The sequence below is a fragment of the Podarcis filfolensis genome, assembly GCF_964270895.1.
Source record: "Podarcis filfolensis genome assembly, chromosome: 5".
Taxonomy (NCBI): domain Eukaryota; kingdom Metazoa; phylum Chordata; class Lepidosauria; order Squamata; family Lacertidae; genus Podarcis; species Podarcis filfolensis.
In genome coordinates this window covers 63,264,686-63,336,774 of record NC_139608.1, presented here as the reverse complement: position 1 = coordinate 63,336,774, position 72,089 = coordinate 63,264,686, and the positions used below count along the sequence as shown (strand labels likewise).

Below are 72,089 nucleotides of genomic sequence, written 5' to 3'. Positions count from 1 at the left end.
ATGCGCTAGGAGGTTGATGAGCCCCATCTACCTCTTCTAACTACTATACAACTATTAGGCTACACACACACTCAGCATAACAAGCTCCTCTGCATCATTGGCTAATGCATAGTAAGGTGATCCAAAGGAACTACTCTACATGTCTTAATTTCCCAATTACAATTTACAGTGCAGGTCACACCCTCGGCCCATCTCTCTCAATATTGTCTACACAGACTGGCAGCAGCTCTTTGGGGTTTCAGGTAGTCATTTCCAGCCCTACCTGGATATATGACAGGGATTGAACCTGGGACCTTTTGCATGCAAAGAAAAGGCTCTGCCATTCAGCCATAGCCCTTCCTGCTTCAATACAGAAGAAACTTGTGCCTGTTATAATGGAAAGAATCCCCCGCCCCTTGCAAGGTACCTGCTAGCAGACTGCTGTGTAAATATTAACTGGCTGATTAGCTGGGGTGAGTTGCTGAATCAAGGCTCGGTTCAGTCCTTCTATAACAGAGCCCCTTATACGGCTGTAATTTAAAAAGTTAAGTGGCATACCCGCATCCTGCCAAAAACCGGAGAGCTTTCAATGAGGACCTGTGGATAGGCCTCATCAATTTAAAAGGTCACCATGTTAATTTGTAACGACATAGCGGTTCAGAAGAAATATTGGGAGACCTGCTCTGGGATTTAATTTGAGCAGACTCTCCACAAGAAGACAATTGGTTTCCACGGAGGAACATTTGAAGTCAAAAGCTCCACTGCTGATAAATGACTAGGAGGTTTTTTTAAAAAAATCTACTTTTGACAAATCGGTAGAAATGTATAAAACGTAAAGATGAGGGTGGGGAGAGGCTCTCATTCTAAGCATGGAATCACGCCAGTTGCTTTGGGAGAACAGTTCTGTTTCGGTTTTCTGAGCACAATTCAACGAACGTAAGAAAAGAACTGTTGGATCAGGCCAAAGGTCCATCTCGTTTCCGCATCTTGTTCTCACAGCAGCCAACCAGATGCCTATGAGACGCCCACATATTGCCTCTGTCAGTGGAGGTGCAGCATAGACATCATGACTAGCAACCATTGGTAGTTCTATTCACTGTGAATTTGCCTAATCCTCTTTTGAAGCTCCACAAGTTGGTAGGCAACACTACTTCTTATGGCCATCATTACGTTAATGTCTTGGTACTTGTCTTTAAAGAGTTGCTTTATACTGAGCCAGACCGTTGGTCCATGTAGCTGGCAGAGGCTCTGCAGGGTTTCAGGGAGGGGGTTTCTCCTAACCCTACCTGGAGATCTTGGTCCATCTTGAAGCAGATGCTCTACCACTGAGCTATGGGCCTTTTCCAGCCTTTGAAGGCCTATACATCTTGGGATCTGGGTACCTGAAGAAACACCTGTTCCCTCCTCTTCAGCACTAATTCAGAAAGAGAAGGAGGGAGGGAGGGAGGGAGAGCGAGCGCACAGGGTGGAGGTTATAAATAATAATAATAAAATATATAAATAATAAATAATAAAATAATAATAATAAAAAATGGTGAAGGCCAATTATGTTAGCCAAAATGGAGCCACTGATTCAAGATACAAGTGTGCTATGTGGAAACGTTGACATTTGTAGAAGTGCAAAAAGGAGGGGGGGGATAAGGACCACTCCAGCACAACTACCACAACCCAAAGTGCCTTTAAAGAATTGAGCGTGCACAGTAGCCACAGAGCATTGCCTGGAAAAGAAATCTGGAAAACCAGGGAAGGAGAAGGGATGGAATGTCTTGCTTGAGCTCCTCAACAGTATCTGAGCAGAAGGCATTGCAGGCTTGTGGGGACCCTGATCAGAAGCATTCCCCGAAGGATGTTTGGATACACTGCAACATTTTGTTGAAGGTCTAGCTTGTCTGTCACCAGAGGCAGGATGCCAGACATGACAGCAATCACAGACTTCCCTGCCAGCTGCCATAAATAGATATTAACTTTAGCATAACTATTGGATTAAAATCACAAGTGTCATCTCATTTCACAACCTTAATGAAGCAGTGTTGGAGAGCACTGCTTTGCTTGTCAGGCTTCTGTTTGACACAGCAACTTGATTTTATATGGTCATGGTCAAACTCTTGTGATTTGTTTATTCACATTTGGTCAGGGGACATTTTGGAGCAAAGCTCAGCCTGTGGAAGATGCCCTTTTCAAAACTGAACAGTCCAGTATTCAAGTGATGTCCTGGCCAGTCTCCTATGTCCCCGTATGTTCAGTGCAGCACCTTATTTTACTAGACCCACGACATCTTGCCTGCTCTTACTATTAGATGGGGTGCCTGGTTTTTCTTAATTTTGCTTCTTTTTCAACCCAAAGGCAAGCTGGCGGCTCAGCTGCCACTACCAGCCTTCTGCACTGTGCACATTGAAACCTCAAATGCCCTTGCAAAACAAAAGGGCACGATCATATACCCTTGTTTTCTTTGCCAGGGACACTGTGTCCTAAGAGCAGCCACTTTCCCCCATACAAATGAGAACAGAAACGATGGTTCATCATACCATCATTTCTCAGAACAAGGATGAATGAAGAAGAAGTAGAAGACCATCTGGTCAGACACCTCATCTCTTAGTAAGAGCCTCTCAGTGATGCACCTCCACCTGGGACCAAAATGTCAGAAACAGGCAGGGTGGGGTCACTAGAAGAAGATAGCCCAGGACTGAATGAGGCAGAGCCGCTTTGTTGCGAGCCATAATCCGTTTGCTAGTAGCTGTTGTGTAGCAGCAGCTGAAAATACATGGGATTAGAGGAGTGATCCCATATCCTCCAACATGTTGAAGGGAAAAGCTGCGACACCCCCTTCCAGGACACCAGCTTCCCATTTTTTTCTCACAAAAGCACAGAGGCCATTTTGCTTGCCATGATGCCATGTGATTTCGTGCCACAATTTCCCCCTGGAAAAAGGGTTTTCTTCAGACATTACATCCAAAAATGTGTGTTTTGGGGTACCACATGAGATCACAACCCTGAAAAAAGTGCTTTTTGTGGAGAAATCGTGGCATGAAATCATGTGTGATTGCTGCACCTAAAATGGCTGACGTGCTCTCATGAGGAAAAAAGGGATGTCCCGGGTTTTTTGGGACAATTGAGGGGTATGAGATCCCACTCCCTTTTCTCATTTCCCATAAACTGTTATTCATATTTAGAAGAATGAGGCCAAGTGACCATTGAAATTAATTAGTTTTCTCCAAATGTTGTGCTGGAGGTCAAAACAGCCACTGGAATCCGTTCAAGCAAAGTTGCTGGTTTGCTTGGCACAGCAGTCTTTGGGAACAGGTTCAAATGGTCAACAAACTAAAGAGAGATTGCCTCTGCAAGCAGATTTGTTTGGAAAATAATATAAAAGGATGATGTGTTTCTAAGGGGTTGGGGTAACAAGCACTGAAGCAAACATGCTCCCTGCTTGTTCTCCAAGGCTGTTTGTGGCAGCTTAGTGTTTCATACAGAGTTCAATCTTCCCAGATAACTCCATGCATCATAGGGGGCATTCCTTTCTGCAGCTGACAAACTGGACTCCTATCCATGAAACCTGAAGCCATAATAAATTCCATCCAAATGCTCACCATCCTGTTTAAGAGGAATGTAATTTATTTAGGGGTTATTGTGGAGTGATGAGGCCTGAATGGGGTAATTAATTGAAGGGCAGTTTATTTGAATCCACTTGGGGTAGGCTACGCAAAAAGAAACTGATCTGAGGTTCCAGGGTGAAATGCCAATAGAATAATAGATTGAAGATATTTGAGTGGGTAATGAATGGGAAGTATATTTACTGAAGGTGGGAGATTTGGATGGGAAGTGCATTAGCTTGCTTTCTGTGAAATTCAGCTTCAGATATATACATTTCTCACTTTGTGACTATTATTGTGAATAAGCATATGCAAATTTGATGAGTTTGGAGAGAGATTAGATGACGTTGGCTATCATATGCTCAGATTTGTGTGCAGGGAGACTAGTAGAAATGGATGGATGGAAAATTCAGTTCAGTTTGCATTTAAAGGTGAACCTGCTGAATTTGAACTTTCTGAAACAATACAGGATCTGAGACACAGCCATCCTTCAAAATTTGCACTTCTCCCATTTTTGCAGTGCAGTTCTCCTGCTTGTAATGTGTACCAAAAAAACCCCCCTATAAGTCTAAGTTCATAGTGCTGGTTTCAGTGTATAAAGCCATATGTACACAGCTTGGGACCAGAATACCTGAAAGATCATCTCATCCCTTATATCCCCAATCAACCAGCGCACTCTGTAGGTGAAGGCCTCCTGCAGAGACCATCTTATAAGGAGGTCCATTCTGCACTATGTAGGAATCAGGGCTTTAGGATTGTTCCACCTGCCCCTTGGAAGTTCCGTCCCCTTGAAGATGAGCAGGTGCTGTCTTTTCAGCACCCACTGAAGATTTTCCTCTTTCAATAAATTTTATAAGTTGAGATTTTTCACTGTGTGTATCTGTAATAGGCTTAATCTAAAGATGTCCTGAAGATATTTCTAAAATGCTTTTTTATTGTTTTATCTCTTGTTGTTTGCTGCTCTGGGATCCTTTGGGAGGAAAAGTGGGATCTAAGTTTAATAAATGAATAAAAAGAAGAACAACAAATGCATATACTGGAGTAAATTGTCCACAAAAATGCTCTTTCTTCCTGTGGTTCCAATTTCCATGCTTTTGAAAGGGACAAGATGGAAAGAGTAGACACAGGCACCCTTCAAAGCTGATGAGGCCCATGTGTATCTTATATTTACCGCAGGTCTACAGCCAAGGTTGAAATATCTGAACTCTGCTGAACTGAACTTCTTGGGAAGCTGTATCAGTGGGCGCAAAGTTGCTGGGAAAGAAACCTTTCTCAGTATTTTCGAATTCTCACTGGATCAAAACAATTTCCTGTATCTTGGATTCTGGCAAGTATGGGAGCTTTAAGCAAAGTGCACTCCATTCAGAACGCCTCGCCAATTAGAAGCCTTTCCCATTCATCTAAATTAAAAATCACCCCAAGCCAGCATCCCCACACTTCCAAGTCACGTGCCAGCCACAAGGAGAGAATTATCAAATGATAGGCTTGCATTGCCAAGTCTCCAAAGTAATTACCTTTTGTTCATTTTTCTAATTAATGCCGTGGCCTTTCCGTGAGTTCAAGCCCTGTAAGCATATGCCTGGTGGAGCTCAACATTAGCCATGCCTACATTGCCAACCTACTTACCACCTGTTATAGGAAGCTGGGCTGTGCCAATTTAGTCCTTTGGTGCAGGTCCTGGAAGGAAAGAATTTGACAGACAAGTCACTCCCAGCGAGGTCCTTCCCCTCACAGTGCCAGCCCTCCTGCCTCTCTCAGTGAGCTCACTGTCTCACCCCTAATTCCACCTGTTGCTCCTCTGTCTTCTCGCAGTTGTTGCCAGGGAGGCAGCCAGAGAGCAGGCCGGTGGCAGGAACTGCTGTTTCTTTTCCTGCCCTTCACTGCGCTGTTGCTTACTTGCTTGCTCCATCTGAGCCCAAAGGGAAGGGCAGGTGAGAAATAATGATCAGTGGATCAATGTACATATTTTTCATGCCTGGAGAACTTTATTGCAAAATCCATAGAAATGTGTATTTCAGCGCAGAGCTATATTTTGGTTTGCATATTGCCTGGGGAAGTGAAAACCGGTTAGATGCATGTTAAGAATGTCCTCACCTCTAGTTGGAAATCATGTGCAATGCTGACAACTGAAAGGGAGGGTGTTTTCATCCGTGGGTGTGCGCCTCAGCAGGAGCCTAGCTACCCAATCTCTGGCAGTCAGTGGCGTAGCGTGGGTTGTCAGCACCCGGGGCAAGGCAAGTAATTTGCGCCCCCTAACCCGTGGATTTGCGCCCCCTAACCCGTGGATTTGCGCCCCCTAACCCATGGATTTGCCCTAACCCCAGATGTTGCGCCCGGTGCGGCCCGCCCCCCCTGCACCCCCCACGCTACGCCACTGCTGGCAGTGGCCCTGACTACTGTCTGCTGTGATTGGAGTGCCTTTTTCAACAAATTCTTATGCAGAGGCCTTTCCCAGCCCAACTTCCTGTAACCTTTTTAACTGTACTTGCTAAGAATGGAAGCATAACTTCTGGATAGCTCAGTTGGTTAGAGCATGGTGCAGGTAATGCCAAGGTTGCCGGTTCAATCCCCATCTGGGGTTGGACTAGATAAAGCATGTCACTGAGGACCACACGGATGATCACACCCACAATCGACCTGTTGGATATGCATGGACTACATGATTCTCAGTATCACTTCAAAGTGGATGCAGACTGCAGACCACCATGTGATACACACAAAATGGTTGCATTCTTCACCACAGGATCACTCCGCTTTCCCAGTGGTAAGATAGACCTACAGTATATGGGTAACATGGACGGGACACAGAGTGCCAGGTTTGGTCCTCACAGAGGTGGTTGAAGTTTGCAGAACAGTTGTTCAGGGGGCACAACGTCCCACAAAGACAGCTGAGAGCTGTTGTTGCTCATGGCCCTCAAGCTGCCTGGCATAATGGCAACAGAGAACAATGCACAGGAATGCACAATGCACTGGGGCATTCACTCTCTACCCCTCCCTGGTCACTTATTCAGCCTCCTCCTTGCCCTTACCATTGCCAGGTAAATTCCATTTGTTTCACTGCCTGGCATAACCAAAGCCATTTTCTGCTGCTGGGAAATGAACAAAGAAGGGCTCGTCCATTCTGTGAGATATGTCACTGCAGCCTTTTCTCTTGAGCTGGATGTGTCTCACCTCCTGGGGGGGGGGAGCAGCTGGGGGAAGAAGTGACTGTCCCTTGAACTATCTCTGTGGTACAGGCAGAGACCATTTTAAGTGTGATCGCACACATTGTGCCGAACCTGGAAGTGACACAAAAGCAGCACAGAATGGGGCAGGGACAGGGCAGAGGCAGAACAGGGTATTTGCAGGCCTTTTCGATAGTGTTTCAAATATACGTGATTTCACTTGAACATGTGGTGCCAGGGAACGTAACCCCTGCATAAATTAGGAGTTGTCTGTACTGGGAAACATGGGTGGTGGTCAAAGGTTGGGCCTTGCTTCCTCTGTGAGGCATCGCCCTCTCTCTGCCTACCAACCTTAGGAAGTCCCTGCCTTGTTGCATTCTTTTAAATGCCAGCTAGAAACTTTTCCATTTCGTCAATGCATATAATTTCGTTATCTGTATTGGTTTTTTAAAATGGATACTGATTTTTAACAGTGTTTTAATTATTTGTGCATGTGTACTCACTCTCTCATACACATATCATGTAGTTTTTAAGTCTTTCTAAATAAATAAATGTTGCTGAGGGTCTGCACTTGTATATGCTACTTCAAATGGTGAGTTCGGTATTGTAGCCATGGGCATTCATTTAACGCTTTTCACCACGTTTACTGAAGGATTTGGGAATTAATGCAATTCTTTTCTGTTGCAGGCTGATTATATTAAGCTGTTGCGCTAATTAGGGATAAAACTAAATGTTTCATTTGAATTTCAGTCAGGAAAAAGGAATTTTTTTATACAAACACACATACATATGCAAGGTCCCAAACTGGTTCTGTTTCTGCTCATTTTCTAATGCTCCAGCTCCCAAAGATGATGGATCATGAATTCCATTATATCAATTTCTGCCCAGAGCCCAGTTCTTGTCAAATTATATCTAATGGAATATCTTTTCTTTGATGAACCAGAACTTAACGTGTACAGATAATGCTGAAATAATCTCTTTTTAAAATATACTTTATTTTTCTTCAGCTCTGAACATTCTATGCAATAAAGCTCAGACAAGCCCCCATCCTCAATCTATAATACGATGCTGAAATATTAGCTAGATGCTAGTATAAATATAGAATCGAGACTGGACTGAATTGCAAGTGTGAGAGAGACTTTTATGTAGCTTTCTTCTTCGTTTTCATTACAAATTAAATGGGCCTGTTCAGAAAACTCAAGGGAGGCTTGAGATCAGAGGTGTGAAAGGAACAGAACACAGAATAAATAATCCACCGTTAGCAGAAATGTAAGGTCCACAGAGTGCACAGATATTTTCTTCCCCCTCTAGGTAGGCTGATGTGAATCGGGTAACCATGTATACAGCCGGCCACAATCCTGCAATCATAGCAACATGCTCCTGCCAGTGCCACAATCACAGGAATTGCTGCTAGTTGTATTCAGGGTCAACTAGGCAGGACAAAAAAATCCATAGCCAGGAATGGTGGGGTTAGGGTTGAACAAATCTTTCTCGTTTCCATTCTATGTCATTTCCCAATCTGTCCCTGCATTAATCTCAGAGTGCTTTGTTTTAGTGGTCTCAAGAAGGCATGTTCTAATTTACATCCAAGTGCATGTTTCAAAATAATATGTAAAATACAATACGATGCTGAGAACTGTGTCGCAACATTCGGAGTAGCACATCATCTGCCACCTTCTGATTTGAAAATTAGTCCGAGACGTGTGGATCAGTATTTTCATGTATGGCATTCACAAAGGTCAGATTCCTCAAGCGCTACTAGGTGGGGCTGCTCACATGGAAAAGGAAATGCCTTGTGTGAAGTAGCCCTAGAATCACCTCCTTCAGCCACATCAGGGCAAAGGCCATCAGTTCCCAAGGCTACTCTGCTACATCAGGTGTGCATTGATAGGCGCCTATTGGCATCATTCGTTGCAGTATGGCCAATTCATTGCAACAGTGAGAAAGACAGTGCTGAGAACTTTGACAGCTAGTGTGGCGCAGTGGTTAGAGTGCTGGACTAAGACCTGGAAGACCAGAGTTCTGGTCCCCACTCAGCCATGAAGCTCAGTAGGTGACCTGGGGCTTGTTGTGGTCTCTCAGCCTGACCTACTCACAGGGTTGTTTTGAAGATAAAATGGGGAGATGGAAAACCTTGAGCTGCTTGGAGGAAAGGCAGGATATAAATGTAATAAAGAAATAAAATATAAATCAATTGGTTTGCGAAACTGCCCAACTGAAGTAAAAGTGGAAGGATCACCACCAGTTATTGTTACTACTCAAGGTATGTGAACAGGCACACATCACTTTCCTGCCCAGAGTCCCTGGCATCCCAGTCTCACTCTTCCTCTTTAAAACAGAAAACCAGATTTATTTAAAATTATTTACACTTAAATTTACAACCCCTCCTTGTATATCTAAACAGTGTTGTGTTTAAAAAGTGGATATGTACTCATTCAGTTTAAGCGCTACTGGAATGTAGTGTTTCGTGGCTGCAAGTTGAAGCCCACGCTGGAATGCAAACTGCTTCCATTCAGTTGTTTATCCAATTTCATTTTCATCCAACCAGTAGCAAGCTCATTCTCCCCGTGCTGATCCTTAGGCAGTCAGAATGGCACCACCCATGCACAAGAGGGCTGCTACGAGCAAGCTCAAGGGAATCCTATTCACCACCTTCGAGCATTTTCCTGACATGTTCCCACATTCAGTGAAGGAGGCTTCCGTGGTGCTGTGGACCTTTCTGTTCAGCATCTGATCATCACTCTGCAAAGGCAGATCCCCAGACCACAGCCCAGCAGTAGGCTGCCCTTGTCATGCAAGGTGGAATCACCAAGTTATGGTCAAGTCTAGATTGGGTTCTGACAATATGAACCACAATTTTCTCCTCCTTTCAACAAAGTCTCCTGATTTCCTTCCTGCTCTGAAAACTTTCGTAGAATTTGGTGTCCTTCTCTGGATGTAGATTTCAGAGTTTAAAAAAAACCACAATTTTGTGAAGGACTACTCTTTTGTGTGTGCTTTATTTATAATAAGATCCTAATCATTTCTTTAACAGAAGTGCTGCATCAAGCTCAGGAAAGGGGATTGGTCCTCAAGGCATTGTTGGACTCAAACTCCCATCATTCCTGACCATTGTCCATGCTGGCTGGGAGGCTGATGGGAGTTGGAGTCCAACAATATCTGGAGGGCTATGCCTGAGCTGGATGTAGCACTTCTATTAAAGAAATTAATAAGACCCACCACAAGCGGTTGGCAAGGAGTAATCTTTCTGATTCCCTGTTTCCATGGCAATCTATAAAAAAGCTAGAGTGGAGCCAAACCGGGCCACTGAGTTTTGAGAATGTTTTTTGTGCACCTTTCAAATACTCATTTTGGCAAATTTTCAGAGGGTGCTCGAAAAGTTAGGGAAGTGTTTAGGGAAGGGAAAGGGGAAAGTAGCCCTGTTGCCTTGGCAACCGAGGCAATGAAATGAAGGTAATGCAGCAAAGCAAATAGTATTAGCTTGGGGCACTCAAGTGCAGAGAAGTTGAGCTGATGTTTTAAGTGGGTAGCAGGAATGTGCCCACAAGTCACATCTCTCCCAAGCCATCCTGCACCCTGGCCACCCCCGACAGCCATGTCTTTGGCAGATGAAAGTGGCACAAAGCTGTATATGCATCTGCCTCCTTTGCCCAGTCAGAACTGTTGGGCTGCATGCACAGCATATATTGAGGGCACACATCAGCTACAAAGAATCAGGGGAACTATCATTTCCACTCACAGAGTTACAATTCCTAGCAGTTCCCAGGATTCCTTGGGTGCTTTAAATGTAAGGTGTGTTGAAAGTTTGGTAAATATAGTGCAGTGGTGTACAAAAAGAGTCTGGTAAGAGCCAGTGTAGTGTAGTGGTTAAGAGCAGTAGACTCGTAATCTGGTGAACCGGGTTCGCGTCTCCGCTCCTCCACATGCAGCTGCTGGGTGACCTTGGGCCAGTCACACTTCTTTGAAGTCTCTCAGCCCCACTCACCTCACAGAGTGTTTGTTGTGGGGGAGGAAGGGAAAGGAGAATGTTAGCCGCTTTGAGACCCCTTTGGGTAGTGATAAAGTGGGATATCAAATCCAAACTACTACTCTTCTTCTTCTTCTTCTTCTTCTTCTTCTTCTTCTTCTTCTTTTCCGGTTGGAAGGATAAAGAAACATGAGGTTTATCGGCAAACAAAGCCATTCTGAGTACAGTAGTACCTTGGAAGTTGAACGGAATCCGTTCTGGAAGTCTGTTCGACTTCCAAAACATTCGGAAACCAAAACGTGGCTTTTGATTGGGTGCGGGAAGCTCCTGCAGCCAACTGGAAGCCACACCGGATGTTTGGCTTCCGAAAATCGTTCGAAAACCAGAACACTTACTTCCAGTTGTCAGTCGTTTGGGAGCTGAAGCATAGGAGTTCCAAGGTGTTCGGCAGCCAAGGTATGACTGCACAGGCTTGTTCTGCTTGTGGCTGATATGGAGGCATGAGCGCATACTATCACCTACTGTAACTGGCTGGAACTGACTTGGAGAAAAAGCAGGAAGGAAGTAAAAGCCAGAAAAGTAGTTACTATGAGAGAAGGGATGAGTGAGGAGGAAAAACAGGTTCTCTTTTTGTATATTGCCCGTGACTGGTTCAGGTAACTTATTGCAAGTGCTGTTGCTTTACTCCCAGCATGTTGTGTACAAAGTCTCGATCAGCTAGACTTCCTAGACTGGTAGAGGAGCTATGTGTGCATAAGACCCATTTCACATTAACACTGAATGTGTGCAGCTACTGGTGGTACGGCTGGTAAGCACATTCCCCTTAGTTCCCCACATTAATTGACTGCAGGGGGCAATTTGGTGAACACCTCTATGGCCTCTCCATTGATCTCAGTGGAGTATATGCTTGAATGGACATTCTGATACACATCTAGTGTGCATTCTGGAACAACTAGAGCTACATCACGACTTAAGAACTAGGACAATATGTTGCCTTTTTTTTTTTTTGCCTTTACTGGTAAAATTCCATTGGCTATGAAACTTTGTGCATCGCCAGGTTCACTTAATGTGGCCCAGTATTCTTAGGATCATGTAATAAAAGAGAAAGGAATGGCCCTGTTAAGTTTTTTAGTGTTTTTTTTTAAGCTTTCACCAAAGCTGCAGAATGAGGGATACAAGCTTTGAACAAGTAGTACAAGTTCATTTTGCACCCCTTGAAAGGACACTGTTTTGCCTTCGAAATGAGGTAGAAATCCAACACAGCCGTGATGAAATTCTGCACTTCCTGAAAACAAACTGCACTTCCTGAAAACAAACTGAATATTTTTGTTTGTTTGTTTGATCCAACAAGCTTTCTCAGGTGAATGAATAGGTCTCTGCTGTGGGTGTCCATTTTGTATTGCTTTTAAAATTCCACTTCTGTTGTTTTTAACTATATTTGACCATTTTCACTATATTTTGTTCATCACCTTGTGATATAGATGTAGAATGCAATTAACAACAACAACCAGATAGCTTTCCCTTTACTGGTGCTCTTTGAATGGTCAATGATAACCGTGACAGCTGTGCAAGGACCATTCTGTGCTGAATGACCATGGCACAGATCATTCTAGTGGTGTAGCCTTTTGATTTCCTCTTTCATAATACAATAGGGTCCCCACATTTAATCTTGAGTGTGGGAGCCCATTGCAAGAAGACTGTTCTGCTGTTGTTCTCAATCTGCCTGATCAGAGCTTTCCCATTCTCCTATATGGAAACATTAAGGCTGACAGACACTCATTCTATCACTCTCACATCATGGATTCCATTCAGATCCATCTCCAATGTAACCCATTCCTTTGAGGAAATCAGTCTGAATTAGCAAAAGGCATTCATTTATGTATGCAGGAACCAGCGCAATGAATGCTGATAACGAAGTATGGATTCATTCCTGGCAAGCTTTGACAGAATGTTGTCTGGGTAATATTATTTATTGTTATCACTACAAAGGACAGATGTGACCCTCGGTCTCATGAAGTTCAAGGCAACAAACATGGTTCTCTGTGAAAAAAGGGGTATCTACACATAAGAACAGGAAATACAGTACACAGAAAGCTGCTGAAATCATACCACCATTCATATAATTTATTAACACATTTTAGCACACCCCGAAATGACATTGAAATAGGATAACAGACACATAAATTAAGGGTTGTGTTGAATATATTGGGTTTTGCTTGTTGAATCATCTGCAACGAATTCACTGTAGCCCTATATTTTCCTAATATAGTCCAGTGATTCACTATCACCATTTAAATTACCTTCTATGTCAAAGAGAAATGATTTTCCTATTTTAGACCTGATGGCTGCTTTTGAGTAGATCTCATTTTTATCCTTTTGTCCCTTCTTCTTTAGCCAGACATTGGCCAAATACAGAGAATGAACCGATTCACACAGAACACGAACCTCCCTTGGTCCTCCTGCTGGCCACACAGCTTGCAGCTAAGCTACGGTGTGCCTTCCTAATTCAGGCTCATGGTACGTCTCCTCCAGACAAAACATGAGCTGTAAACCCAAGAACAAACCTTGGTCACAGCTCATCCTTGTCTGGAGCAAGACAAACCATGTGGTAAAATGCTAAGCCTAACCATGGCTTAGCTCACAGCAACACAGCAACAAGAGCTTGAGGAAGAGCGAAGTAGCCACAATCTCCTTCCCAAGGAGTGTATGCGTTCAAGCTATGCCTTCGTTCTCTTGGCATTACATGTCAACCAGCTCAATATCAGTTGCACTAAAGCCCAAAGGAAATCAATGGGACATGTTAGCCAAGGGTCAAACTAGATACGATGTTAACTGCATCCAAGGAGTTAATGCGCATCTTTTAAACAATTTAAATAGCTGCCATGTCTTGGGTGGGTGGGTCATTGAGCTAGGTCAGAACCAGGATGCAAAGGAAGGGGTGGTTCAATTCCACCCCAGGCCTACCACAGTTCTGACAAAAATCTTTAAATGGAAACTTCCATCCCAGGGAAGCACTGGGGATAATTTCTTACAGGCCTGAGGTGTTGGTGAGTCCTAATTCTGTTCCCTCTGCAGCAGCTAATTAAATTTTTGAAGCATGCACTTTAATTTCTTTACACACAATTAAGATCTCTTTTCGCACTATGGTTGTAAGTCTAAGCATACTTACCTGGGAGTAAATCTGGACATCCTTTTGAGTAAACGATGGTTAGGGTTGTGCTGCATCTTCTCATCTGAGACAAGCTTGGCTAACCTTTTGTGCATTGGAGCCAGCCCAGAATATTTCGCACCTTGCAGTGGCAAGCATCTTCAAAACCATAATCCTTTGCTTGGAAAACATTAACAACCCTGCAAAATACATTCTGTATCATAGTCCCTTCCTGGATATTCATAGCACTAGGAAACTGATATATCTAAACCGCTGCAAGTTTATTTCCCATTTGTATTTGCAGACCATGGACAGGTTAGCAAAGCATAGACTTCCAAGAAAGCTTATATAATATAAATCTAGTGGTGTCTACACTTCCCATGATTCTCAGCAACAGGAAGAGGAGCAAGTTGGAAAGGAAGTGAGCAAAAAAGGGGGCTGAGGTGGAATGTGCAAAAAATAAACTAAAGCTGTGTTGTTACCCTTCCTATTTTGTCTCCCTGGTCAGAAACAAGTTGTTAAAAAACTGTAACCAAGTGATCTTTATAATTTACATTGACTGATAAAGATGAAAGGTTGCACAGACTTATATCCAATGCAGCATAAAGCAACTGTCCCATCCCCACAAGGAGCTCCACTTGCATAATGGGACTTTCCCCTCTCTCCTCCCCCTGTGCAGCCCCTAAATCTGATCTGGGGTGTCCCTCAAATCTCCAGAGCAGATTTGAGGAAGGTGGGAGGGGAAGTCTAATTACAAAAATGGAAATCCTGGTGCTGAGGGAGATGATGGCTACTTAGCATTGCACTGGATACAGGCCTCAGCCTCCAGTTCCCATCTACACTTTCTTCTGTTGCCACAGCTTTTCGATTATTTCTCCTTGCGAGTGAAATATTGATACCCAGGGTGAAATTTTGCCTGCTCTTGTTGAAAGGTTTATAAAAGGGGGTGCAAGAACAACTAACAAGGACAGTTGGCAAAGTCATCGGGTTGGCAGGACAAGTAGAGTGAGCCCCTCACAATAAGGCACACCTGAGAGGGACCTCCCTCGCCATTTCAGTCATGCATCCAACTGCTTATTGCCTATGCAATCTTGTCATCTTCTCTTCCCCCCACCCCCAAACAAAGAAAATGGTTTATCTGTACACAATGGTCATCGGTTCAGCTGCAGAAAAGAAAAGGTGATCAAAAGAGATGTCACTGTATTCTGCTGAAGTACATTTAATACAATATACCAAGCTCATTGACTTTCTTTACAGTATCCCCTTCCCAAGAAGACCCTGTGTGTTTCCTGAGCCCATCACAGTCTCCTTGCAGGTTGGATCTTCAATGCTGTTCCTTGCGCAGCAGTGCCTTATTCATTATATGACTGTTTCATCTGCATCCAGTCATAAGTCATGGCTCTTTTTTCTTGAGTAATCAGAGTTCCTCCTGTTTCAAGAAATAAAAACCACAGAAATATATCAAGATGAATGTTCTTTAACTTATAATCATAGTGTACAGAAGAAGATTCCCTGTCCCTTCGGGGAGTCCTATGACATGTCAAGGGTGGGCATGACAGGTCATAGGAGACTTTTAGGAACCGGCCCTTTGAAAGATGGAGGTCAAGTAGGATACAGACAGAATTTGGTTGGTTCAGAAAGCAAGGTGGGATCAACAGGAAGCCTTCTCAGAATTGTTCAAGAACAAGTGAAGTGATCTAAAGGTTAAATGAATAGGTGAGAGACCAATGCTTAGGAGACAGCTATCACTGCAGGTTCTGATCAGAAGTTCCCACTTGATGGATGTGTCCTTTCCTGATTGATTTCTGGGAGGCTGGGGACAATCACAACACAACACAAGTGCGGGTTATTGTCTAAGGTGAAAATCAGTCAATAGGGGTTTTCTGAGTGATGACTGCAAGGGAGAAAGGGAGGAGGAAGGACAGAGGATAGAGCTGCGATGCTCCTGACTCACCCTGCCAAACATCAGCTCAGAAATGTTGCAGGCCTCTACTTATCAGTGGTCTCAACCCTCACGCAGACGGGGAGTTGCCTGTATATGTGTGTGTGTGTATATATATATTCTGGTCTCTTTGTCACATTTTTATGTGACCAAGACACAGAACTTAGTTGAGGGGCTAGGACGCTGATGAGGTAGGATTCTGTAGGTGTATTGGATAACAGTGGTTCCTAGGAATTTTTGTAAAACGAAAACAAGAAAGCAGACTACAGACTGAGACAAAGTTATGGAGAAAGGAAGCAAAATTGCTTAGAAACAATCTCCCCAAATCAGGCTTAAATCCAAAATATGTTGACTTAATTGAATTTACAGTTGTTTCCTAGGCCTCCTTCCCCCAGGAGACACACACACACACACAGAGAGAGAGAGAGAGAGAGAGAGAGAGAGAGAGAGAGAGAGAGTTATTATTCAGAAGGACTTTTCAGTGGCTGGGGGCAGGGCAAAATCAGATTCAGAGAGGAGGAGGAAATGGGAAACTTTCCTTCTGTGAATTTCAAGTTAATTTGCCTTAAGATCCACACCTCTCGTTGCTTCATAGCATGTCATTCATGATCAATAGATTAAGCCTTAACCTATTCAATGTGTCTTATTAGAAACACTCTCCTTCCACAAACTTCCTTAAATGTATCTTTGGATGCAACCCAGGAATACCAATTGTGTGTTTGCCCTGTAACTCTAAAGAAAAGATTACCTTTTTCAGAGTAAAATGAGTGGGATTCGCCACCTCTATATTCAACATTATAATCAGAAATACAAAGAAATACATAAGTAAAACCAAAGAACACATGAATAAAACATTCTGTGAAATATCAATAAATAATAAAATAGAGCTATGTGATCAATCTTATGAGCCACAAAAACCTTCTGAAATAGATGGGTCTTCAGGAGATGTTTAATATTTTCCATTAAACCTGTTTTTCCTCCAACTGTACTCAAAGAATAGAAATACACCCATTTTGGGGTGGAATAAACATCCCAAGATGGGCATTTATTTAGGGAAAACAGTGGTCCTGGAAGCACCTCCTCTTTGCTAATTGCCCTGCTCCTATGCTAAGCTTGACAGTCACACGTTTGGAAACATGGGTTTGCTTGTGGCAACATGGAGTTCAGCTTTCTGGAAAGTTCCTGTATGGAAAGATTTCTAGCTAGGTTGGTGAGAAGACTTCCTCCCACTGAAACTAAGTGCCAACACAGAGGTGTTGAAAATTATTCTTGTTCATCTAATAATAGCATGCAAATAGTGCCCAACAATTGTGGGTAGAGCTCAAAAGATATTTAAGGCTGTGATCCAAAACATGTTTGCAAGCGATGGATGAAGTCCCACCAGACACAGTGAAACTTTCTTCTGAGCAAATGAGCACTGAGGACTTATCCACACTTCTTGTCTCACTGCTTTCTGCCAGGGAAAACTGCTCTTTGCTGCTCAGTCAGAGCAAACAGCAATTCAGGTTTCCCCCAGATTGCCAATTGTTCTGCTCTATCACGAAAGAGCAGCTTTTCCCTTGGAAAGGAGTAGGGCAAGTGGGAAACCTCTTGGACAAGCCCTCAGTTGCATTGCAAGGCACTTAGGAACTGGAAGTACTTTTCTAGCTCTGCTTACTGACATACGTAAAGCAACACTGTCACAATAGTGAAAGAAGACAAAGGCCAAATCCTGCCACTTTCTCCAGCGCTGGTTAAAAAACAAACCCAAGATTGAGCTGAGTCAATATGGAGGAGTATTTGCAGTTTCATGTGCAACAATATTTTGCACATAGAATCCTCCCCCCCCCAAATGCGACAGAGGGGTATTTGTCCTCAAGGCTACCAAGTATTCTGTCATTCAAGCCTACCAATGGTCCTTTGAAGGCGGAATTCATTTCTCTCTGCTAACTTTTTTGAGGAAACAGAGGAGATGGCATGCATTCTCTGACAGAGGGCAAGTGTTTCACTGCCCAACGCCCAGCAACTTGGATGTACAGAGATTCATGATTTAGCCCTAAGGGTAGAACTACATGCTACACAGAAAATGGGGCTTCCTTTTCTCTCCATAAACATCTGGTTTAACATGTGCTGTGCCCACAAAGTCATTACAAAGTGCATTTCCTTCCATCAGCGGATAAGTTTTGAGTGGGCTGGAGAAATGCACACTGCAATGATGTAGGGATATGGGTTAAGTTGAATGAAATGTTAAAGCCAGAGGATGGGGGACAGGGACAAGAGTCAACCCAGGGATGGTGTGTTCAGCAGCAGCTCCATGTTCTTTGTAGTAGGGTGTAGTTTTGCCCTAAAGAACACAAACAAGCAGGCATATCAGCAATGGGAAAACTCCATTACATACACACAGTATGTTCTTTGGTACCCACATGACCAAGCACATTGGGTGAAGATTTGGAACAGGCATCAGAATACGATGCACGCAGGGTTTGGCTTTCATTTTATTAGAAAACAGACAAGCTTAAGTTTTGAAATCAAAACGAAAATAGGCATTAGAAATGAAATTAACTAACCATGTGGTTTTATCCAAGGTCAAAACTAGTTTCAGAAGGAAGGAATAATAAATAATAAAGGTCAGTAAATGAAACAAGACAAAATGAACCAAAAAGTACTCTTTCTTTTTACCGTTTTATGTTAAGAATGACTGACCATCAGTAAGAACCATATGTTTGCCTGTTAGAAATTGAAATATGTTCCTGTACAAAGCTTATCATTCCAGAAAGAACAAGTGGTGCAGTTAGGTAACTTTGCATTACTTTACTTACTACTGAAAATGTGGTATAAGCCAGCCCTGCTGCCTTGGGAGCCTTGGAAATTTGCCCCAAAGTCTTCCCCTGATGGCACCACTGGCTGGAACAGGATTCCTAGCCTACTCTAGATCTCTTACAACTCTGCGCATGTTTACTCAGAAGCAAAGTCTCACGGAGGCTGCCAGCTTATGCAGGGTTACTTATTTTCCAAGTAAAACCTGCATAGGGTTGGGCTGCAAGTTCAATGGGGCTTACTCCCAAGTAATGCATGCAAATGACTGCAATCTTTTACAAAGGACAGAAGCTGTCCCCTTGGGAAAGCCCTGGTCAGCGACCCAGGCCTGAGCCCCGCAGAATCAAACAGAGGAGGAGCCAAGGCTGTGACAGCCTCAGGAAGGCAGCACCTGTAGGTTACAAGCAGAACATTCTGGCTGTAAGGCTGAGAAATTTAAAAAGAGGCCACTGCAAATCTGGAAGAACGAGCCTTTCCCAAAACTACATGGGCAGCGGGGGAATCCCTCAGCTGCAGTTCTTCTGCACACCAGGATTGTCCCCGTTTCCAAAAGAAATGATAGAAGGAGCTGCAATGTGGGCTGAAACAGATTCTTTTTCATACAACATAGGTTATTTAGTTTCCCTACTTTCCCCAAACTATCTTTGAAATAAACAGTTTGGCTTGTTTACCTAAAGAGCCAAAGCATGAACTCTGCAGGATAGTAAATCTGATAAATCCTACCATTAGGACCCACGATGAATTCTGAAGCTCGACAGGAGTCATTTAGCATTTTTAAAAAGAAAACAACCACCGCGGTCTTCCCCCTTTCCTGCCAACAAGTGCCTCTGATAAAGCAACGGCTTCATCCATTTAATAAGCAAATCCTCAGCTCAGTGACTGCCTGCAGCAGATTTATTTCAAATCATTTGGCACGTCTCTTACCCTGAACAAATATGGAACACCATCTGTGGAGTGGAAAATCAAAAGCTATGCTTGCATGTGGTCTAAACAGCAATGTAAACAAATAGGTGAAGATACTTTGAAAAATGAACGTTAAGAATTTCACCAGCATCCCCACTTGCGTCTACATACTTTCTAGGTGATCTTCCTCCATGATGCTAAGTTTTAGGGTGGTCTCAAATAACCCAGTGGCAGGGTGGAGGTTTTTTTTAATCTTCAATTCTATGGCATGGGTAGGAAACCTTCAGCCTGTAGGGGCCTCTGTCTGGCACCCAGGACTCTCCCAAGGCCGTTCCCCACTTCCTGGCCCTGCTCCACACCTTCCTCAATTGCTTTTGCCTAGTTGGAATGTTTTCCTGAACTGTGATAATGGCTCCTGCTTAACTGGAAGGAAATATGGAGGGGTGTGTGTGTAGAAACCTCTGGCTTTTGTACAGCTGGACTAGAGCCTACTGTGCAAGGGTAAGAGTCGTATCCATTGCTTCGCTCCTCTCTGCCTCTGACCCTACCTGCCACTCGCATACAGAGCCCGGATGGTTGCCCACAAAGAAATGTGGTCAATGCACTGGAAAAGGTCCCAGAACCCTAGTTTTATGGTGTACTTCTCCCTGGTATCACTACAGACGAAGGGTGGGCTAGAAACTCTTATTAATAATAAGCACACCAATAGATCACTGCTGAGGTGCACCCAGGATTGTGAGGCCTGAAGAGATTATGATGGTGCCTCTCCAAGCATTGCCAGTGGCTGTGGACTTTTGGTGACATGACAAAAGCACAAAGCAGGTGAGTGAATACAAAGGTGAGCCAAGCGAAATGTCTGTTGATTTAAAGTCCTCTTCCTCACCAGGACACAGCGGGGACCCCGTTGTGGCATGCCTCATTGCCTGGTCCATGTGGAGGAAGCGAGTGGGAAAATGGAAGGTGGTGGTCATCTGGCTACGGAGTGCTATAATAAGGCAAATTTGCTTGCTGAGTGGGATTGCAAACGAGTGGGATCATGGGAAGGTGGCTGATATCCACGATAGGAAGCTGGCCGATGTCTGGCAAGGGACCCAGCAGAAGCTGGCAGGTGTTGGTGGATGGAAGCCAGTGGGGTTCACATTCGGAAGCTGCTAGGTGCCGTAAGGCGGAAGCAGGCTGATGTTTGCAGATGTAAGCTTGGTTGAAGCTCATCTTCAGAAGTCCGTTGACAGAAGCCAGTGGTTATTTGTGAGTCAAAGCCAGAGTACTAATGTGAATGAGTGGAGCATGAAAGATGAGTGCATGAGTCCGTTGGCATTCTTCATGAAGTCAGCTGGCATGTGTTTGTTTGTTTGTTTGTGTGTTGAGGCAAATCATGCGTGTATGTGCTCAAAGGTGATGTGTGGAAGGAAAGTGGTGGATATTCATGAACAGATGAAACCTGTGGACGTTGGCAGGCTGAGTTTAGTGGCTGAAATTGCCAGGCAGAAGGCAGCAGGAGTGCCCAGGGGGTGCTGCTGGATGGTAGCCATGCCACTCATTGTTCCCGGGATCCCCCACCCGCACCCCACTTTCTAGGGATGTCCAAAGCCAATGAGGTTTTCTGAAGACCACCCATGAAAGCAATGCAGAAAAACTGCATGTCTTAAGGAAACCAACTTGTATTTCTAAATAGACATCCTTCTAAATACATATTAGTGTTTGAAATATTTATTAACCACCCTTCATCAAAATATTCCAGAGCAGTGCACAAAAGTATAAAATAAAACTAATGCCATAAAACAACAGTAAATAAATATATCAAAATACCACAATGCAAAAGCAAATTCCTCTGCCCCCACACCCCCAAGAAACGCTACCTGGGCAAACCATAAAACAAAAATGATCTGAAAGCAACAACCCTGACATCACTCCTGCCATTGTTCATCATGTTCTGGTGCCTGGTATTACTTTCACTTGATAGCTTTCATGCCCCCAATAAGGGAGAGAGGGAGAGCACAATAACTCCCTTTCTTCAGAATTATGGCTGAGCGAGAGAGCACACAGGGCCAATTTTCCTACAAAGAAGCAGATGCTCTCAGGCAAAGTCCTGCCAATAGACCACCTGAGCAAACACCTGAACAGATCACACAGGCCTCATTCCCACTAACAGCAGAGGAGGGAGACATCCTGTTCCTTATCTACGCAACATGGACAGAGGGCTGTGCAGAGAAGTTGGTATGTGCAGTCAGGCTTTTGAGACCACTGTGCTACTGAACAGATTGTCCCCCAAAAGCAGGGTAGCACCAGAAATAGCCCAGCAGAGTACCAAGTTCTGCTGCCAAAAGGAAAAGAAAGAGAGAGAAAATGATACCCTAGTGCAGGTGTAAGTCAATGTCATAGCTTCAGATTTTTTGGACAACAACTCCCATCAGCCCTGAGTAGTATGGCCAATAATCAGGGATGGTGGGAGTTGTAGTCAGCAGCACTGGCTATCTATGCACCACTGCAAGTGTGCATGTTTTTGTACATGCCTAAAAGGGCCCACTGGATCACATCATATACAATAGGACTGTGGAACCTGTGGCCCTCCTGCTGAACTCCAACTCCCATCATCGGTTACTATTGGCCATGCTGCCTGAGGCTGATGGGAGTTGGAGTCTATCGCCATCTGGCAGACCAAAAGTTCCTCACCCCAGTTATACAATTCACCCAGTTGTCTATGTTTGTCGTTCCAATGATTTCAAATAATAGTAACGTACCAAAGCTCTCAAGACAGCACTGCTTCTTTTTGTTAGTTTCTCAACTTCAGTAGAGGATCAGCAAGGATTTTGGTCAAGGTCCCATGGTTGAAAGATGCATCTTTAGCAACAGTTAGCCTCAGCGGACCCTGCAATCCCAAATCCACTTATTGTTCTATAAAAAGTCTTTGGGACTGACTCAAAGTAAATAATGTTGAGATTCTGCTCATAGGCTGTGATCAGCAAAACTATTGTTTATTTGGGGTCCATCGGTCCTACGAAACTCTTATGCTTTCTAAACGCATTGTCAAGCTAAACTTCAAGAAACAGTGAAAAATAAGCCTAGAAGACATCAAGCAGGCATGCACCTAATCATTTGGACAAAATGCTGCATGGATCATTCACCAGATTTTGCTGGTAATCTGAGGAGTGCAGGAAATAACAATGGGAGCCAATCAATGGCAGCATCCAATCACAAAGCAGAGCTTTAAAAACAGCTATGTGCCCACAGCTATTAGGCCTGATGGCTAGTTTGTGGTTATGCTCTCCTGGAAAAAAAAGTATAAGCAGCTACCAAGTTTGGAGTAACACAGTTTTGTATAGCTACACACTAGAAGATCTTCAGACAGAAATCCTAAATTAAGATGCTCACTATCTTTAAAAAAAAACAACCCACCCTCTTCACATATGGCTGCTTTAATACAAAGAATTTTGGTACTGGGGTATCCAAATACTATGATGATGCTAAGCACTCACACCAGTGGCGTAGCGTGGGGGGTGCAGGGGGGGCCGGCCGCACCGGGCGCAACATCTGGGGTTAGGGCAAATCCATGGGTTAGGGGGCGCAAATCCATGGGTTAGGGGGCGCAAATCCACGGGTTAGGGGGCGCAAATTACTTGCCTTGCCCCGGGTGCTGACAACCCACGCTACGCCACTGACTCACACATGAACTTATTTAGTTGTTATTCTGTCTTTCTGGGTCAACTGTAGTTGGGTAGAAAAGGGAACTCTAATTCTTAGCATTCTCTCCAGATTCTTGAGGGGAAAGCTACAACAAACTGGGATAAGACTGACAGAAATTTTCAACTGAAAGAAAATAATCTGCAATCAGACACAATCATTCTTATCTGTATTTGGTGTTACTTGCAAGAGAAAGCTTACACAAAGAACCAGCAAATAAGTGTAATAAAAGGCAAAATGACCTTACAGAACAAACTCTGGCTTTTCAGCAAGCTTCAGGGCCTCATGCATGCCTGCGGCCGATAGCTTACGGTTGATATTCCTATATCTGCATTGCAGCAGATTGCGATAGGTTGTCCTCAGGTCCCGATTGAAGAAGGCATATATAAAGGGGTTGATGAGAGAGTTTGCATAACCCAACCAGAGAAATGTCCTCTCGACCCACAGGGGGATACAACTGCAAGACGTCCCGCAGATAAAGGGTCTGGCAGTGGAAAGTATGAAAAACGGCAGCCAGCACACCGTAAACGCCCCGACAACAATCCCCAGGGTGGTGGCAGCTTTCTGCTCTCTTTTGAAGATGGAGATGTTCTTCCGCTCGTGCTTAAGCAGCCGCGAAAAATTTGTGCACTCTTCCGATTCCTTATGCAGTTTCGCGATGCCGTTCGCTGAAACAATCCCTTCATTTTCTTCAGGGCGGGGGAAACCGGCGAACTTATGTTTGGCCGCACTCTTCTTGGCTGCTTTGAAGATCTGGTAGTACATGAAAAGCATCACGGACATGGGAATGTAAAACGCCACCGCCGTGGAATAAATGGTGTAACCAAAGTCTTGGCTAATGAGGCAAACTTTGTCGTCATTGATATTCTGAGCCCAGCCAAAGAGGGGCGGCAAAGTAATTGAAGCCGACAGCAGCCACACGCTCAGGATCATTTTAGCCATACACTTCCCATTCTGCCTGACGGGATAGGTGAGGGGCCTGGTGATTCCAAGGTACCTAGAAAGCAGAGAGAAAGCAGAGTTAGTGTGCCTTTCGTTAGTTACAAAGTTTGTGGGCAAAACCACTGCTGTTGTAACTTGCAGCGGGGAGCCCCGCAGGCTAAACTGTAGCTAGTAATAAGAATTTGACCTGCAAACAAAAGATGAAACAAGGAGTTTGCATTTCATACCAGCATGGATCTTTAAAACACCCAATTTCTAGGGTAACTAGCAAGCAGGAGAGTAAAAGGTAATGCATGCACCAACCAGATTTTACTCTCTCTCTCTCTCTTGCATGAAACAATTCCAGCTTTTGGTTTCTTTTGCGCAGCTTTTTAAGTGTGCTTTACAGCAACCCATCTTCAGGGGTTTGGCCTAATGGGAGTTGGGAGTTGCATGATGGGAAATGCCAAAATAGGACTGCAACTGTCCAGTACTGTATACCGCTCCATACTGGTAGGCCTTTAGGTCAAAGGATCAAGAGAAAGGCTTCCGCAATGTAAAAACAGGCTGAACACTGTAGCAAGTGAGAGCATACAGAAATGCTGTCTTTTCCCATTTCTACTCAGAGGCTGATTGTCCTCATGGTCAGAGCCAAACTAGACATTCAATGGGCAGGTATTATTATTTTTTTTTTAAATGCAAATAGCATGCACTGGGAAGGATGATAATTACCAGGTTCAGAGCAAACATGGGCGCAGGGTGGGAAAATATAAACCTTTTCTTCCCTGCCTTTGTCCCGAGGATAATCCTCCTTTGAAACTGGTTTTGCCTTGGGGGGGGGGAATCTGCATTGGCACCAATAACTATTATTTTAGGCTCTACAGAGAGGGCTTCAGGATAGTGGTGGCCAGTAGTAGCCATTGGGACTGGTAAGGTGATTGGGAGAGAGGCCAAGAGGAGGTGGAGCCAGAGTGACTGACAGGCAACATTTGTTCCCATCCTTCTTCCTGCTAAGATAGACAAGGACAAAGCTGAGATGAAGGACAGCCAAGTGCCACTCCTTAGAAAAGTTGAAAGTAAGAAGGTAGGCAGGTGGGAGCTGGCTGAGGCTGGTGGGGCAATGCCAGATTCTCTCTGATGGATCAGTCTCCACTGGTTTTGATTCAGGAACAAAGATTGGGTCCGGTTTTCATTCCAAGTCTGGTTTGAGTTCATTCTCCCTAATGCTTCTGTGGGCTTCCCCCCCCCCCAAAAAAAACCATTTCAAACCTTGCCTTTAAAAATTTGCATGTGGGTGGAGCGGGGGTTGGGGTGTGATTCTTCAAAGCAGAATAAAGCAACAGCTTCAATGAAAATGTTAGTCTTTGGTATTTATAAATGTTCTAAATGCGGCAAAATCAATTTCAAAGAGAGTTAAATGTTTTCATTCTGCTTAAATGAATAAAGGCATTTCGCAGCATTATTGAGTCACGCTTCTTATGGGAACTATTTTGGAACACGCAGATTTCTTCCACGGTTTGATTAGCTTACAATGACTTGAAACAAAGGAGCATTCCGTGGTCATTTCACTGCATGAAAGGGCTGCTTGCTTTAATTCCCATATCAATGGTTTTTTGTTAAATAAAATGCGTCCAAGTGTTTTTAGATTCCATCCCAGACACAGGATTAAGAAGAAGCTTTACAAGATGGAAGAATTCATGAAGCTAACACCATTTATAATGCTACTCAGCATCGGGTGGGTAACCTGGCATCTTCCATCTACAACTACAAATCCCATAATCTCTGGCTGTTGTTCATGTTGGCTGGCGCTGATGGGAGTTGGAGTCCAACAGTATCTGAAAAGCCACAGGTAAGCCCTTCCCTGCTGTTAAAGAACAGGCAGCTTTTGGAATAGGGTAAGAATAAAACAAATGCTTATGTTTCACCTGCAGTTCCACATGTTTCTCGACAGTTTTGCCAAGACAGACTGATGGGACAGTTCAACAGTTTGGAATTATGTTCAGAGGGAAAGCAGCGCCCATCTGTCCCTGCAAAAACAACCAAGAATCTTGTGGCACTTCATAAGCTAAGCCAATGTGATGCCATCTAGATGTTTTTTGGGTTCCCATCCCAGCCAGTGGTCAGGAATGATGGAAATTGGGAGTCCAACAGCATTAGAAAATCACCAGGCGCCAGGCACATTTTGTACCTGGCTGAGCCTAGGGCTTGCCAATCGGATGGTCGGCGGTTCGAATCTCCGCGACGGGGAGAGCTCCTGTTGTTCGGTCCCTGCTCCTGCCAACCTAGCAGTTCAAAAGCACGTCAAAGTGCAAGTAGATAAATAGGTACCGCTCTGGCAGGAAGGTGAACGGCGTTTCTGTGCACTGCTCTGGTTTTGCCAGAAGCGACTTAGTCATGCTAGCCACATGACCCGGAAAAACTGTCTGCAGACAAACGTTGGCTCCCTCGGCCAGTGAAGCGAGATGAGCGCCACAACCCCAGAGTCGTTCGCGACTGGACTTAACTGTCAGGGGTCCTTTACCTTTATCAGCCACTTGACGCCAAGCGAAGATGCCCAGGGACCAGAATGGCACCCAATGTCTCCACCATCTGGAGGTGCATGCCTGGGAATCCTGGGATCTTGACTGTTTTCACACACTAGCAGCACATTAGATACATTAGAATTTGGCTTGGGGTAGTAAAATGTCCACCAATCATTTATTTTTTAAGCTTCTGTTTAGGAAGGTTAATGAACATCTAGCCATTTCCTGAGTTTTATTTTTTAATATAAGTGGCCAAGGGTTAAAAACGGTCCCATTTAAGGTCAATCATATGTATATTATATATTTCTGAAGTGCCCACCAATGAAAGTTAATGCATTCAGGTATTTTTGAGAAATCGCACAAGCAACAGAGCTACGTGATTAAAATGCATTAGATTGAGAAAGACATGTCAGTGCAAAACTATATTGGTTCTACAAAATATGCTATTTGAAATTAAAACACATTAATCTACATAAAAATACATCAAACTAGTCCCACTAATACTTCTATTTCAGCTGCAAGATAAAAACAGCATCAATCTTGTATGCCTCAAACCATTCACCTCAATATATACATTCGATTAACCTTGAAAATTAAGATTCTTCTTTAACACAAAGTAAATAATTCAGTTACCTACTCTGCAGGAAGTGTGGAGAATGGCTGAACAGAAATGTATACATGTATCAGTAGGCATAAGGACAAATTTTGATTTTTGTTTGCTTTTTGATAAGAATCTACCTCATTTGCAGTTATTGAACCAATATGTGAACTGAAACACCTCTATCCTTTGAAATTCACACTTTTCCAAATTTTGCAATGCAGTTTTCCTACCATACAGAAAGTACAGAAAATGCATATATTAGGGGAAAATGTGCAAATACTGGTGTGCATATATTGGTGGAAATAATATAGAAAAATGCATTATATATATATTGGAGAAAATTGCTTGCAAAACTTGGAGAGAAGTGAAAAAAGATTTGGAGATTTGGTCCAACTTAAAGCTTTCCTTGTTAGGCCGTATTGCAGCTATAAAGATGAATGTATTGCCAAGAATGTTGTTTTTGTTCCAAGCATTGCAAATAATTGATAAAATGGACTGTTTCAAGAGGTGGCAAAAAGACATATCTAAATTTGTCTGGCAGGGCAAAAAGCCCAGAATTAAATTTAAGATATTAACGTATTCAAAGGAAAGAGGGGGGTTTGCCCTGCCAGACTTTAAACTTTACTATGAAGCGGCAGCTTTCTGCTGGCTGAAAGAATGGCTACTTCTTGAAAACACAGACATTTTGGATTTGGAAGGTTTTAATAACATTTTTGGGTGGCATGCATATTTGTGGTATGACAAGGTTAAAGCACATAAAAGTTTCAAAAATCATATTGTCAGAAAAGCACTATTAAATGTCTGGGTCAGATATAAAGACTTGCTGGAAAATAAAACTCCAAGGTGGCTGTCGCCAATGGAAGCTAAGGCAGTTAAAAAGTTAAATATGGAGTCCAAGTGGCCAAGATACTGGGAAATTTTGGAAAAGGAAGGGGACAAATTGAGATTGCAGAGTTTTGAGAAATTAAAAGGGAAGGTGAGAGACTGGTTGCACTATCATCAAATAAATGAAGTGTTTAAACTGGACAGTAAAATTGGCTTCCAGGTGGAAAAATCAAAATTGGAGACAGAACTGTTAGAACCCAGTACTAAGAATTTGTCCAAAATGTACAATTTACTGCTGAAATGGAATACACAAGATGAAACGGTTAAATCGGTCATGATTAAATGGGCTCAGGACATTGGTCATAATATTTTGTTTGCTGATTGGGAAAAGTTGTGGACCACCGGGATGAAATTTACGGCATGTAATGCCTTAAGAGAAAACATTATGAAAATGATATATAGGTGGTACATAACCCCAGTCAAGCTTGCAAAGATTTACCATGTGCCTGACAATAAATGTTGGAAATGTAAAGAAACTGAAGGTACATTTTTTCATCTTTGGTGGACTTGCCCGAAGATTAAGGCATTCTGGGAAATGATCTATAATGAACTTAAAAAGGTATTTAAATATACTTTCCCCAAGAAACCAGAGGCCTTTCTCTTGGGTATTGTCGACCAAGGGGTGTTAAAGACGGATATAACTTTCTTTATGTATGCTACAACAGCAGCTAGAATACTTATCGCGAAGTACTGGAAGACGCAAGAGCTACCCACACTGGAAGAATGGCAGATGAAGGTGATAGACTACATGGGCTTGGCAGAAATGACGAGCAGAATCCGAAACCAGGGAAGAGAGGCAGCGCAAGAAGAATGGAAAAAATTTAAGGACTATTTAAAGAAATATTACAAAGTTAATGAAAGTTAGAATGATGTTGGACTGGAAAGTAAATGGTTACTATTAGCAATGGTTAAGACAAGGAGAATAAGGAAGAATAGTCTAAATCTAAATTAAAATAAGGGAAGATTTGCTGAACAATTGATAAGAATTTGGAATACAGAAAGGGGAGGCATGAGGAAGTCGGGGAAGAAAGGTATATGAAATTAGGATATGAAATGATACATGTTTTTTGTTCTGTTTTTGTTTTTGTATGTTTATGTTTGTTGTGTTGTGTTTATATGGAAAAAATAAAAATATTATAAAAATTAAAAAAAAGAAAATTGCTTGCAAAAATACATTATGTTAATCAAAATTGCATACAAAGATATGTGTATTGGGGAAAATTTGCACTGGAACACTGTTGAATTTTCATTGGGGTAGGGGCTTGGGGGGGACCACAGATAGCTGCAGAAATGTAGAACACTGTGTTTAAGACTGGAAACATGACAACTTAAGAGAACTAAAACTAGCAGATTTGTACACCCCTATATACCAGCCCCTGTGCAGAAAATCACTGAGAGAGGATCTGCAACTTGACACATTTTCCCCCTCCTAAAGAATCATGGGAACTGTAGTTTACCCCTCACAGAGTTGCAATACAGTCGTACCTTGGAAGTCAAACGGAATCTGTTCCGGAAATCCGTTCGACTTCCAAAACATTCAGAAACCAAGTGCAGCCTCTGATTGGCTGCAGGAAGTTCCAGCAGCCAATTGGAAGCCGCAGAAGCCCCATCGGATATTTGGCTTCCAAAAATATTTTGGAAATCAGAACAGTCACTTCCCGGTTTGCAGTGTTCGGGAGCCAAAACATTATAGAACTAAGCTGTCTAAAAACCAAGGTACAACTGTATATATTGATTTACAGTATTTACTTAATGAGCTAGAGAGGCACCTTTTTTCTTCTTTTCTTTACCAAAATCAGACTACTGCCCATACCATCACAAATATTACAGTGGTACCTTGGGTTAAGAACTTAATTCGTTCCGGAGGTCCGTTCTTATCCTGAAACTGTTCTTAGCCTGAAGCACCACTTTAGCTAATGGGGCCTCCCGCTGCCGCCGCGCTGCTGCTGCGCGATTTCTGTTCTCATCCTGAAGCAAAGTTCTTAACCCGAGGTACTATTTCTGGGTTAGCGGAGTCTGTAACCTGAAGCGTCTGTAACCTGAGGTACCACTGTATATTCTATGGGATGGTGTGCTTCCTGGACTCAGGACGGTGCAGAGTCAGTGCAAGCATGACTACCTAGAAGTGTTCAAAGTGGAAATGTAGAGTGAAGCATACCAGAATTTGTCATCACTGCCTGGTTCTGAAGTCCAACCAGTGGAGAGAGACTCTTTGTTTAGGCAGCTGATAAAACCTGGACTGGAATACCTCCAGATTCTGATGCAATAAAACCAAAACGCTGTATCAAAGCAGGGCTTGCAAACATTACACATAGGGGAGCTTTTTTCCTCCAAATCTCTCAGTTTTAGCATCAACTCCACCATCAGTTTTTTTTCCCTTTCCTAATTTTAATATGATCCGCGCTGATGTCTTTTTGTACTTCCTGTGTTCTTTTCTTTGTCCCTGTGATTGTCTTGAATTCTTTTTTAATGAGTCCCCTATCTTGCAAATGGCTTTTTAAAAGCCTTGTGTGTGTGTACATATATTTACTCCATTTATCTGTCATCCACACGCTTCTCATTTGGCTCCCCTACTGCTCATGGCTTTCTATTTTCCTTTTACCTCTCTGTATGTTTCCTTGGCTATTCATTTTCCTCATTTCCGTCTTCAGAAATAAGCGTTTCATCCCTTTCGAGATCCTTCTTCATTCCGCTTTCATTCAAAAGTCGTTTATAATCTGGCAGCAGAGGTGCTTTCACAGCAGGGTTTCTCCTTTGCCCTTTCTTTCCTCAGATGCCGAGTTTTGAAACCATTTACTTCTAACTCCCAATACGTCCGCTGCAAATAATTGCTGTGCCTCCTTTCCTTATCCTTTTTCTGTTTTCTGCACTAGTGAGCTTTTCCAACCCCTCTCTTAGTCATGCAGGTGTTTATCAGTTTTTCACCATTTTTCTTGGAATATATATTTGTACAGTGGTACCTTGGGTTACATACGCTTCAGGTTACATACGCTTCAGGTTACAGACTCTGCTAACCCAGAAGTATTGCTTCAGGTTAAGAACTTTGCTTCAGGATGAAAAAAGAAATTGTGCTTTGGTGGCGCGGCGGCAGCAGGAGGCTCCATTAGCTAAAGTGGTGCTTCAGGTTAAGAACAGTTTCAAGTTAAGTACGGACATCCGGAACCCGAGGTACCACTGTATCTATGTTTATCATGAAATGGAATAAAGAAAATTTTTTAAACCCTCTCATAATAGACACGTCTTCATCTTTGCCCATAGATTCCCCTGCTCTGGTCTACTTATTTCTCTGTTATTCTTACATAGGAGCATGAGAAGCTGAAAACGCTTCTGTATGCAAACCAGGAAGTGACTTCTCCAGGTGACTCTTCTTATCTCTGCAGCTGCAATCTTCTGGGTGATACAGACACCATTAGACAGTTGAATGTGCATGTGTACTCCGTCCCACCCTTCCTCCACGCAGCCCCGGGCACTGGCAACCCATGTTACGCCACTGGCATTGTCCATACTGACTGACTGGGTTTCTGACAGGGTTCTCTCTGTGTCCTGCCTGGAGATGCCAGGGATTGAATCTGGAGCCTTCACCATCCAAAGCTGAGCTAGGGCCCTTCCCTTTCAAAGCACAAAATTCTCCACCTGCTTTCCAGGCATTTCTTGCTCACCCTTCACCACACGTGATACAGAATGGCTTCCCTTAAGTGACAAGAGAGAGGCGATCCAATTGTGGGTTCTGCCTTGTGACATTCAGCAGGAGAAAGCGAGTGGATTGTAGCCCAAGTCAAACAAGATGCAGTTGCCAAGAGTAACATCCAACACTACAAGCACACACTCCTCGAGTCCTGAGCTGTTTGAACAGCTGCCTTTGTTTAGTAGATTGTTTCAGTGCAGTATGGTTTATTGTGAAATATATGCACACAAACAATGGCATAGACAGCACACACACATACACAGAGGATTATGACTGCAGTGGTGACATGACAGACGTGTGTTTTGCCAGGAAAATAATGAAGAGGCTATTAGCCAGCTTGGATCAGGTTCCCCCAGCAGCACTGCAGTCAGCATGCCTTGTGTCCAATGAATATTCCTGGCCCCAAAAGCAGTAAGTGTAGTATATAAACAGTGTGATGCACCAACTTAGATCTCTGGGACCCGCCGTCATTTTGTTGCTCTGTCTCCCTACTATCTTAAGCACTAGCTGCACCATCTGTTAAATGTACCTGGCCAGGACGAACTCTGCTCCACCAGATAAAGTAGACTGCCAAGATGGCGACGAAGGTAGTAGCTTAGTTAACTTCGTCCGCTTTTAGATTAAGTTTTAAGTAGTTTTAAGTAGTTTTTAAGTAGTTTTTTCTTTAACCCCCTCTGGCTTTTATTGTTTTATTGTTTTAGAATAGGCTTCAAGCAGTTTTAAGTAGTTTTTTAAACCCCTCTGGGCTTTTATTGCTTTATTGTTTTACCTCCTGACTCGAGCTTTAGCCTTGCTGCCTTGCCGCACCCCCCGCTGTGCATCTGGTGCTGTGGAGCTGAGTAATCTCCTGAAACGAATGAGTGCGGAAGGGAAGAGGTCTGGCCTGACTCCCCTACCGTGAAGGGATCCCCCGTCACTGGAAAGGAAAACTCAAGGTGGGTGATCTGAAACACCGAAAAAGGGTTGAAGCAAGTCCTCTTCGAGTCCCGCCTGTGCGAGTAAGACCGTCTTCAGCAAAGCAGGCTGATAAAGAGGCTCGGCTTGGAAAATAATTACCATCCTTCACCTTATATCAATTAACCCCCAGCTTCTATCAGCTTCTATCAGCAAAAGGACACTGGAAGCTGACGGAAGACCTCTCAAACCTTCCTCCCTTCCTCCCTTTTCCTGCTCCACCAAAGAAACATATTGAGAATCAGTGCTTGCTGATGAGGTAAGCAGGAGAAAGCTGCAGATATTCCCACATTCATCCATCGGTCCTATAAATTAGGTAGAAACACTTGGGGACAACTGGCTTTCTAATTGGAAGACAACTACCCAACATGGTTCTCACCAGAAAGATATGTAAGGAGTTGGGTATCTTGCCAGATATGCCACTTAGCCCCCCGGGACCCGGAAAGAGACAAAGTAAAATTATAAACTATTTCCCTAAGAGAGAGGAATGCTTGAGCGAACAAATTGAACTAATTATTGACGAAGTCACTCCTCCCCCCCCTACTTATCTCGAACGGTCGCATTACCTCAAAGAGCTTCAACAAAACTCTGGAAATACAAATTCCCCAAGAAGCTTGGCGCAAGAGCTAGCTCTAGCGGAGAAACTTGAGGAAAATATTTCTGTCACCTGTAATCAGCGGCCCCTGGCAGAATTAACAACACGCCACCAAGACCAGGCGCCCACTTCTAAATATACTCAAACTGAACCGAGTGATGGCCATTTTCAGGCCCACCTCCAAGATATAAATATAGACCTTTTCAACATAAAAAATTACTTGTCAATAACAAATGGGTTATTGCTGACCCTTGTGGAAAATTTTATTCCCCAACCAAAAGAGACAACAGCAACTGATGCACCCCAAGTGCATAAACCAGATGAGCTTGTGAACAACCCAGATGAACCTGTGAAGATGAGACAAGCAGTAACAACCAAGAAATTGCAAAAAAATAGACCAAAAGCCAGGGAAAAGAAAACTAAGAATATTAAAGCATCAAGGAAAGTAAAGATAAGCCGACATAAACAATGGCAGAAATTATTTAATCTACTCCCATCGGACTCAAACAAATCTGCTGCACGAGATAAAAAAGAGAAAGGCAGGAAGGGGAAAAAGAAGTCATCGCCACAGCTAATGGCCAAGATGGCATCTCCGAGCCATAGTTCAGAACTAAATGGGAGGATGGAAGCAACGTCCCACAGCTCTGGTAACAGTTCACTCAGTGAGCTAGAATCTGGGAGAGAAGTGGTCCCTAACAATGAAGGCAGCAAACCGCTTAGCAAACAGAGAAATGGGGACGATGCAATGCCCAATCGCAATGACAACATTATACAAGATGGGCAAGCCTTTACTCAGGCAAGATGTTGGAACTTGACTTTAAATCCCCAAAAATTGGTATTTACAAACTTCCCAAAATCAAAGGGCTTCCTTTCAGGGAAAGATCGAAGAATGAGCTCCTTGAACATTCTGAATGATATATTGCCAGGAGCAGTAAAGCCTTATGACATTACTTCTGTAGATTATTTGCATCACGATGGTTGCTCAATGAGAGCAATGATTACATTTAGAGATCAGAACCTGGCCAGGTTTATCTACAGATCAAGATATATATTCTTAAAGGCCCAGATAAAAATTCTCAGATTTTTTGAAAACAAGGCTCCACCGAATCCCCTTCTGGAAACTAAACATGCAAACCATAGTAAGGAGAAACAACCTCCCAGAACCTGGCCCGGTCTCCAGAAACAAGAGCCTCAAAAACTAAAAAGGAAAGATGCTCACCTGCAAGATCTGCGATTTCAAGAGAATGAAGATGAGGACTTTTTTTCCGTGGAAGAAAATACCTTAATTAGGCAATTTTGCCATTTTCCATCTCCAATACAAACTGAAATATTAGAAAGATTAGATTTGCTAAGAGTTAAGCTGGCTGGGAGAGATATAAATAAGGAAATTAATGTGGACGCCCACAATAAGGACCAGACTTCCTATAATTTGAACCATATACAAGAACAAAACCCAGCGGCCTGTCGGCCACGTTACCTTCAGACAATGGCTGAGATTAACCTACCTCCAATCAAGGAAGCCCAGCACACTGAAGAGAACACTACACCACCTCCAACAAGGAGAACCATCCCCAAGGTGAACTCACCAGGCTCTTGGGACAAGCTGAGGTACCTAGACGAGGCAGAATTAGGCCATAATCAGGTACCGGAAGAATACTTACGGAAAGAGATAACACACTTTAAAGGCCCGGTGACCTCTAATGTCAGTATTCAACACTTAACAGCCGAAACTATAGAACACTTGGCTAGTTTGCCATGTATGGAGAGTAATGGGCCGGCTCGTATAAGAGTAATCCCTAAAAGCACCTTGGGAAATAATTGACAAAGATCAGACCAGAGGCAAACACCAGCCGGCTCTCTATCTCCGCGGAAATTCGACATCATTAGGTATAAACAGACTCAATCCTTACCCACAAATCAAGAAAAAGCAGTTCCTTCCTTTAAAGATGCATCCAATCCTTCCCAGAGCCTCAAAATTGTCTCCTGGAATGTTAACGGCTGGGCGACAAAGCGAATGGATCCTGAGGCAATAAACTTCATCTCCTCTTTTGATATTGTGTGCCTTCAAGAGACCTGGTCCCAACAAAGTATCGCTCTCCCTAATTATTGCTCCTTTAGCTCCTGTGCTCGTAAACTAACCAACAGGGGTCGCCCCCAAGTTGGCCTCGCCTGTCTTATTTCAACCAACTTATCCCTCACTATTTGCGAGGAAATTAAATCTTCCCCTTACTTTCTCACTATAAAGATCCATCTTCCAAAGACCAAAAGCCCATGGTTGATAACTACAGTATATCTGCCCCCAGTAATCAATGATTTCGACCGCAATGAAAGGTGGTCTGAACTTTCGTCTTGGCTCCATGACCTCCAAATAACTAACCCAGGACTTCCCCAAATCCTCTTAGGTGACTTTAATGCAAGAATAGGTCCTAACGACGATGATATATTATCACCCGCAGCACTCTTGGACAATCCCCTGCAGCCCCCCTGGGGAAACAGATGCTCTCTTGATCCTGTAACAAATGCGTCGGGGAGGCTGATGGCCCAATTGGCCATGGAAAATGATCTTTGCATTGCGAATGGTAACATCACTCCCTTGTCCTCGCAGCAGTTAACGTGCATCACTTCCCGGGGAACCAGTGTGGTCGACTATATTTTATTGTCGCCGGAGCTATTCTCAATTTCTACAAAAATGGAAGTGGCTGAATACTTTGGTGGTGACCACCTCCCATTGACTCTATTGTTAAACCTAATAGAGCCATTTTCAGCCCCCTCAAACTATAGTTCCACGGCACAAAGTCACCCAGTATACAAAACAAAGAAATGGACAAGCCTCAGTTCCTCTCTAGCCCTGGACATACAAAAATCATTTGATATGTCTGCTGTTCTTTCTGACCCAATTCTGCCCGCTGACCAATATCGGAAATTAATTGATGCTTTCTCAACAACTTTCACAACCACCACCTCGCCTATCCACCAACGCCTCTTCTCTGAATCACCTTGGTTTGACAAGGAATGTAAAGCCCTCAGAAGGCGAATTAGGAAAATGGTCAGAATCATCAAATTTTCCAACGACCCCCAAACCCGTGTAAAGCTCATAGATATTAAAAGGACATACAGAAACATGATCCATTGCAAGAAACAGCAGCACATCTTAGAGGCTTGGTCCACTCTTCGTTCGGCTGTAGAGAGGCATGACTCCCGCTCCTTTTGGCGCTTAGTTAGACCTTCGGCACCACTCAATTCAGCTACCCAGATCTCCGCTGACGAATGGATTGCCTATTATTCAACCAGTTTCGCCTCTCCAAATCATCTCGTAGATCTCCTTCACCCCCCGTCGGACTTCTGTTCCAGTTCTCTTAGTCCCACTTCTTCAATAAACTTTACCTCAACTCGCATCTTCAACATCATAATGTCCATGCGAAGGAATAAGGCCCCCGGCCCAGACATGGTCCCGCTGGACCTTTTCCTGACTGATCCTATTTGGTGGAGCGAACAGCTGACTCCTGTATTCTCCGCTATCTCCTCCGCCCTAGACATCCCCGACTCCTGGAGAGAAGCTATAATAGTTCCGATCTTCAAAGGCGGCCAGCCAAACATCCCTAGGAACTATCGCCCCATTAGTTTATTATCTATTCCGGGAAAAATATTTGCCGCTGTTTTACTGGAAGAACTTCTTTCATGGGTCCAGGAGAGGAATATTCTACCGTTAGAACAGATTGGCTTCCGAAAGTCAGCATCAACCATGGACCACTGTCTAACTCTTTATCACCTTGCCAGTAAATACACTGCACCAAGGCAAGGCCACTTATTTGCCGCTTTCATGGACCTGGAGGCCGCCTTTGATTCCATTCCTAGGCAGAGATTATGGTCCAAACTTGCCCGTCTGGGAATTGATCCACACCTCCTCTCCCTAATTATTTCCCTTTATTCAAACACCACAGCTTGCGTCCGAAGTGGTCCCAACGGCTCCCTTACCACCCCATTCCCAACGGCCAAGGGCGTCCGACAAGGTTGTCTCTTGGCCCCTTTACTGTTTAATCTCTATCTTCATGATGCAATTTCCCCTTTGAAGCTAGCAACTAAGTATCCACCTCACTTAGCAGGTCACCCCGTTGCTTCCCTTTTCTATGCAGATGATGCTGTCATCTTATCCAGAACAGCTGCGGACCTAGCAAATGCAGTTAATGCATTTATCGCCTATTGTAAGGCGGAAGCTCTTAATATTAATTATAAAAAATCAAAAGTCCTTCATTTCACTCGCTCTCGCAAACTCAAGCTGGAGCCGCTTAAGATCACAGGTGGCTACTTAGAAAAGGTAAAAGCCTTTAAATATCTAGGCTTAATATTCACTTATAATCTCTCCTGGACTACCCATCTACAATCTGCCTTTTTCGCCGCAACCACGACCTCCAATGCCATTGTCCGATTTTACCACCAGAAGGGCGGCAAACACCTTCCAGCAGCAATTCAAATATTTAATGCTAAAGTTGTTCCTAAACTACTATATGGCTGTGAAGTATGGACTACAGCAATATCAGGTAATTTGGATCGCCCACTTCATATGTTTCTGAGATCTCTTTCCGGTGTCCCGAGATGCGTCTCAGGTGCAGAAATTTAAATAAAAAAGTAGACGGTGGGGAAAACTAGGGCTCAGTTGAGGCAGAAGCATTTCCCGACCCCCTTGTGAAGGGGAAAGGCTATGGCAGAACATGTCGATGCTGACACAGAGGCCATTTGCCTTCACACTCATGGGGCAAAGGAGGCAGGTGGAAACCATAGAAAGGAGGGACAAACCCTTTTCTCCCAGAAATGAAAGCTGGGTTTCGAAATCTTTCTCTCTCTCGCGCGCGCGCACACACACACTGTCTCTTAGTCCAAGGATGGGGAACCTCTGGCACCCCAGCCCACTGGGAAAGGCTTTCAAAGCACTGCTCAAGATAGTGCTTTGAAAGGGGCTTCTGTTGACCCCCGCAGGCAGAAATAAAGGCCACCGGACATGATGTCAGGTGATTGACAGGTGGGGTGGGGAAGATAATGATATTGGGCCTACGGACCAGTTCCAGGTTCCCCCACCCCCCCGACCCTCGGTTTGTTGGTAGTAACGGATTTAATATTCAACAATACTTCCTCCTTTCCTCAATATATTTAAGTTTCTGAAAGGTTAGGGGGGTGGAAATATGCTAAGACTTTTAAAAAGAAAACTCCTTAGAATGCAAATGATGCAGCCTTCTCAGCCTACTTCATAGCTTGGATGATAAAGCTGTAACAATATTTATCTTTGGAGAAGTGGAGTCATTTTCAGCGCGCTGTTTTATCCATTACTTGCCTTTGTTCTTCCCTGAGCAAACACAGAAAATATAAAGTCTTGAACTATGCCTGTAATTTGAGAGCCATCCATAGAAGCACAATCAACAGTGTGGAAGGCCGCAAATCACTCAGGACACGAAATAAGTGAATAAAGCAGGGAGGAGAAACTTTCCCCAACTGACAATATTCCGGGGGGGGGGGGGCAATGTTATGTCTATGACCTGAACTTTGTACAGCAGGCTACATTCCAGAGGCACCTACAACACCCACACCTCAAACCCCACCACTGTCTAACCAGACCGAAAGCAAGAGGCCTTGTCACACTTTGAGGAGACATTCGAGCTGGGCCAAATGCACTCAAGGAGGTTGTGGAACAGGGCTAGTGAGGGCTATTTATCGGCTTTCTTCATTCATATGGTGATCATGCTGAGATAGACTAGGTAGAGTTGCCATATTTCAAAAGGTAAAAATCCAGACACAAACGTTGCTGCAAAATTTGCCAAAATCTACACTTCCAACATGGGTTGCCATACGTCTGGATTTTCACAGGCATTGAACGATTTCTACCCAGACACTGTTTCTGATGGCTGAATCTCAGCTATGTCTGGGAAATTCCAGACGTATGGCAACCCTAAGGTAGGGGCTTTGTTTGGAATTAGCGCATGGTCATTCTTGGTTCTCAGCAGTTTGCCTCTATGACAGTTATGTCGTATTTCTTTAAAAATAATCTTTATTAATTAATCCTATTTACTTCTTTATTGCATTCATACCCACCTCTTTCTCCAAGAAGCTCAAGGTGTAATACATGGCTCTCTCTCTCCTAATTTATTTCCACAACAACCCTGTGAGGTAGGTTAGGCTGAGAGGCAGTGACTGGCCCAAGGTCACCCAGGGAGCTTCATGGCTGAGTGGGGATTTGAACCTGTCAGGGAACTGTCATCAGCTCAGAAGCAAGAGATAGAGGAGGAGTTGGGTTACAGGGAGCCGAGGAAAGCCCCACCTCCAGTGGAGAAGAGGTTCAGGGACCAGAGGATGCTAGAAAGAGCCTTAACACCTGAGCAAGCCGGAGAGGAGGGAAGCACTGCCAGAACCTTTTCTACTGTTTGCTGTAAGTCACATTGATGCCTTCTGGCATATGGAAATGATATAAACAAACAAACACTATAGAAAGGGCTTTTTTATAGAAAAAGGGGTGTCGGGACTTTGCAGGGAGCGCCCACCCATAGTTGTTGAGCTTTCTTTAGGGGCTCTCTTCTTCGCTGGCTCACCCTGCCCGCTGCCCGCGTTGCACAGCCCTGAGTGGGGACAGCACCACAACACTACAAAATAGGTGCTGGAACACAGTTCTGGTGAGTTCCGGCTTTTCCCTGACTATAGAAGCCTGGAGATCTGTCTTGCTCCCACCCTTGGTATAAAGGGTGTGGGAATAATTGCATGGCCCATCTTTACAATAAAACAGTGCGCCTTCTTTCTATTATGTCACAGAACAGAAGCTCAATTCTTGACCGAAGAACGGTACACTCCTTCTATCTGGGATGGTCGTCCTCTTCCACCGAGCACGCAGCTTCGGGAGGGACGCACATGGAGCGGTGAGGGAGGAAGGGGACACCCGCCTAGCCAGCCAGATCAGCCGAATCAACCCTGGCGATCAATGGGGTGACAGATGTCGCAGCCAGATCGCCCTCACATCCCAGAAGCTCAATTCTTGTATCACTCAACGAAGCTGGCATGAAACTAACAGGATCGGTCATTCTGCCCCTGTATTGAGTCCCTCCAAATATCACCAAAATGGCACAGGAAGCAGACATACTAATTAGGCCTTAGTGGACAGTTGTACCTGCTCAGATACAAGGAAACTGCCTTACACTGAGTCAGACCATTGATTCATCAAGCTCAGTACTGTCTACACTGACTGACAGCAGCTCTCCACAGTTTCAGGCATGGACTCTCAGCCCTCCCTGGAGATGCCAGGGACTTTCTGAGTCCTGCGAAAATGAAGGGTGCTTCAGAGTCCATAACTTAAGGGCCAATGATACCATAGAGTGTTGGTATTTAGATGTGAGAAACCCAGCTGCAAATCCACTTTGATCCCCATAACTCACGATGAAAGTCACACAGGCAGCATAATATACAAATTATATGTTGGCATCAATCATCCTCCAAGTGGAAAAGCCCAGCTGTTAAGAGTTGAATGGAAATTTTTCTGCTTTTACTAGAGATGTCAGCCAGAGGCATTCCACTGTCAGATGTCAGACCAGAGGGCATTTTAAGAGGTTCACAGATATATGCCATAGCTCGGGGGTCACCAACGCGGTGCCTGGAGATGCCCCCAAGCACACCTTAGCCACCCACAAAACTACTCCGTGACTACAGCTGAAAGTAACCAATAGCCACATTTGAAAACCTAGCTAGAAACCAGGCCAAAACATATTAATTGTGCTAAAACATATCAAAAGCTAAAATTAAGTCAAAGACTCATTTGGAATGCAGTCAGAGTCACCATTTGAAATTTGGAAAGAGCTTTTACGTTCATTAGCAAAAGAGGAATAGAGAAAGACGGTAATATTTTGGGATGGAATGTTTTCCCATTGTTATACATGCTGCTTAAAAGCATAATATTTTTCTAAGTGCCAATTATTGCTGTATGTTCCCATTAAAAGGCAATAAAAACACAAGAAAGCACTAAGTTAATGATACAGGAGTGCTTCGTTCCACTATGGGGAGGAAGGGAAAGGAACCCAGAAATATAACCCCAGCATCGAACAATGGTGCCATTTTCCAAATATACATAGCACAGAAAACAATACGAATGAGTGAACTTGAGACAAAACTATGCAGAAACTCCCCTACTGGAGTTAAGACTGTGCTGAAGCAACAAAATACAGGATCACAGTAGCACCTTAGTGTACATGCAGGAATTCAAAAATATCCCTCTAGAACAGGTGTGGAGAATCTTTGAACCTCTAGGTGTTACCAGACTACAACTTCCATCAGTCCCAACAAGCATGGCCAATGGCAGGGGAATTATGGGAGATGAAGTCCAGCAACATCTGGAGGGCCAAAGATCCTCCACATCTACTCTAGAGGCCCACTTTGTCTAACAGAGTGCCGTCCCAGAGCCCAAACTACAGGGGCCACTTTTAGAGGGATGTAGGGAGATGCTACTATAAGCAGGGAGCAGAGAAGTGGACAGTGTTAGAAACTCAGGTATATAATCTAATCGCTAAATGGCACCTCAAACCTGGGTTACAGGTGGCTCTGGGTCTAAACCACTGAGCCACTTAGGCTTGCCAATCAGAAGGTCTGCAGTTTGAATCCGCACAACAGGGTGAGCTCCCGTTGCTCTTTCCCAGCTCCTGCCAACCTAGTAGTTCAAAAGCATACCAGTGCAAGTAGATAAATAGGTAACGCTGCAGCGGGAAGGTAAACGGTGTTTCCCTGCTCTCTGGTACTTGTCATGGTGTCCCATTATGCCAGAAGCGGTTTAGTCCTGCTGGCCATATGACACGGAAAGCTGTCTGTGGACAAACACTGGCTCCCTCAGCCTGAAAAGTGAGATGAGTACCACATCCCATAGTCGCCTTTGACTGGATTTAACTGTCCAGGGGTCCTTTACCTTTACCTTTGGTCGTCTTTACCTTTACCTTTCCCAATCGCCAATCTAGCATCTAGAGATCTCCACGTGGATGCAACTGGACCCACACTAGTTTGAAAACGCACCTGGCGCCTGGCTAATTTCTAGCACTGGGCCTGTGGAGACTGCCTGGGAACCTTATGTCTTAAGTGCCATAATTGAATGAACTGGAGTGGGTGGAGAAAAAGAAGGAATAAAAATTAAGCTACCAACTTTAGATCAAAGGCATCAGTACTACAAAAAAAACACTTTTAAAGTCACAGGTAGTTTCTTTGGGTTGGGCCTGGCAACCCAGTAAATTGTTGAACCTTTAACTCTTGACCATTTTTCTCTTTTAAACAACAATACTTCAACACACATCCCTTTGTTTTTGTTTCCTGATGAATAATATCCCCCAGACCGGTGGAATGATACATCTCCATAATCTTACAGGATGTTTCTCCCATGCTAGAAATAATTTATTACTTTTAAAACAACCCACTGACATGTTTAATTTAAAAATATTTAATTGCTGACTGGAAATAGAGGCACAACTAGTCTCTCATCTGTACTATAACTTGGCTTTCTGTACTCCTACACAAATGTTAAAACTGTTTTTTTACCCTTCTTCTCAGTGTAAAGAACAGTGAAAGAAAATGGGGCTGAGGAAAATCATTCCCCGTTATATCACCTAAAGATTTTCTAGAATCGATCTTCACAGTTACAGCCTGGAGTTGATAAACTGAGTTTTTGGATACTTTCATAAAGAAGCCGGCTAAGGGGTATCTCAGGGGAGGGGCGTGTTGTTGTTTTTCCTTTCAGCATAGCACTAAGGAATATAGCAGCCAAGTCTTTTAAAACAAAATAAAATCAGAGTAAGAGAAATGCTAATGGCCTAGGGGTCAAATTAGACAGGGCATAAAATGCATCACGCGGGCTTTTAAAAATGCATACTGCAAAACTGGGATAAGGCTGATAGTTACTGAAATATCATTAATTATGTTTCTACATCAGTCATTGCAATTCACTTTTTAAAAATACAGTGGTACCTTGGTTTGCAACCGCTTTGGATTACAACTGTTTTGGATTACAACCACGTCAAACCCGGAAGTGTGCGTCTCCCTTTTTTTGGATTACAACCCATTTTTTGGGATTATAACCAATTTTTTGGGGGGAGGCCCCACCGGTGAAAGTGCGCATTGGGTTACAACCTGTTTTGGTTTACAACCAGATCTCTGGAACGGATTATGGTTGTAAACCAAGGTACCACTGTGTATATATATATAAAAATATGCACATCAAATGCAAAGGTGAATGTAGTCTCTGGTCTAGTTAGGTGCCAGATTGCCTGTGCAATTTATGAGGGATTTTGGAAAGAAAAAAAATCCTTTATTTTGAATGGGCAGCAGAGCTAAGACTGCCCTTGGGGGGGGGGAGACACATCCAAGGCTGCTGGGCTTTTATTGCAGCCAATGTTTCCTAGCCTGACAACAAAGGAGAACAACAAATGTGGCAGGAATTAGGCAGACTCCCAAGGGGGGTGTGGGGCCATTCCAAGAAACATCCTTAGTTAAGCTTGGCTTTGTGAAATGGCAAGTTCTGAGGAACGTTTAGGCTCCTTTAAAATACCCATGGACCACCGCGACCGTGGGTGACATGAGCTGTGCCTTTCAACTGGTGCAAGTATCCCAAGTCCCACATTGGTGGTGAAAGGGTGTGGTGTAGTCAGGGACAAAGCTCTTGCAAAAGGTTTACAAAGAGCCACTATAAGTCTTGCTGAAAATGCCACTCTAAAAACTGTAACAGCATCCCCATTTTGGAAGCTGTAGTGTGTTAAGGCCATTGCTGAGAGAAGTTAGGAGACCCCTTTTCCCTCTTCCAGAGCTACAATTCCCAGAGTTCCCTGTAGTGATTAAACCACTGTAGCTCTGGGAGGGGAACAGGAACCTCCTAACAACTCTAAGCACCCTTAACAAACTACAGCTCCCAGGATTCTTTGAGGGAAGCCATGACTGTTTAAAATGGCATTGTAGTGCTTTAAATGTCCTCTGTGAATGTGGCCAAAACATGTGTGGATAAGACTATAAAGGAGAGAAAGCTGTCAGGTCTCAGGCCTTTTGAGTGAGCCCAACCTTTGGATTGGAAAGAAGCCTGTATTATGAACTCTGTGAAGAAAAGCTGCAGCAGTATCTAGTGGTGAGGTGTTTTTAATGTTGGTTGACCCTTGTGCTACAGAGGCCTGACTGGGCTCAACCAGAAGTCAAGCACTGATAGCTGTGCTCTCGTTATCCAGCCACTATTCTGTACTTGGCTCTGGCTGGTGGACCTCGGGATTCTAGTAAACATCAAAACAGATCTCACAAGCCTGAAGACTCCCTTCACTGTACCCGATACACAGAAATGAAGCAGCACAGCAATTCCATTTTACCATTGATAAAAAGAAAGAAAATTCTTGTACGTAGTAGGATAACAAGACCCTCCAAGGATCATTCCACACAAACTATGCTATGGTGTGCCATTTAAGCAAAGAATGTACTAGAACAAAGTATACAGGACTAAAATGGCACAGACAGTCCCAGGAAACTCAAATGAGCTCTGGATAAAAGCTTCCATTGGCCTCCTAAAAAACAACAACAACAACAACATCCACCATATTCCACTTCATGTTTATTAGCCAATCCGATCTGAGAGAAAAGACTTTTCCCAACTGCATCTACATTTATGGATTAAATTACATTTCAATGCACTTAATATTGATACAGTGTCTATTATGCGCAGCCTTGACGGAGATTTTGGCCAAGGACAGCTAGAAAAGATCTAGATTCTCAGAATGATTAACTTTGCCAATTTAAGTGCATGAACTCTCAGTCCTTTTTCAGAAGCTTACATCCACATGCAGCATCCTAAAAAAATTAGTTTTATTTTCAAGAGGTTTATGAATCCAGTCGAACACAGAGAAGACCGCTGAAGAAAACTAGGCTAAAGCGCTCTTCATTGTGCTGGACTGTGGTCTTGTTCCAGAACATTCTGCAACAAGCTCAACCAAGTAATCAGAGCAACTGAAACTTGACAATAAAATAATATAATATTCTCTGTGCTGAGCCTTCTCCGAGCACAGTGACCTGTGAGATGTTTTTAACTTACTCTTTTCTTGGGAGTATCTTGCAAGAACATAAACCTCAATCTAAGGGGTGTGGGGAGTTTTGTCAATGGTGCGAATTCTGCAGCCCTTTCCTATCGGTCCTGTAACTTTCAAACAAGTTGGGACATCTTCATATCAATACGTACACAAAGGGCAGAGACTTGTTATAAAGTAATCATTGCTGGGAAATATCATGACCTTTCGGAGAGATAAGTGAAACCGTGGGTTGCAGCATTTCCTGCCGAGCGAAATGCCTTGGCCTCAGTTTATGAAGTGTTTGCGACTATTTTTAAGCACTGCAGAAACTTAGCAATTTGTTATAGTGAGTGCTCTCGCTGCGTGGCTTGCAAGAAGGATTAAGCAAGGTGATAGTCTCATGAGCCAACTGCTGGATAGGAATCTGCAGTGCTTTCAAGTTTCAGAGCAATCTTTCAGAATGAAGAATCCAGGCATTGCAGAAGATGATCACTGAAGTGTATGCTCATGCTTATGCTTCTTCTTCCTCTTCCTCTTCTTCTTCTTCTTCTTGAAGAGCTAACTGCAGTTTTTATGCTTCAGCTCCCTCCCTCCTAATGAAATCGAGTCCGAAATGCTAGTTCTTGGCATGCTTGCGAGTAAGTGCATTTAAACATCTGTACATTTAAGCACTGTTGTCTCTCTTTTGGCTTCATTTATTTAAAAAGCGGGGAGAGGAAGAGATACAGATTTGTACAGGTATAATTTAATACCAGAAGACATGTGCAGAAGAAACTAATGTGACACACCGCATCTGGCAAGAGTGGTTTTCTTTTCTCACTTTCGAGCTACCAAGGGAAAGGGAACAGCCCCTACACAGTTATTTAAAGGAGGATGCTGACAAATTATTGTTGCTGCTGCAACCCCTCAGAGATCAAGCGGAATGGCGCGTCCCCCTTCTATCTACAACAACAAGGTATCACATAAGCGTATCCCAAGGTTACCTTGACCCAGTCGTTGTGGCCTGTTTATTATCTAGGACTCTTTCTGCTGAGGCCAACAGCAAAAAGTAGCTGAAATGTGGCCTGATTTAAGAGAAGCATGACTAAGAGATACGGCTTGCGTAAAGTTACCTCAGGCAGCTGCATAACACAGAGCTCTGTCTGGAACAACATGAAACAGAAAACAGGGCTGTCTCCCTTTCTCGATAAGGATACGCTCCTGTCTCCATCCTCCAAATGGCTTTCTTTCTGGCCATAAATGGCCCATTTTGGAATAACCAGTAAACTTCTCCTTCTCTGCTAACCCAGAAATATTGCCTCAGGTTAAGAACTTTGCTTCAGGATGAGAACGGAAATCGTGCTCCAGCGGCACGGCAGCAGCAGAAGGCCCCATTAGCTAAAGTGGTGCTTCAGGCTAAGAACAGTTTCAGGTTAAGAACGGACCTCCGGAACGAAATAAGAACTTAACCCGAGGTACCACTGTAGTATCATATCACTATGAGCAGTCTTTGGCTTTCTCCAAAGAATCCTGGGGACTGTAGTTTGTTAAGGGCACTGAGAGCTGTTATGTGATTCCCCTATTCCCCTCACAGAGCTACAATTCCCAGAGAGGTTTAAAAATCAATCCCTCTTCACAGGAAACTCTGGGAATTGTAGCTCTGGCAGGGGAATAGGGGTCTCATAGCTATCCATCTCCTGCCATCCTAATATTGACTCTGGTTTGGGGAAGGTTTGCTTTCTAACTGCTGAGAAGACAGCGTGTCTGAACAAAAATACGTGCACTGTCTCACTCAGACACAATGTCCAGTTCACAGGAGTTGCAAAACCACTGTGTGTACCCGTTTTCAAGTACTGGTACTTTTGCTTACTGTGGCAAACCCTCACAATTATCAACTCCCGCCTGGAAACCTATGTCCCCACTGTGGAAGGATGTGTGGATCCAGAATTGGCCTCCACAGTCACTTACGGACTCATTGTTAAAACTGTGTTTATGGAAGACAATCTTACTCGGCTACGAGTGAACACCAAAGAGAGAGACGCTTGGGCAACAATTTTTATTCTCTCGTGCACATGCCCTTTGTGGTATTAGAAAAAAAATCAAGTAAGCTTTTGATAATCTGTTTGTATAGCAGCTAATACATAAAGATAGATACTCTACATGGTTTCAAAAAAATAGAGAGATTATGCAAACTCATAAGACATTTCTGTGGCAATCTCTAATTAGTCAAGCTGATTATGGACGCAACCTCGTGCAGAGGCCATTTCTACATTTCCTTCGTAGGCAGTTCATTCCCAAAAGGCCAACAGGGCTCTTGATTGTGTGTCATCTTTCTTTGAGTTGTCTCTGATGCAATTATTTGCTAGTTACTGTTCTAACATCAACAACTGCCTTTCACTAGGCATGAAATATGCCTCTTCTGGGCACCGCCTGTTCCTCAGGACAGAAATACAAAAATGGAGTCACCAACAAGCAACAAGCAACCAGAAACTGTTCAAACTGGGAAGGGCTGAAATAGCTCAAGAGGTGACCCAAAACAGGTCAACTCACAGGAAGGGATGGAGGGAGGAATTTGATTCCTAAAAAATGACCAAGGCCTACATTTCCCTGGAGTTAATGACTTGTGAAAGCGGGATGTATTGTACGGCCTGTATTCATGTGCCCTTAGAGAATACCATGTTTGTTTTGTAATTTTGCATGGTTTGTCATTCTGAAGAGTTCCCATAAAGTGGCCTATGACTTGTCAGGGCTCGTTTACCAGATTTGGCTCCCCACAATGCTCAGCACTTGCTGCCTTTTCTGTCAACACTCAGAAATTCCGGACCTGAATTACAGTGATACCTCAGGTTAAGTACTTAATTCGTTCTGGAGGTCCGTACTTAACCTGAAACTGTTCTTAACCTGAAGCACCACTTTGGCTAATGGGGCCTCCTGCTGCCGCTGCGCCGCTGGAGCACGATTTCTGTTCTTATCCTGAAGCAAAGTTCTTAACCTGAAGCAATATTTCTGGGCTAGCAGGGTCCATAACCTGAAGCGTATGTAACCCGAGGTACCACTGTACTCCCAAGAGAAGGGACGCAGAAGAAGGGGAAACATTATTCAGACACAGCACTTTCATGCTGCTGCAAGGGCACGATGGAAGAGGGTGGACAAACACCCTGTCCCTTCAACAAACAAATAAATCAGGTTATGGCTCTGGTACGCATGCAACGGCATTGCTCCAAGGGCCAATTCACACACTGCCCCAGTCTGCATTTTCTAACAAAAGAGTGTGAAAGCAATTCTCAGGATGCTGCCTCCATGCACATATTTCACATGTCAAGGTCTACATTTGATTAGAGTGGTGGTTCTCAAGCTTTTTCCCCCTCTAGGCCACACTTTCAGAATAAAAATTTGCTCCCACTTCGCCGATTTTTTAATTGATACACTGGAAAACAAAAAGGAAACAACTTCTAGCAGTCTTTGATTTGTAACACAGAACACAACTATTTTATACTAAGATCAAGGGACAGTCAGAAAGCATAAAACAATGCAGCTACATAATAACATGAATCATTCCCCAAATACAAATGAATCTCTTACATATGTACCTCAAGTAGGTATGCAAAATCAGTGAGAGGTGTGAGCTTGTAATATCATATGATGCTCTTGCTCTCGTTTTGAAAATTTATCTATCCATATTCTGCACACACAAAAACTTTGATACTATACTACCCTGAAATGTTTAAACATTTCTTTGATTGTCCTTGAATCTTCCTGCCATGCTTGTCATCCTCTCCTGCCACATCAGTGTGGTGCACAACACCCTTTGAGAACCACTGGATTAAAGCAACAGCTGTAGGGAAAGTTTTTCTTCTCCTCCCCCCCCCCCCCACACACCACCATCCTTCATCCCTGCACGCACACACACACACACACACACACACACCCAAAACCTGGCTGATATTTGTAATTTTCCCCATAGGGAAAACTAGCAGCTTCAGAGACTGGAAAGTTATTTTGGATTGAGGAAATGGCACAGTAAGAAAGAGTGAAACATAATACGCCTTCTCCCAAAACACCCTGGCCTCAGCCAAATGCAAACACTTCTTACTTAGGGTGGCCATTTATGAATTGCCAAAAAAAAAAAAAAAAAAGAGGATGATATTTGCATCTGCTAACTTACGCATATACACAATATTTTAGAAATAGCTACTATAATGCAAATGGAAACATAATCCACCTCATCATAATAAGGAAGACTGCTACCTGTTGTACAGGTGCAAACTAGTGATGGTCACCATCAAGGACCCTCCTCTTGCCTCTTATGGTGCTTTATCTCTAAACTGGATTTGGACCAAGTTACCCTTCAGACAGAGGACAATTCTCTGGGTGAAGGACACAGAACCACCCTAAGCTTGGATCCTAGAACAATAGGCAGGTAGGATCCTAGAATGCAACATCTGATTGGCTTGCAGGAGAAGACCAAGCAGGCTCCAGGAGGAAGTTAATCAGCCTATTAGGCTGGTAGGATCGTAGAACGCAACAACTGATTGGCCTGCAGGAGAAGACCAATCATGCTACTGGAGGGAAGTAGAATCAGCCAATCAGACGGGACTCGTTGTGTAAATAATGTAAAGTCGTACCTCGGGTTGAATGTGCTTCGGGTTGAGGGCGTTCGAGTTGTGCTCCACAGCAACTCGGAAGTAACAGAGTGCATTACTTCCGGGTTTCGCCGCTTGCGCATACGCAGACACTCAAAATGACATCACGCGCATGTGAAGAAGCAGCGAAAAGTGACGCGTGTGTGCGCAGACGTGCCATCACTAGTTACGTTTGCTTCTAGATGTGAACGGGGCTCCGGAACGGATCCCGTTCGTATCTAGAGGTACCACTATATATAAAAGCCTGCGGTTTGGGGGGAAATTCAATCACTGTTTTACAAGCTGCAATAAAGAGCATGAAATCACTGCAGGACTCTGAGTAAATTTCATCTTTTCTGCTAAAAGCCTTGGAAAAGGTCAAAAGAACCAACCACTGGTCTCACCTGTGGTTCAGCCTTTAGGATGAACAGGGTCCAGAAACGCACTAACACATTTCTGTACCTGAAATTTTAGAAAATAAAATCTAGATGCCATTCTTCCATGTCAGTAAAGATCATAAACTAATTAGGTCAAGCTTGCCAAAGCAATAGAACAGCCTTTCTCAACCTCAGGTCCCCAGATGTTGTTGGACTACAATTCCCATCACCCCTAGCGAGCAGGTCCAGTGGTCAGGGATGATGGGAGCTGTAGTCCAACAACATTTAGATGGGAACAACATTGGCAACCCCTGCACTAAAATAAGGCAGGGAAATCAGTGTGGTAGGTTTTTGTTCCCTTGCTTGTTTGCTGGTTGTTGTTTTTTTCCAGGCATTGTAAGTTTTGTGGGCTTACTTACAAGGCTGCAATAGTCTGTTGTTGCTTTTCTTTTTTCTGGACTCACAAATATATTAGATTTACTGCAGGAGTTGGCAGTCCTAGAGGCTTTGCATTTGTTCACTGTATATACAAATTGACCGTGCTCACATGGTGTGCCCACCTATCACGTGAAACCTTTCAATCACATGTGGAAAGCTTCTTGGGGAACTAGCATCTAAATATAAGGGGATATGAGTTCAAGGGTCTTCTCCACACCCCGTAGCAAAAAGAACACTCTGGGCTCTGAGGTTACTACCAGATAAGGAATAAGAAGAATATCCCTGCCAACCTATAAGCAAGCAATCTGTGCAGCCTTAGAGTGATTGATGCATCCATTCCAGATACCTAGAGGGCAATCTCTAACAGGCCTTTTAAAACTATTCACTGAACGCTGGAATGGTGCTACGATATGCAAAGCATGGACTTCCTTTTAGAGTCTCGGCCACCCCAGGGAAGATAATTCTAATAACAGGGATCTTAAATCCCACATCTGAATGATAAAACAGGCACATAAATGTTGACATGCTGATCCAAAGAGCCAGAAGTGGGTATATATTCAGGGACCTGTATTGTGAAAAATCGGAGCCCAGGGGTGGAAAAGACAAATTGTAGGCTGTCTTGCATCTGATATATGCCTTGCATGCCTCTAGCAAGACAGCCAAATTACCTAGCGATGCTTTAATAAAATATACGGCCACATTAGACTATTGCCCCTCCCCCCCACCCAGCCCTTCAGTATTCTTTCACTTGCTATGCACTGAGGTTCTTCTTCAATAAGCTACATATTACGCAAATATATTTGGCGCCATTCTTCCCTCTCTAGTAAATAGGACCCCTTGCATTTCACGTATCAGCAAATGGCTTCACTTGGGAACATAGGTGCTAACTATGCAGGGCCCTGGGTGCCCAGGCACCTACAAATTTTGAACGAAATTTTGAACCCCCCAAAGGTTCTATGCCACAGGACCTGCTGACATCACAAGTGTATGTCGCGGTGACATCAGAACACACCGGGCACCCACAGTTGTGGGGGGCAAGGCAGCCCGTCTGCTTAGGAAGCATTATGGTACTTCAAAAAGAAAAGCTTTGCCAAGACCCAAAGTCAAGATCCAAATCTGCAAAACCTAACCATGTGCATGTTTGCTCAGAAGTAAGCTCTCAGCCCCTACCAAGATCAATGGCATCTACAGCATGGTTAGGGAACCTAGATTCACAACATTCGACTGAACTTCGAAGTCAGGGTTTGCCAACCTGGTGCCCTTCAGATGTTTTGGACTATACCTCCCATCAACCCCAGCCGGCATGGTGGCCGTGCCAACTGGGGTTAATGGGAGTTGTAGCTAGGGATGGTGGGGTATCAATTATGTTTGCATTTTAATCAGAAACTGCTAGCGGTCACATTTCTCAAACCAATGAGCAAAACAAGAACAAGCGCACCACTGTCCTCCAAAATTTGCACCTCTCCATATTATATGTTGCAGTTCTCCATTCAAACAATGTGTACAAAAAAAATTGCCTCTGTTGGAAGAAAGCATACATAAAAATATTTCCCTGGAAAATAAAATAATGCATTAAATTAAGGAGAACTGATGGAGCAAAAAAGGTACATATTAGTCCAAACTGCATACCAAAAAAAATGTGTACGTATTAGGAGAAATTCACACCAAAACAGTTGATGAATCTTCTTTTGTTAAAAGAAATACTCAACTTGATGTGAAAATGTGGAGAACTGAATTTCAGACTGGGAAATGGGATCCTGAGAAAGAAACAAAAACTGACAGATTAATTTATACCCATCCACATTTCAATACCTCAAAGACCATCTCTCCACATATGAACTGACTCAAACCCTGTGATCATCATTTGAGGCCCTTTTTCATGTGCCCCTTCATGAGAGGCCTGGAGGGTGGCAACACGAGAATGGGCCTTTTCTGCTGTGGTTCCCCATTTGTTGTATGCTCTCCCCAGAGAAGCTCACCTGACGCCTTCATTATGTATTCTTAGGAGGTAGGCAAAAACATTTCTCTATAACCAGGCCTTTTGCTGATTAAACCTTTTGTGGCCTTTTAAATATGTTTGTGGGAAGAGGGTTATTGGTTTGCTTTATGTTTTATTTCGCCTTCACGTTTTGTACTATGTTGTGAACCACCCTGCGAAGGGCAGCATACAAACTTAATACTTAATAAATAATTTGTAAAAGCATCTGGGTTGGCAAAGGCTGATCTGCGCATTAGCACAAAGTTGTCACTTACGTGAGACACAAGCTTTGCAAGCAAGCAAACTATGATTATTTATACAGCACCATCCATCTGCTGTGTACATAAATTGCTATGTACTATTGAATTTCACATACACCTCCCCTCCCCAAATGTCCCATTTGTTTCGGGGGCAGTGGGGGAGGTAAGAGGGATAAATGTTAAGTTTCTTCTCTCCTGTTCCCAGTTTCCCTTTTTGTTATGACTTCCAAGCGCAATTAATCAGAAGTGCTATCTTTTCAGGTGGATGCACATGCGATCTCTTTGCTGGGGAGTGGGGGTAGGTGCAGGTCAAGTGGAAGTGCAAGGAAATGGGCGGCAGCCAGACATAGCAGCAAACAGAGGAAAACGCTCCAAAGTGATGTTGTGAATGGAGCCGCCAAAGTACGTCTGTGTGTCACGACAGGCGAGGGAAGAGAAGCCCCAGATTAAGCATGTCCTTTGTTTGTATTTTCTTCTTCCTGCCTCGCTAACAGCTGCCTCTTGCTCTCCAGCAGATGTATAAGCCACAAGAGGCCATGGGTGCCTTTGGTCCAAGAATATGCTGTTGTTGTCGCTTTTATAAAGAAAAACAGAAAACAGGATACCCATGAACAGGAGTTGTGTTATGTACTGAGTTGAATAGGATCCAAACTGCAGCAGTCTGATTGGTCCTAGAACAATAGGATCCAAATTGCAGCAGTCTGATTGGTCCTAGAACAATAGGATTCAGAATGCAGCAGTCTGATTGGTCCTAGAGCAATGCAGCAGTATGATTGGTTGGCAGGAACCACCCAATCATGCTCCAGATAGAAGTGAATCCACAACCTGATTGGCTTACAGTAGAATTCTGGAATTAGTCGATCATGTGCAGCCCATTGTGTAAATAATGTATATAAAGCAGATACTTTGAGGGAACTTTCATTCATTCCTCCTCACCACTATGAGCTGAATAAAGAGCATGAAATCACTTTGCGACTCTGAGTATATTTCAAGTTGTATTTCAGAATAGCTATGGTTTGAAATGAACAGCTTCACGTTCCATTTTTCTCTGCCACCAGTCAGTACGTAAATTCAGATTTGCTTTGAAGACTGAAAAATGTGGGGTGCCAAAGGGGAAGCATGGTTTGGCTCTGCCCTATGAAAACCCCCAGGGCACAGGCAGTGCTATGGGGCCACATCAACCCTTCAATGGTTATGTGAAATGTTTCCAACTTTTGCATTCACTGGATTCAAATCATGCATCTATAAAGTGCGCTTTAATCAATCTTTTAAATCCGTCAATGTAATTTAAATAGTTAATTAGTAGGCAAGCAACATTTAGTCAATCAATTTTTGATAATTACTAAGGTGTCTCGGTCAGCAGAGGCATACCTAAGGGTTGGTGAAACAGGCCCAGGAGGTCACAAAAATCAGCTGTCAGACTATTGAGTATAATTATTATTATTATTATTATTATTATTATTATTATTATTTACTATTTATACCCCACCCATCTGGCTGGGTTTCCCCAGCCACTCTGGGTGGCTTCCAACAAAATATTAAAACACAATAAAACATTAAACATTAAAAACCTCCCTAAACAGGGCTGCCTTCAGATGTCTTCTAAAAGTCAGATAGTTGTTTCTTTCCTTGACATCTGATGGGAGGGCGTTCCACGGGGTGGGCGCCACTCCCGAGAAGGCCCTCTGCCTGGTTAGTAATGTGAGTTTTCCAGAAAATTTGGAATTGCAAATTAGTGAAATTTCATAGGGTTATTTCCCATCAGTGAGTTTTCAGTTTGCATTGGATAACATTCTGATGCCCTAGAGTAAACTAATTTAGCATGCTTAAAGGTAAACACTTTGAAACTGCCAAGCTGGCCTCAGACTGGATTTGAAACTGGCATACATTCGTTGTTACAAACCTATGGAACAGGAAGTTTTCTGCGGGAAAGTTAGGCAGCAGGAAATTTTCCTCTATGCAGCACTTCCCAGTAGCAGCTGGTATGGAGGGAGATGCCCTCTAAACACCAGACTTGCTATAGCTTAGCTTGATGAGGCTGGGGCAGGACGGGAGCAAGATCAGGGCTGGGCGGACACACCAGCGGGAGCACCAGCCTTGACCTCACAATTGGCCTACTTCATCGCATCCCCATCCAAAGAAGCTATAGAAGCACACATGTTGGGAGGGCGGCTCCAAGGCTCTGCCCTACTATAGCAGCTGCTATTGGCACAACCTGCTGTTTGTCAAGCAGCTGCAGTTTGATTGGCCATGGAGACTATTGCTATGTAGCAAACTCAAGCTCCTTTGGCAGCAGAATCTATTTTCTGTCTGTCCCATACTCCATTCTCACCGGATCCTGCCACTCCCCCCCCCCAGCCCCCTATTCCCAAAACTCTGACTGACCTGCTTTCTAGTTCATTCTCATTTTCCAGAGAACTGCATGCAACAACTGCATGCTGTCTGGAATTCTGGCGGTTGTTTGCTTTGTCTGCGATTCTTCGGACATCATCTTCCAAAACCTGAAACGGGCTGGGGGCCTCGAGGTCATGTGGAATTTCCTTTAGGCTTTTCTTAATCCTGAGATTGGCTCTAGCCCAGGACTCTGAGGCCTGAGCCCCACTGAAAGTAGCGGAGGAAAATTTGACCACCTGTGCACTGGAGTAAACAAACCACAAGGGATTCGTTTCTCCAGAATTACTCTTCTTTCGTGGAAGCAATTTTTATTTACGCAAGACAAAAAGTAATTGCACTGTCAGCAATATGACATGTTCATTCCTTTCTACTTAATTAGGAGATGTTCTGTAGGTTTGCAGCTGAAGCCCAAGCTCTAGTTCAGCACAATAAAATTAAAAAGCCACTTTCCCCACTACCGCTGTCCATGGCTTCGGCACAACAATATTTTGTTAGATTAAAAGATAAATGAAAAAGCTGTTCTGACAATTGATAGGGGCTGCAGGATTGCACCCGTAAGCAACACCTTCCAGTGTGTTCACTGGCCAGCGGTTATACCCTCAGCAGCTTGGCTTCAGCATGAAAGAGGGAATGTTCATGTAAAGATTTATGTGCTCAAAGCTTCTCCATGGGACTGAGGAGGATCTGCGTACAGCTAACCTAATATTGAATGAGTTTAAAGTTTATCTCATTCATGTTGATGTCAATTCAGTCCAGATGAGCATTCACATACTGGAGAGAACAAGCATACAGAATTCTTCCAGGGTTTCACCAGTCCTGATTTTTCTAAAGCAGCAAATACCCGCCTGCTATCCAAATCTGTTGTTCTCCCCAACTTTGCCTTCTTCCTCATGGCCAACATTTAGACTAAGCTCCTTTCAGGAGCAAGGATCCATCTCTTTCACTTAGGAAATAAAAACGTACACATTGATTCTAATAAATAAATATGACTAATGCACAAGCACTACCCACCCTCCAATCCATGTGTGTGTGCATGCACAGAATAGTACTAGATTGGGCCTAGGAGTAAGTATAGTGGTACCTCGGGTTACATACACTTCAGGTTACATACGCTTCAGGTTACAGACTCTGCTAACCCAGAAATAGTACCTCGGGTTAAGAACTTTGCTTCAGGATGAGAACAGAAATTACACAGCAGCGGCATGGCAGCAGCAGGAGGCCCCATTAGCTAAAGTGGTGCTTCAGGTTAAGAACAGTTTCAGGTTAAGAATGGACCTCCGGAACGAATTAAGTACTTAACCGGAGGTACTACTGTATAAGGCTAAATAATAAATCTGGATTATTATTTTTAACAGTACAAAATAGCTTTGGATCCAGAACCAGATATTTCAAGGACCGCTTCTTCCTCCATGAACTGGCTCATCAATTGCATTCCACCATCAAGGCAAGTGTGATTGGCAAGGGCAAAGTGCAGTGCCTTTTTGGTTGTGGCGCCCTAACTATGAAGCTCTTTCTCAAGGGAGGTTTAACTGGCCCCTTCTCTGTTGTCCTTCAGGCAGTGGATCAAGACTTTTATTTTTCTTTCACCAGACTTGCAATGATTATTTGCTTATGGTTTCCTTTATCTCTTTTAAAATGGGCTGTAAATGCTCTTTTTAATTGATGCTGATATTTTATTTTTGTAAGCTATTGTGAGGGCTTTTTCTATCGCCAAAATGTTGCAAGAGTAAAACCAAGCAAATCCTTACACTGGAAAGGAAGCAGTTCATGAGTCAACTGCAATTAGCCATTTACTATCAGCGTAAGGGGAATAACCTAGATACTTTTGCTTTGAAACATTCCTACACAGCATCCTAGTACTAAAAGGTAACCCAATGCACCCAGGATGATTTGTAAACAAGTGCAGGTGTCAAAGATTTAGTAGCTCTTTAGGGAGTGCCACATGTTGCCTTAGTATAAATGGAGAAATCGTTCTAACAGACTGCAGCCCCATGCAGAATTAGGCAGGCTTAAGCCCACTGATTTAACGGGCTTGGGAACACCTAATTGCATGATGGGGCTGACAGAAAGACCCTGTTTACTATAGAATTATGCAAAGTTGGGAGGCCAATAGGAGGCAGAGGCAGGTAGAATCAACTAAAGGCTCGCCCATACTGCGGTTTAAAGTGACTAGCAAGCTTCCAGGACCTCCATTAATTCTCCCTTGTCTTCATGAGGTCCTCCTGCAAAGCACTGCCTTTGCCCACAATTCCCCCTTTCCTCGTTCTGGATTTTCTCATATCAGGGATACTCCAGAAAGAAGTGGAAATCCAGATTGAGGGAGGGGAAAGTGTGAGAGGGCAGAGATTTGCAGGAGAACATCATATGGGTGACAGCAAATTAATGGAGGTATGAGAAGCTTGCTAGTCACATTAAACAGCAGTTTGTTTGTTTGGCCTGACTTTTTACACAGTGTATCTGTTCTTTTACTTCTCAGGTACGAGGATAAACAAAGCAAAAGTGACCCCTGCTGGAATGGTTGTAGAACCTGCCTTTCTGCTCCAGTCAGACAATTTACTACTTCATTCAGTTTTTAGAGCCTTGTCGTAATGCATCGGTTAACTTCGCTCAAGGTCCCTCCATCAGTCTTGGCAACGCAGTATCACAAAGCTGTGGTTAGTCCTCATGCCTCAATAGGGGCAACTTTTTTAAAAATGGGAAATGTAAAATGCACACAAGCCGAATCTCTAGCCATAATGTGAAGGGTGGGCTTTATTTAAAAGGTAGGAAAGCGACTGTGCACACAGATGCCTTAGACCAAAGGTTTCCTGCTTCTGGAAACAGAACAAATACTGTACCACAGCAGCCTGGTTCCAAGCCTTGTTTTATTCTAGATTAAATTCCTCCAGAACGATTACTCTCAATTCAGTTTCTCCCTAACAAAGCTTGGAATCACCTCTCCACGTAAGACACACGGATAAAACCCACCTTGTGCAAATGTGTTAAGGGTTTGGTTGCTCACCTCAAATGTTTCTGAGCAATTTCCTTCACAACTTACGCAGAAAACAAAGGTCAAGTGATCCTTTAGAACAGCTTGCTATTGCTAAAACAGACCAGAGCCACCAGTCGACATAAAAGCATGGGGAGACCCGTGAGAAATCCACTCTCTCTCATCATTCTTAAAACCACATTGGTGAAATGTATATCAGAATGAAGGTCAGCAAGCAGAGTAAAGAATCTACTTCAAATCCCAAAATCCTCAGTATGGCAACACGTGTGTTTTTTAATTAGGCCAACCAACATACCACAAAATAGTGATCAATTTTCTGAGTTCTTCAGAAAAGAACTCTCATCCTATAGATGAAGCCTGCCATTATCCGAACTTAATCCACATTCCCGAGTGGATTAAGGAACAAACTCCTCTCTAACCCTCTCATGATATTCCTCCTCTACTCCGAATCGGAATTTCAGGGTATCTTCCCATCTGCACGCCGATCCACGGGAAAAAAACCGCGGCGTCTGAAGCGGTGACCTGATCTGCTGCTTCCCACACTGCAGCAGCCTCCTGAGGCGCTCGCACGTGTGAACGCACCCGCCGGCTGTCCCGCGAGCAAGTTTTACAAACACACCCAGCGTCCCGAGCCTGAGCTGCTTCGACGCGAAGCCCCCTCCCCGGTTCCCTCGACGGCGCGCCGCCCGCTGCCCGCTCACCTGTCGATGCTGATCACGCAGAGGGTCATGATGGAGGCGGTGCAGCACATCACGTCCATGGCGATGAAGACATTGCAGAAGACGCTGCCGAAGATCCACTCGCCGCCGATGAGGTCGGTGACGCTGACGAAGGGCATGACGGCCACGGCCACCGACAGGTCGGCCAGCGCCAGAGACACGATGAGATAGTTGGAGGGCTGCCGGAGCTTCTTGACGAAGCAGACGGAGATGACCACCAGGCAGTTGCCGGCGATGGTCAGCAGGGTGATGAGCGACAGCGCGGCCCCGATGACCACTTTCTCCACGTTGCCGTAGCTCAGGATCTGCTCCCCGCACTGCGTGTCGTTGTCCGCGAAGCCCGGGCTGGGGCTGCTGCTGCCGCTGCCGGCGCCGCTACCGACCCCGCTGCCGCTGCCCGCATGGCCGCCTCCCCCGGGGCTGGCCGTGACCCCCTGCAAGAGCTTGCCGCCTATCCCTAAGCGGGGCGGGTGCAGCGAGCCCGAAATCATCGCCGCCGCCGCGCCGCCAGAGCCCAGCTGGCGGGGAGCCTGGGGCGCGAAGCAGCGCCGCGGGCTGGAGACGAGCGGGCAGCTGCCGGCGCCGTGGACGTCGAGGACCATATTGAGGAGGGCTGCCCACCAAGCCAGCAGCAGCCAGCCCCCCGCATGGCCGCCTCTCCGCGCCGCCGCGGCGACTCCCAGCGCTCTGGCGGCGGCGGCGAGGGGCTCCGCCTGCCCGGGCAGGGAGCTCTCCCTCTGCCTCGGCGCCAGCCACCCCCGCCACGCGCCCCCTCCCGGGCTGGGATCCCGCCGCCGTCACCGGCACGATCCCCGCGCAGATCCCGCCGCCGCCCCGGCGCCGAGGGCTCTAGCATAGTCCGCTCGGCTCCCGCTCGACGCCGAGGTTCGCCTCCGCAGGGGGCAGTGTGAGCCCCGACACAGCCCAGCCCATTGGCTCAGCCGCAGGCGGGACGCGACAGCCCCACACGAGCCGCTCGAGGTCCGGCCGGGAAGTTCCGAGGCAGCGACGGCGCTGCTGCAGCCCTGTGCTCAAGCAGCCGCGTCCCTCGACGGAGAGCACCGTCGGAGGCGTGGTCGTGGCGCGCGCTCTGGCCCCAGGGGCAGGGCTCCGTCGAAGGCAGGGCTGCCTGCCTGCCCCCCACCCCTGAATAGATCTCGCGTGTCGCCGACGTTGCACTCTGGGACACGCGCACCGACGGCACTGCGCGCTCCTGGGAACTCAGAGCGCCGTTCCGTCTCCGCGCCTGGTTCACGCGTTCGCGTTGCTGGATTCCACGCGGTGTATTGCAGGCGCTGCGGGGACTATTCACATGCGGCTAGGTGGGGCCGACTGCTGAGAAGATGCCGCGCGATTCAGATGTGAAGTGATCCTGTCTTGGTACCCATACCCCCCTTCCCCGCCTGATTCCAGGGCTTTGGACAGGCAGAAAATCAACAGGGTGTGCTTATTCACACCACTGAATCTCCTCCCCAGATACTAGGCAAGGGTAACAGAAGGTGTGAGTTCCAGTCTTTTCTTTTAAAATTGCCCTCTGTGTGTGCCTAAATGGGCCAGCACCATCCCATTTTATTGTCTTCCAGCCTTCCGTACTTCCATTAATTCTCCGTTGTCCATATGAGGCTCTCCTCCAAATTACTGCCTTGCCTCACCTTCCCTTCCTTCAGTCCAGGTTTTCCCATCTCCTTTTCCCAGTGTCCATGGAACACACAGAAATCCAGAATAAGGGAGAGAGAGAGAAATCCAGATTGTTTGCAGGGATACTGGACAATGTTTGCTATTTAATGAGCACTCACCCTGAACTTGCGGGTATGTGACTGAATCTCACCTGAAAATAGAAACTCTCTTAATTACCTTTGTGGTGATTCCGCTGCCTCAGCCCAGCACCCCCACCTTCTCACACCCCTGCCAGCTGCTGAAGACCAGGGTGCGAAGGAACTGGAAGTAAAGAACAATGAAGGCAGAGCAGTGCTGATTCACTGCAATAAGAAAAAGGAGAAATGGTGAGGCTATATTTGACAAGAGGCCTGCCACTGGATGGACACAGCATTTTCAGAGGCAAAGCTGCTCGCACTGTTTGGAGGGTGGGAGCAAGATGGCTCCATTTCAATTTAGGCCAGGTTCAGTGACCTCAAATAAAGAGTGTGGGGATCTTTATTTTTTTATTATTTTAAGCATAGCTGAAAAGGGGTTGGAGTGGCATCTGAGCCTCAGAGCTGCTTTTGGGCCCTCTCTTGCAGTTTTTTATGTGAGTGTATGGGCTTCAGTAATGCAGAATAGGAGGAAGTGGAAGGGAGGCATTCAGAATTCAAATGCGCTTTCTGGCTAATGGCAGTTTTAGATTCTCTTGTGTAAAGCTGCACAGATCATCTATGTGAACCAGGAGTGCAGACCTGGAGCGATTAGGAAGAGAATGAAACGCCATTGAGAAGGTTCAGAGAACCTTTTCTCACATCACAACCAGCCAGCCTGGCTGAATGGGGCCAAATCTAGTCCAGTGTTTCCCAAACTCACGTCACCAGCTGTTTTTGGACCACAACTCCCATCATCCCTAGCTAGCAGGACCAGTGGTCAGGGATGATGGGAACTGTCGTCCAAAAACAGCTGAAGACCCAAGTTTGGGAAACACTGACCTAGTCCAGTTGCCCTGTTCTTACCCATGGAAAGCCCCCCAAGCAGGACCTGAACGCAAATACCCATCTCCCCACTTGTGATTCCCAGCAGCTGGTATAGGGAGGCAGGTTACCTCCAGTAGCAGACGTCGACTATGCAGGCAGTGAGTGGGGATAGATCTGGGCTCAGACACTTCAGAAATCATTTAATCGTACAGATTTTATTAGTTATCTGTGCCACCAGATGACTACGTTCACAGGGCTGCTTGCATCGAATGCATGAAGATAAAATTGCTCCAAGCACCTCTGCCAGCAGGGCCAAGAGGGAGGGAGGGAGGGGTGGGAGTTGGAGTCCAACTGGCCACAGGTTTCCCATCTGTTTGACATCCCAAATTAGGTGCTGCTGCTGTAGCAGAAAAGGGTTGCTTTTTCTATTGAAAAGTGTGGCTTTCCTAAAGGAGCAGCGAGTGAGCTTCCTGCTCCGTGTTAAGCTGTAATAGAAATGGAATGTTACATCTATCTTCACCTGAATATCCCCTTTGCGCCTTTGCCTTGGGCTACTTCTGTGCTCTGTGTAGCAGCAAGGCATGTGGAGAGAGAGAGAGAGACCCGCAGTTCCCTCTCTGTGGTCTGGCAGGGAACACCAAAACAGGCTGGCGCAAGGAAGGGCCATAGCTCAGTGGCAGAACATCTGCCTTGCTTGCAGAAGGTCCAAACTTCAGTTCCCAGCATCTCCAGATAGGGCCAGGAATGACTCCCTCCCTGAAACCCCACAGAGCTGCTACCAAGCACTGTAGACAATACTGAACTAGATGGACCAATGATTCTGACTTGGTATAAGGTGGTTTGCTGTCTTCCTTTTTAAGGTGTGCACAGACAGTAAGCAATCTAATTTCTGGAGTGCTTCTTTCTGAAGGATCTGAAGAAAGATCTGAAGGATCTTTCTGGATAGGATTTTGAAGGGTGCAAGAGAGAGAGAGATGGGAACTGTTTCTGAAAGGGAAAAAGAGACAGAAGTACATGGGTGTATGGGGAGCCAGCCTGTGCCGCCTACATCGCTGCACAGAGGGAAGACACTTAAATGAAATATTCCTCATCGCCGTAAAGCGGATGGCATACTCCAGTTAGAATGAGGTGTGGGATTTCACAGCCTCGGGAGCCTTGCACTACATTTGGCAATTTGCATTGAGCCATGTGTTTCAGCAACATTTCTAGCACTTCATATATATGGATCTGTTCAGGGCTTGCTTCTCCAATTCCCCATTTTTAGCTGCTCTCATTTTTATCTGCGCTATGAGAGTTCAAGGAAGCTTACCACCTACCACTTTGAAGTTTGATGGGCTGCCGATTCAGGTTTCCCCTCCTGCCTTGCCCTGGACAGCAGTGGCTCTTATGACTCCAAACCTAGAGAGGTAAAACGACTGTTCTTTGTGTCAGCAGCACTGCATCTGTGTGAGCTTGGGTGGGGAAACCTTTATATTTGAGATTTTTTTAAAAAAAATTCAGCTCCATCCTACAGAAGCAAGTCCTATCAGTTTCAATAGGCCTGGCCTCTTGAGGCGACCTTTTTTTCTTGAATAAAGAGTTAGCTGCACGACATTGTGTGATTTATTGCTGAGCTGCTTTTGGCACCTGCTCCTGACACTAAGTAAAATAATAATTATTATTAAGTCCACTTGACAATCAGGTTAGGATTTTATGCTCCCCACGTGGACATTACAGTAATATGTTTCAGGGAATCCCAGCATGACATGACCAGCCAGCAGACTCTACTGCCAGAAGCGGAACAGCAAATGTTGCCCTCCTGCCCACCCAGTGAAGGTGCATGATACCCAAGACAGGTCAAGTTATTTTAGTACCTGAGGCACAAAACCCTACAAGTGCAGTAAAAATACAATAATAAATAACCAACAGTTAGCTAATACATGGTTGGGATTGCCCTACAGCATGGCTAGTTTCCTGGGAGGACAGACTGATTCTGTTTCTTTATCAATGTATAGGTTGAATCGATGGGTAGCAAGGATGCTCACAGGCAGAGACAGTGCCAGCCTCAGAACAGCATCGCTTCAGTCCCCCAAGAGCCTAAAAAGCCAGCAGGAGGAGCCTCTTTGCAAGGCAGACAGGGTCTCTCTCTGGCAAAGCTGAAAATGCATCTTTCTCTGCTTGCATCGTAATCCCAAGACAGGCTTTCAGCAGCCACCTGTACGGACATTCCTAGCTGAGCTGTTTTCACACAGGAGCACTTGGTGACCCAGCACAGACCAAGATGCCTATGGCTGTTGGACAAGGAAGGAAAACGGATTGACTGTTACTGTGTGTGTGTATTTTGCTCTGCTTTCAGGCCAGTTGAAGGAAGGAAAGTGAGAGGAAAGGCTGTCTTTCTCACCCACTCTCCAGATACCCCCTTTTTTTATTTCAGCGGTTTGGACTCCTAAGAATAAGACTAATCAAAGATGCACACGTCACACCTGGTCATGATGCAAAATGTGTGATTCCTTATAACTAGAAAGATATACTCTACCATCTCAACTACTGCATAGCTTAAGCCTCACATGAAGTATGAGGCACTGACATCCACATTTACGACCTTGTAGCTGTTATGGCCTCTCCCCGTTTTCCCTGGTAAAATAACTTCTCTCCAGGAGCACATGTACGTTATTAAAATTTGGTGCAGAATCTTTCTGCAGATCTCGGCTGCAACCCCCCAAGCTACTCTGAATCCATCTGCCTTAACTCCTTTGAGACGTTTGCTTTGCGTGAGCCCTGTCAAAATGAAGGGGAGCTGTCCTCACGGTGCCCTTCTCTCTACAGCTGCATTTTGTTTAAAAGAAAATCCTTGAATGCTGAAGATATTTAAAATCCACTTTGCTCCTTCCCAGGAGGCAACTCTCTGCTGCCTCCGCCTCCAGAAATGTAATCGGACCATTGCAGACCTCAAGTTTCACAAAGCTCCTGAAGCAGAATAATCTGTTAATGTTCCAGCAAGTTTACCAAATGCTTCTCCTGGCTCACAGCGAATAAACCCAGCTGCATCTTCCCATGCTGGAGAAGGGGACTGAAGACTCTTAACAGTGTGGAATACTGCCAAGTTCTCCCCCCAAAAGCTGTTCTCCATCCTGTGCCAAGCAACACTCCCCATAGAGAAGGCATTGGCGTCTCCAGTTTTCTCCAGCATCAAATCGAGCTATGTCAACCATAATAACTAAAATAGCATCAAGTGTTTGGAGGAAGCCACTAGGATTCTTGGCTCCTTTCAGCTTCATGGTGACGTACCTCAATAAGGCAGAAAGAATAATATCCAATTGCTACTCAGAATCGAAACGGAAATAAATGTTTTGCCCCATTCCTACCCTGCTCGTCTTTCTTTAAAACAAATATGGAAAGGTAGATTTCTACATTGCAGGGGTTGGACCAGAATACCCTTCTACGAATAATTCTAAGTTCAAGAAGAAAATGGCTGCCCAGCCTCGTAATCTCTCAGTTCTGATGAATAGAAGGCACTATCTTCTTCTAGATCTTTTCCTGCATGGGATGCATTCAGATTAACAGCATGCCACATGACAAGTACATGACCCGCCACAAACATGCATGTCTGAACTGGCCCTAACAGGACAAGCGCCCCTAAAGACCTAGCCTCTTTCACTTGGCTGCTTGTTGAAAAGGCTGCTTGTTGAAAAGGAGCTTGGCTGCTTGTTGAAAAGGTGTATAATGAAGGTGCCAGGCGAACTTCCCTGGGGAAAGCATTCCACAGATGGGGAGCCACTGCAGAGAAGGCAGGTTCTCGTGTTGCCACCCTCTGGACCTCTCAGGGAGGAGGCACGTGAAGGAGGGCCTTAGAAGGTGATCTCAGGGTCCAGGTAGGTTCATATGGAGAGAGGTGGTCCTTGAGGTATTGCGGTCCTGAGCCATTTAAGGCTTTATAGGTCAAAACCAGCACTTTAAATTGGACCCGGAAACTATTTGGTAGCCAGTGCAGTCAGACCAGGATCAGCGTAATATGCTCAAACTCTCTTGTATAGGATTTGGAAGTGGTTCCACTGGTGTAGCAGAGGCTTCTCTCCAACCAAACCTGGCATTTATGGGATTGTTTGGTAATTCATGTCAATGTGGAAGAGATTCTCTGGAGGTAGCAGCTTGAGAAACTATCACGCTTCATCCCTTCTTTCAGTGCAACTGCTTCCCAGTTGCTAGCAATAGACAGATAACTATTGTCCTTTGCAATATACTTCCTTATAGGTGCTAGCATAATGTACTTAAATGCCAAGAACATTGTCTAGTCTCAGGTGGGAGTCTTACTATCATTCCACAGACTGCCCCCCACTCTATGTGAAGGTGACCCAGTTTGTCCTCTGTCTCGTTCTTACTTCATTTCCTCCTTTGTTTGTCCTATCCCTCTTTCCCTTTTTCTGACAACAAACAACGTAATCTCTACAATTCATTTTAAAGTTATGTAAATTCTTGCCATTATGAGCTGAAAACAACAAAAACTCTGTGCTGGAGATACGTTGTCTAAATATTTATCATTTTTAAAAAATGAAAGTCTTAAGTAAGTTCTGAAGCTGTGTCATATTTTAGCTTGATATTGATTCCCACCATGAACTGTTTATCAAATGCAGCTCTTGTTTGACTTCCAGGAGAGATGTTGCAGCTGCTGTCTCCTGTGCTGCCATCTCTGTGTTTTGCACAAATAAATCTCCGTCACTTTGCAGCAGAAGGAGGCGGCAATAAAACTCACTTCTCTGGCACTGTCAAAATACATTTCAACGTCTTGACAATTTAAATGCGGAATAAAGGTTTTGCTGATTTAAACAAATTCTGACTCAGTGTGTAGGAATGGGAAATCAAAATATCTTTTTATGGATTTGAGACGAGGTCATTTTTCTATGTATCAATTTCTCTAGGTGCCTGGATGGAGACATCTGCACATAGTGTGCATACTTCAGAATACTTTCAGGTAATAGTTTTGCAGTCATCAATACTGCAATCCGTTGTGCTCTCTTAAATTCATGTAAGAAAAATAAATGCAGGACCCTAAATCTGTGTCTAAGAACACAGGAAGAGCCCTGCTAGATCGGACTACGGGACCATCTAGTCCAGCAGTGAAAGGTGTTGTAAAAGGCATCTGACTCGATGCAAGTATTATTTTCGCTATCTGGCATGCTCCAAATTAGAATGCCGCCTGATCCGAAGCGCTGAACGTTTTGACAGCATAAAGAGGAAATGCAATTTCCCCATGAATTGTTTTAAAGGCTATTTAGCAGTAGTCGTTTTAGTGTCTCAAAAGCACACAATAGCAAAAGGCATTTGTGTACATAAGCATGATTAAGAAAAAACAACAACCATAAACTTAATGATTGACTTGAGTTTGGAACAGAGGAAAGTGAAAGCGCACCTAGTAGCCTAAGCTGGATAGAGAAGCCAACTTCTGATAAGCTTCCACAGCAGTGCCGGATTTACATATAAGCTAAACAAGCTATAGCTTAGGGCCCTACTCTTTTGAGAGCCCTCCAAAAATATACTTCTTCTTAATTGTATTTCACTATTAATATACTTCTTCTTGTATTTCAGTTCAACAGTTACTTTGATAAAATACATATCTTCTAAATGTGCAAATGGCTTTAGATACCTATTAGGTCCATAACTTACCTTATAGCATATATACAACACAAAAAACAGTGCCAAGTTGTTGTTGACAAAGGACAGCGGGACATATAAAGGGCCCCATTACCTTCATTAGCTTAGGGCCTCATCAAACCTAAATCTGGCCCTGCTCCATAGGAAAGAGTTCCAAAGTCAGGGGTTCTGTCCACACACTTATCTAGCCAAGGACTATCCATTCATGACGATGGCAGTAGCCATGTGCCCTGTTCCTCATTGTGCACATATGGCATCGTGTAAGCCTGAAATTCCACACAAAGCCCTATGTACGCGCACAGCATAAAGCATAAGCTAAGCCTATCTTCCCCAAATTTAATCATATGATTATGTGAACTGGACCTTGGCACGTATGAAAGCATGCATGCGCACACCATCTGCCATGGTGGTGGTTTGCGTGTGTAAATCGGCCCTAGATCCATCTGTGGTGAATGCTTTGGCTTCAGCATCACAGGATGTCTAGTCAGAAGAAAGCCGCACTGAGTTCAGTGGGCCTTACTCCCAGGTAAGGGTGTGTGGAGCTATAGTGTTTTATCTAGGCAGCCAGGGCTCCTCCGGATGACAAGATCTTTCTGCACCAGGTCAGTGAGGACCACTTGCTTTTTAAAATTCTCCCATATATACAGAACTTCCTGTGTGCCTTTTGGGTTGTATCTGTAGGTTTCCCCCTCTGTGTCAAATAACTGGGGTCAAATAAGTGTGGTTTACTTTTTATAACCTATGGAAGATGGATCTCCCTTGGGCGGTTCCAGACTCTCCTTCCTTGAAGGTTTCTAAGCAGAGGTTGGATGGCCATCTGTCATGGATGCTTTAGCACTAGAAATATGACCCTTGGGTTCCCTTCTACCTCCATGATTCTATGTTTTTCTGCTTCAACAATATTTCATTATGTTCCTATCATTTTAAGTAATTGTATAAATTATTTAAAAATTCTTAATAAAACATGTTCTATTTAGAAACAAAAAATTTAAATAGCTACCTTTCTACTGATATGATGGAGGGGGGCATGGGCATGGGCATAGCCAGGATTTTTGTTAGGGGGCATGCTTTGTGGGGGGGGGCAGAACCTCAGATTTGTATTGATTTTTACTGATTTTTACTTATTGGGGGCAGTTGCCCCCTGCCCCCCTGGCTACGCCCATCGGGTGGCACAGAAAGGAAACAAGGTCAGAAGGGGGCCATGGTCAGAAAAAGGTTAGGAAACACTGAAGTACTGTTTTTGGGGGACAGGAGGCGGGCAGGTGTGGAGGATTCCCTGGTCCTGAATGGGGTAACTGTGCCCCTGAAGGACCAGGTGCGCAGCCTGGGAGTCATTTTGGACTCACAGCTGTCCATGGAGGCACAGGTCAAATCTGTGTCCAGGGCAGCTGTTTACCAGCTCCATCTGGTACGTAGGCTGAGACCCTATCTGCCTGCGGACTGTCTCGCCAGAGTGGTGCATGCTCTGGTTATCTCCCGCTTGGACTACTGCAATGCACTCTACATGGGGCTACCTTTGAAGGTGACTCGGAAACTACAACTAATCCAGAATGCGGCAGCTAGACTGGTGACTGGGAGCAGCCGCCGAGACCATATAACACCGGTCTTGAAAGACCTACATTGGCTCCCAGTACGTTTCCGAGCACAATTCAAAGTGTTGGTGCTGACCTTTAAAGCCCTAAACGGCCTCGGTCCAGTATACCTGAAGGAGCGTCTCCACCCCCATCATTCTGCCCGGACGCTGAGGTCCAGCGCCGAGGGCCTTCTGGCGGTTCCCTCATTGCGAGAAGCAAAGCTACAGGGAACCAGGCAGAGGGCCTTCTCGGTAGTGGCGCCCACCCTGTGGAACGCCCTTCCAGCAGATGTCAAAGCGATAAACAACTACCTGACATTCAGAAGACATCTTAAGGCAGCCCTGTTCAGGGAAGTTTTTAACGTGTGATATTTTATTGTATTTTTGGTTTTTATGGAAGCCGCCCAGAGTGGCTGGGGAGGCCCAGCCAGATGGGCGGGGTATAAATAATAAATTATTATTATTATTATTATTATTATTATTATTATTATTATTATTATTATTATTATATAAACCATCAATCAGCCCCAGACTTGTGCTGAAGAAGTGCTCCCATCTCCTGTGAGTCTCCAGAAGCCTATTTCTGTACCTTGCTTCACAGGGTGCTATCCGTGGTCCTGACCCTTAGCAGCTTGGGTTTCATTTTCCCCATTGTTGCTTGACTACCACCCTCAGGAGGATGTCCCACTCCCATGTCTCCAGTGATTACTTCTTTAAATTTTTATCCCACTCTTCGACTCAGAAGGCTCCCAGAGCAGCCTTTGACTTCCGTAATGAGATGGGTTTGCAATCTAACAGACACAACACAAAAAGGAAATGGATCGGGAGTGGGGAAGAAACAAATAAAAGCGCATAGCATCCAACCCACCCAGAACATGCAAATGAAATTCTTGAGTGATACAAATGCTACAGAATGATTGCCAGGATAACTAGATCACACTACTTCCCCTTGTTGCATTTGCCTACAATGATGCAGGACATGCCAGCCACATGCTGGATTAATTTTTGCTAGTTATGATTTTCATATGCAACTCAGCCCATCACAGTCTGGGTTATCTGAGGCTGCATGCTGTGTTTAAAGCAGGAAAACAGGATCTCTGCACATGTTTGGACGAAGCAAATTGCTCTGCTCCTAGGAGTTTATGTCAGTCCTGTCCACCTGTTATAAATTCCCAGGACTTTTATCACGTAGGGCAGCCACACAGCACACTTTGCGTTTGCTCCTGCGGTATATGTCTCACAAAGGCGGCCTTTTGTAAGTATTTCTGTGTTGCTGAGCATAGTAGGGCAATCATAGAAATGGTAAAATCCTCTTTAGTGCCAAAAGCATAGCAATTACGTATGCTGACATTTTCATCCCAAATAAAAAGAGGCATTTCATCCCAGCATGCAGAATAGATTGGAGTCAGAAGAAAAAGAAAGAGAAAATGCTGGCTTAACAGAAATCTTAAAAAGACTAACCTTTACTTTGTTGAATAGAGGCAATTATGTGGTTCCATTTCAAATGGGGTTTGGCATAGAAAGAGCCTTGGATGTTCTGATGGAAGGCCAACGCCAGGAGAGGGAGGGAGGGAGGAAGTGTGTGGTCCTGCTAATTTTCCTGGGCTTCCCAGTAGCTTTCAGTGCCATTGACCATGGTATCCTTCTGCATTGAGAGGTGGAGGGTCAGTGTTTTGGTGACTCTGGAGAGCCAATTCATAATAATAAATCTTGTGCCAGTAACATGCATTTAGCATTTAGCATAATTATAACAACTGCAGACGTATAACAGTGCAATAATCAAGACTGGTTACTGATAACAACAACAGTCTTAGCGTCTCGCAGACAGTCCAGATGTGGCATATGCAACTATGCACAGTCACCACGTCACAACAGCTTGACTGGGACAGACAAAATGAAGCACACTGTTGCTGTGAATTCCTATCATTGTGTCGACCCTCAAAACAACCTTTTTCTTTTCTGTGGCCACCCCAATCTCTGAGCGGCGCAAGATTCCAGGGGTTCCAGGTGCTTACTCGGGGTTCATGTTTCCTTTGGAATGAGCAGAGACTGTGGTGTCTTTGTGATATATGGTTTATTTACACATATATACCTGAACCTACGGTGGAAGGGTTCACAGCATTAACATCCCAAGAGGGTCTTGCGTCTCCTATAGCCACAGCCATTGGTGGGCCTACATTTTGGGGGCTCTGGAGCTTGAACTGTCATGGGGGTCCCTTCGCAACCAGCAACAAGGTCTGGGGTTGTTACAACATCCGTGCTACTGACTCTCAAACTTTGGGATTGTTGAAATATATACAACAAAAACATAATCAGTTTGAGATGTGTGAATCAAATCGGGTCTACTAGACCCCCAAATTTTAAGCAACATGGAACAAAGTCACTTCTGGGGCCCTGCTAGGATTAGGGGCCCCTGAAGCTTAAGCTTCATTAATTTCATAGTATATATGTGCCCCTGGCCACAGCCTTAGATTCCAACAGAAATCAGGCATAGCCTTGTCTTCCAGCTGCCCAGCCTGCCAGCTTCTGGCCTTTGTCTTTCTAACTACCAGCGAGTTGAAGGAGGCAATGGCCCAACACTTCCTTTGTTACCTTAATGGCCCATGTTTAGAGGGCCATAACCTCACCAGGATGCTAATCCCTGCTTGTTCTAGGAATTGGGGCTCATGAATAAAGCCTACCCCCTCCACAATTCATAACAACATCATTGTGGGTTTTTCAGCCTCCAAACTATGCAGGCTTTTAAGCAGGCAATCCACCATATTTGAAACAACCACCATCATTTGATTACTTGGAACTATGGTAAAGGTAAAGGAGCCCTGGATGGTTAAGTCCAGTCAAAGGCGACTATGGGATTGTGGCGCTCATCTCGCTTTCAGGCTGAGGGAACCAGCTTTTGTCTACAGACAGCTTTCCAGGTCATGTGGCCAGCATGACTAAACCACTTCTGGCACAATGGAACACTGTGGCAGAAGCCAGAGCGCACAAAATGCCATTTACCTTCCCACCACAGCGGTACCTATTTATCTTTTTGCACTGGTGTTCCTTTGATCTGCTAAGTTGGCAGGAGCTGGGACAGAGCAATGGGAACTCATTCCGTCACAGGGATTCGAACTGCCGACCTTCTGATCGGCAAGCCCAAG

The 72,089-nt window shown here is 44.5% G+C and overlaps 1 protein-coding gene across 4 annotated transcripts; it reads right to left on the bottom strand.

Moving 5' to 3' along the window:
• Window positions 1-12,649: 12,649 nt before the first annotated feature.
• Window positions 12,650-60,634, bottom strand: HTR7 (5-hydroxytryptamine receptor 7). Of its 4 annotated transcripts, none has more exons than XM_083614145.1 (4): window positions 59,110-60,634; window positions 23,418-24,167; window positions 18,337-18,361; window positions 12,650-15,277 (listed from the first exon to the last, which is right to left on the bottom strand). In XM_083614145.1, the coding sequence occupies exons 1-3, from the start codon at window positions 59,727-59,729 to the stop codon at window positions 18,346-18,348; spliced, it is 1,386 nt and encodes a 461-aa protein (XP_083470271.1). In that variant the 5' UTR covers window positions 59,730-60,634; the 3' UTR covers window positions 12,650-15,277; window positions 18,337-18,345. The 4 variants fall into 4 exon arrangements, 3 of the variants coding, with proteins under 3 accessions (XP_083470271.1, XP_083470272.1, XP_083470270.1); XR_014548146.1 differs by lacking the exons at window positions 12,650-15,277; window positions 18,337-18,361 and adding an exon at window positions 21,187-22,960 and having other exon boundaries at window positions 23,146-24,167; window positions 59,110-59,834; window positions 59,976-60,634; XM_083614146.1 differs by lacking the exon at window positions 18,337-18,361 and having other exon boundaries at window positions 23,413-24,167.
• Window positions 60,635-72,089: the final 11,455 nt, after the last annotated feature.

Excerpts from the sequence above, each read along its gene's own strand:
- HTR7 (XM_083614144.1), bottom strand. The coding sequence starts at position 59,729 with ATGGTCCTCGACGTCCACGGCGCCGGCAGCTGCCCGCTCGTCTCCAGC. Across the intron at positions 24,168-59,109 it reads TGCGTGATCAGCATCGACAG|GTACCTTGGAATCACCAGGC; the intron begins GTGAGCGGGCAG and ends TCTGCTTTCTAG. Across the intron at positions 15,278-23,417 it reads GAAAAGCCAGAGTTTGTTCT|GAGGAACTCTGATTACTCAA; the intron begins GTAAGGTCATTT and ends TTCTTGAAACAG.